Source organism: Physella acuta, unplaced genomic scaffold, assembly GCF_028476545.2.
Source record: "Physella acuta isolate Inbredline_101_S28 unplaced genomic scaffold, ASM2847654v3 ptg000750l, whole genome shotgun sequence".
NCBI classification, from domain to species: Eukaryota; Metazoa; Mollusca; class Gastropoda; family Physidae; genus Physella; species Physella acuta.
In genome coordinates this window covers 18,319-90,407 of record NW_026732268.1, presented here as the reverse complement: position 1 = coordinate 90,407, position 72,089 = coordinate 18,319, and the positions used below count along the sequence as shown (strand labels likewise).

General features: G+C 35.7%; 3 protein-coding genes across 15 annotated transcripts in view; 2 read left to right on the top strand and 1 right to left on the bottom strand.

Moving 5' to 3' along the window:
* Nucleotides 1–18,591, top strand: part of LOC131950293 (arrestin domain-containing protein A) — a 29,697-nt gene extending 11,106 nt beyond the window's left edge. For all 12 annotated transcript variants that reach the window (XM_059312395.1, XM_059312399.1, XM_059312396.1 and 9 more), the window contains 4 exons: nucleotides 11,203–11,302; nucleotides 12,177–12,275; nucleotides 13,516–13,603; nucleotides 18,188–18,591. In XM_059312395.1, coding sequence (XP_059168378.1) covers nucleotides 11,203–11,302; nucleotides 12,177–12,275; nucleotides 13,516–13,603; nucleotides 18,188–18,231 — 331 coding nt within the window. In that variant the 3' untranslated portion in view covers nucleotides 18,232–18,591. The remainder of the gene's footprint in view (nucleotides 1–11,202; nucleotides 11,303–12,176; nucleotides 12,276–13,515; nucleotides 13,604–18,187) is intronic.
* Nucleotides 18,592–21,723: 3,132 nt separating this feature from the next.
* LOC131950286 (28 kDa heat- and acid-stable phosphoprotein) lies at nucleotides 21,724–35,396 on the bottom strand. The gene is made up of 6 exons (XM_059312368.1): nucleotides 35,275–35,396; nucleotides 29,449–29,567; nucleotides 27,235–27,366; nucleotides 26,934–27,058; nucleotides 22,926–23,077; nucleotides 21,724–22,565 (listed from the first exon to the last, which is right to left on the bottom strand). The coding sequence occupies exons 1-6, from the start codon at nucleotides 35,282–35,284 to the stop codon at nucleotides 22,516–22,518; spliced, it is 588 nt and encodes a 195-aa protein (XP_059168351.1). The 5' UTR covers nucleotides 35,285–35,396; the 3' UTR covers nucleotides 21,724–22,515.
* A 13,913-nt stretch (nucleotides 35,397–49,309) lies between these two features.
* Nucleotides 49,310–67,023, top strand: LOC131950285 (core histone macro-H2A.1). 2 transcript variants are annotated; one of them, XM_059312367.1, is made up of 8 exons: nucleotides 49,310–49,571; nucleotides 52,447–52,553; nucleotides 53,585–53,812; nucleotides 57,555–57,626; nucleotides 59,590–59,680; nucleotides 61,067–61,156; nucleotides 64,105–64,279; nucleotides 65,881–67,023. In XM_059312367.1, exons 1-8 carry the CDS (start codon nucleotides 49,400–49,402, stop codon nucleotides 66,041–66,043), a joined length of 1,098 nt encoding a protein of 365 aa, XP_059168350.1. In that variant the 5' UTR covers nucleotides 49,310–49,399; the 3' UTR covers nucleotides 66,044–67,023. The 2 variants fall into 2 exon arrangements, with proteins under 2 accessions (XP_059168350.1, XP_059168348.1); XM_059312365.1 differs by lacking the exon at nucleotides 64,105–64,279 and adding an exon at nucleotides 63,827–64,001.
* Nucleotides 67,024–72,089: the final 5,066 nt, after the last annotated feature.

Here is a 72,089-nt window from a genome sequence, read left to right as displayed (position 1 = left end):
CATTATAGGACAGCAAGTTATTCTATATATCTCACTAGTTCCTTTCTACATTATAGGACAGCAAGTTATTCTATATATCTCACTAGTTCCTTTCTACATTATATGCCACATCATCCACTCATCTGTCATCCACTCACCTACAACATCATCCACTCACCTACAACATCATCCACTCACCTACAACATCATCCACTCACCTACAACATCATCCACTCACCTACATCATCCACTCACCTACAACATCATCCACTCACCTACAACATCATCCACTCACCTACAACATCATCCACTCACCTACAACATCATCCACTCACCTACAACATCATCCACTCACCTACAACATCATCTACTTACTTACAACATCATCCACTCACCTACAACATCATCCACTCACCTACAACATCATCCACTCACCTACATCATCTACTTACTTACAACATCATCCACTCACCTACAACATCATCCACTCACCTACAACATCATCTACTTACTTACAACATCATCTACTCACCTACAACATCATCCACTCACCTACAACATCATCCACTCACCTACAACATCATCCACTCACCTACAACATCATCCACTCACCTACAACATCATCCACTCACCTACAACATCATCTACTTACTTACAACATCATCCACTCACCTACAACATCATCCACTCACCTACAACATCATCTACTTACTTACAACATCATCCACTCACCTACAACATCATCCACTCACCTACAACATCATCTACTTACTTACAACATCATCCACTCACCTACAACATCATCCACTCACCTACAACATCATCCACTCACCTACAACATCATCCACTCACCTACAACATCATCCACTCACCTACAACATCATCCACTCACCTACAACATCATCCACTCACCTGTCATCCACTCACCTACAACATCATCCACTCACCTACAACATCATCCACTCACCTACAACATCATCCACTCACCTACAACATCATCCACTCACCTGTCATCCACTCACCTACAACATCATCCACTCACCTACAACATCATCCACTCACCTACAACATCATCAACTCACCTACAACATCATCCACTCACCTACAACATCATCCACTCACCTACATCATCATCCACTCACCTACAACATCATCCACTCACCTACAACATCATCCACTCACCTGTCATCCACTCACCTACAACATCATCCACTCACCTACAACATCATCCACTCACCTGTCATCCACTCACCTACAACATCATCCACTCACCTACAACATGATCCACTCACCTACAACATCATCCACTCACCTGTCATCCACTCACCTACAACATCATCCACTCACCTACAACATCATCCACTCACCTACAACATCATCCACTCACCTACAACATCATCCACTCACCTGTCATCCACTCACCTACAACATCATCCACTCACCTACAACATCATCCACTCACCTACAACATCATCCACTCACCTACAACATCATCCACTCACCTGTCATCCACTCACCTACAACATAATCTACTCACCTACAACATCATCCACTCACCTACAACATCATCCACTCACCTACAACATCATCCACTCACCTACAACATCATCCACTCACCTGTCATCCACTCACCTACAACATCATCCACTCACCTACAACATCATCCACTCACCTACAACATCATCCACTCACCTACAACATCATCCACTCACCTGTCATCCACTCACCTACAACATCATCTACTCACCTACAACATCATCCACTCACCTACAACATCATCCACTCACCTACAACATCATCCACTCACCTGTCATCCACTCACCTACAACATCATCCACTCACCTACAACATCATCCACTCACCTACAACATCATCCACTCACCTACAACATCATCCACTCACCTGTCATCCACTCACCTACAACATAATCTACTCACCTACAACATCATCCACTCACCTACAACATCATCCACTCACCTACAACATCATCCACTCACCTACAACATCATCCACTCACCTGTCATCCACTCACCTACAACATCATCTACTCACCTACAACATCATCTACTCACCTACAACATCATCCACTCACCTACAACATCATCCACTCACCTAAAACATCATCCACCCACCTACAACATCATCCACTCACCTACAACATCATCCACTCACCTACAACATCATCCACTAACCTGTTATCCACTCACCTACAACATCATCCACTCACCTACAACATCATCCACTCACCTACAACATCATCCACTCACCTACAACATCATCCACTCACCTACAACATCATCTACTCACCTACAACATCATCCACTCACCTACAACATCATCCACTCACCTACAACATCATCCACTCACCTACAACATCATCCACTCACCTACAACATCATCCACTCACCTACAACATCATCTACTCACCTACAACATCATCCACTCACCTACAACATCATCCACTCACCTGTCATCCACTCACCTACAACATCATCCACTCACCTACAACATCATCCACTCACCTACAACATCATCCACTCACCTACAACATCATCCACTCACCTACAACATCATCCACTCACCTACATCATCATCCACTCACCTACAACATCATCCACTCACCTACAACATCATCCACTCACCTGTCATCCACTCACCTACAACATCATCCACTCACCTACAACATCATCCACTCACCTACAACATCATCCACTCACCTACAACATCATCCACTCACCTACAACATCATCCACTCACCTACAACATCATCCACTCACCTACAACATCATCCACTCACCTACAACATCATCCACTCACCTACAACATCATCCACTCACCTACAACATCATCCACTCACCTACAACATCATCCACTCACCTACAACATCATCCACTCACCTACAACATCATCCACTCACCTACAACATCATCTACTTACTTACAACATCATCCACTCACCTACAACATCATCCACTCACCTACAACATCATCTACTTACTTACAACATCATCCACTCACCTACAACATCATCCACTCACCTACAACATCATCCACTCACCTACAACATCATCCACTCACCTACAACATCATCCACTCACCTACAACATCATCCACTCACCTACAACATCATCTACTTACTTACAACATCATCCACTCACCTACAACATCATCCACTCACCTACAACATCATCTACTTACTTACAACATCATCCACTCACCTACAACATCATCCACTCACCTACAACATCATCTACTTACTTACAACATCATCCACTCACCTGTCATCCAGTCACCTACAACATCATCCACTCACCTACAACATGATCCACTCACCTACATCATCCACTCACCTACAACATCATCCACTCACCTACAACATCATCCACTCACCTGTCATCCACTCACCTACAACATCATCTACTAACCTGTTATCCACTCACCTACAACATCATCCACTCACCTGTCATCCACTCACCTACAACATCATCCACTCGTCTACAACATCATCCACTCACCTGTCATCCACTTACCTACAACATCATCCACTCACCTACAACATCATCCACTCACCTACAACATCATCCACTCACCTACAACATCATCCACTCACCTAAAACATCATCCACCCACCTACAACATCATCCCTTCACCTCCAACATCATCCCCTCACCTCCAACATCATCCACTCACCTGTCATCCACTCACCTGTCATCCACTCACCTACAACATCATCCACTCACCTACAACATCATCCACTAACCTGTTATCCACTCACCTACAACATCATCCACTCACCTGTCATCCACTCACCTACAACATCATCCACTCACCTACAACATCATCCACTAACCTGTTATCCACTCACCTACAACATCATCCACTCACCTACAACATCATCCACTCACCTACAACATCATCCACTCACCTACAACATCATCCACTCACCTACAACATCATCCACTCACCTACAACATCATCCACTCACCTACAACATCATCCACTCACCTACAACATCATCCACTCACCTACAACATCATCCACTCACCTACAACATCATCTACTCACCTACAACATCATCTACTCACCTACAACATCATCCACTCACCTACAACATCATCCACTCACCTAAAACATCATCCACCCACCTACAACATCATCCACTCACCTACAACATCATCCACTCACCTACAACATCATCCACTAACCTGTTATCCACTCACCTACAACATCATCCACTCACCTACAACATCATCCACTCACCTACAACATCATCCACTCACCTACAACATCATCCACTCACCTACAACATCATCCACTCACCTACAACATCATCTACTTACTTACAACATCATCCACTCACCTACAACATCATCCACTCACCTACAACATCATCCACTCACCTACAACATCATCCACTCACCTACAACATCATCCACTCACCTACAACATCATCCACTCACCTACAACATCATCCACTCACCTACAACATCATCCACTCACCTACAACATCATCCACTCACCTACAACATCATCCACTCACCTACAACATCATCCACTAACCTGTTATCCACTCACCTACAACATCATCCACTCACCTACAACATCATCCACTCACCTACAACATCATCCACTCACCTACAACATCATCCACTCACCTACAACATCATCCACTCACCTACAACATCATCCACTCACCTACAACATCATCCACTAACCTGTTATCCACTCACCTACAACATCATCCACTCACCTACAACATCATCCACTCACCTACAACATCATCCACTCACCTACAACATCATCCACTCACCTACAACATCATCCACTCACCTACAACATCATCCACTCACCTACAACATCATCCACTCACCTACAACATCATCCACTCACCTACAACATCATCCACTCACCTACAACATCATCTACTCACCTACAACATCATCTACTCACCTACAACATCATCCACTCACCTACAACATCATCCACTCACCTAAAACATCATCCACCCACCTACAACATCATCCACTCACCTACAACAACATCCACTCACCTACAACATCATCCACTAACCTGTTATCCACTCACCTACAACATCATCCACTCACCTACAACATCATCCACTCACCTACAACATCATCCACTCACCTACAACATCATCCACTCACCTACAACATCATCTACTCACCTACAACATCATCCACTCACCTACAACATCATCCACTCACCTACAACATCATCCACTCACCTACAACATCATCCACTCACCTACAACATCATCCACTCACCTACAACATCATCCACTCACCTACAACATCATCCACTCACCTACAACATCATCCACTCACCTACAACATCATCCACTCACCTACAACATCATCCACTCACCTACAACATCATCCACTCACCTACAACATCATCCACTCACCTACAACATCATCTACTTACTTACAACATCATCCACTCACCTACAACATCATCCACTCACCTACAACATCATCTACTTACTTACAACATCATCCACTCACCTACAACATCATCCACTCACCTACAACATCATCCACTCACCTACAACATCATCCACTCACCTACAACATCATCCACTCACCTACAACATCATCCACTCACCTACAACATCATCTACTTACTTACAACATCATCCACTCACCTACAACATCATCCACTCACCTACAACATCATCTACTTACTTACAACATCATCCACTCACCTACAACATCATCCACTCACCTACAACATCATCTACTTACTTACAACATCATCCACTCACCTGTCATCCAGTCACCTACAACATCATCCACTCACCTACAACATGATCCACTCACCTACATCATCCACTCACCTACAACATCATCCACTCACCTACAACATCATCCACTCACCTGTCATCCACTCACCTACAACATCATCTACTAACCTGTTATCCACTCACCTACAACATCATCCACTCACCTGTCATCCACTCACCTACAACATCATCCACTCGTCTACAACATCATCCACTCACCTGTCATCCACTTACCTACAACATCATCCACTCACCTACAACATCATCCACTCACCTACAACATCATCCACTCACCTACAACATCATCCACTCACCTAAAACATCATCCACCCACCTACAACATCATCCCTTCACCTCCAACATCATCCCCTCACCTCCAACATCATCCACTCACCTGTCATCCACTCACCTGTCATCCACTCACCTACAACATCATCCACTCACCTACAACATCATCCACTAACCTGTTATCCACTCACCTACAACATCATCCACTCACCTGTCATCCACTCACCTACAACATCATCCACTCACCTACAACATCATCCACTAACCTGTTATCCACTCACCTACAACATCATCCACTCACCTACAACATCATCCACTCACCTACAACATCATCCACTCACCTACAACATCATCCACTCACCTACAACATCATCCACTCACCTACAACATCATCCACTCACCTACAACATCATCCACTCACCTACAACATCATCCACTCACCTACAACATCATCCACTCACCTACAACATCATCTACTCACCTACAACATCATCTACTCACCTACAACATCATCCACTCACCTACAACATCATCCACTCACCTAAAACATCATCCACCCACCTACAACATCATCCACTCACCTACAACATCATCCACTCACCTACAACATCATCCACTAACCTGTTATCCACTCACCTACAACATCATCCACTCACCTACAACATCATCCACTCACCTACAACATCATCCACTCACCTACAACATCATCCACTCACCTACAACATCATCCACTCACCTACAACATCATCCACTCACCTACAACATCATCCACTAACCTGTTATCCACTCACCTACAACATCATCCACTCACCTACAACATCATCCACTCACCTACAACATCATCCACTCACCTACAACATCATCCACTCACCTACAACATCATCCACTCACCTACAACATCATCCACTCACCTACAACATCATCCACTCACCTACAACATCATCCACTCACCTACAACATCATCCACTAACCTGTTATCCACTCACCTACAACATCATCCACTCACCTACAACATCATCCACTCACCTACAACATCATCCACTCACCTACAACATCATCCACTCACCTACAACATCATCCACTCACCTACAACATCATCCACTCACCTACAACATCATCCACTAACCTGTTATCCACTCACCTACAACATCATCCACTCACCTACAACATCATCCACTCACCTACAACATCATCCACTCACCTACAACATCATCCACTCACCTACAACATCATCCACTCACCTACAACATCATCCACTCACCTACAACATCATCCACTCACCTACAACATCATCCACTCACCTACAACATCATCCACTCACCTACAACATCATCTACTCACCTACAACATCATCTACTCACCTACAACATCATCCACTCACCTACAACATCATCCACTCACCTAAAACATCATCCACCCACCTACAACATCATCCACTCACCTACAACATCATCCACTCACCTACAACATCATCCACTAACCTGTTATCCACTCACCTACAACATCATCCACTCACCTACAACATCATCCACTCACCTACAACATCATCCACTCACCTACAACATCATCCACTCACCTACAACATCATCTACTCACCTACAACATCATCCACTCACCTACAACATCATCCACTCACCTACAACATCATCCACTCACCTACAACATCATCCACTCACCTACAACATCATCCACTCACCTACAACATCATCTACTCACCTACAACATCATCCACTCACCTACAACATCATCCACTCACCTGTCATCCACTCACCTACAACATCATCCACTCACCTACAACATCATCCACTCACCTACAACATCATCCACTCACCTGTCATCCACTCACCTACAACATCATCCACTCACCTACATCATCATCCACTCACCTACAACATCATCCACTCACCTACAACATCATCCACTCACCTGTCATCCACTCACCTACAACATCATCCACTCACCTACAACATCATCCACTCACCTGTCATCCACTCACCTACAACATCATCCACTCACCTACAACATGATCCACTCACCTACAACATCATCCACTCACCTGTCATCCACTCACCTACAACATCATCCACTCACCTACAACATCATCCACTCACCTACAACATCATCCACTCACCTACAACATCATCCACTCACCTGTCATCCACTCACCTACAACATCATCCACTCACCTACAACATCATCCACTCACCTACAACATCATCCACTCACCTACAACATCATCCACTCACCTGTCATCCACTCACCTACAACATAATCTACTCACCTACAACATCATCCACTCACCTACAACATCATCCACTCACCTACAACATCATCCACTCACCTACAACATCATCCACTCACCTGTCATCCACTCACCTACAACATCATCCACTCACCTACAACATCATCCACTCACCTACAGCATCATCCACTCACCTACAACATCATCCACTCACCTGTCATCCACTCACCTACAACATCATCTACTCACCTACAACATCATCCACTCACCTACAACATCATCCACTCACCTACAACATCATCCACTCACCTGTCATCCACTCACCTACAACATCATCCACTCACCTACAACATGATCCACTCACCTACAACATCATCCACTCACCTGTCATCCACTCACCTACAACATCATCCACTCACCTACAACATCATCCACTCACTTACAACATGATCCACTCACCTACATCATCATCCACTCACCTACAACATCATCCACTCACCTACAACATGATCCACTCACCTACATCATCCACTCACCTACAACATCATCCACTCACCTACAACATCATCCACTCACCTGTCATCCACTCACCTACAACATCATCCACTCACCTACAACATCATCCACTAACCTGTTATCCACTCACCTACAACATCATCCACTCACCTACAACATCATCCACTCACCTGTCATCCACTCACCTACAACATCATCCACTCACCTACAACATCATCCACTCACCTAAAACATCATCCACCCACCTACAACATCATCCCCTCACCTACAACATCATCCACTTACTTACAACATCATCCACTCACCTGTCATCCACTCACCTACAACATCATCCACTCACCTACAACATCATCCACTCACCTACAACATCATCCACTCACCTGTCATCCACTCACCTACAACATCATCCACTCACCTACAACATCATCCACTCACCTAAAACATCATCCACCCACCTACAACATCATCCCCTCACCTACAACATCATCCACTCACCTGTCATCCACTCACCTACAACATCATCCACTCACCTACAACATGATCCACTCACCTACAACATCATCCACTCACCTGTCATCCACTCACCTACAACATCATCCACTCACCTACAACATCATCCACTCACCTACAACATGATCCACTCACCTACATCATCATCCACTCACCTACAACATCATCCACTCACCTACAACATGATCCACTCACCTACATCATCCACTCACCTACAACATCATCCACTCACCTACAACATCATCCACTCACCTGTCATCCACTCACCTACAACATCATCCACTCACCTACAACATCATCCACTAACCTGTTATCCACTCACCTACAACATCATCCACTCACCTACAACATCATCCACTCACCTGTCATCCACTCACCTACAACATCATCCACTCACCTAAAACATCATCCACCCACCTACAACATCATCCCCTCACCTACAACATCATCCACTTACTTACAACATCATCCACTCACCTGTCATCCACTCACCTACAACATCATCCACTCACCTACAACATCATCCACTCACCTACAACATCATCCACTCACCTGTCATCCACTCACCTACAACATCATCCACTCACCTACAACATCATCCACTCACCTAAAACATCATCCACCCACCTACAACATCATCCCCTCACCTACAACATCATCCACTCACCTACAACATCATCCACTCACCTACAACATCATCCACTCACCTGTCATCCACTCACCTGTCATCCACTCACCTACAACATCATCCACTCACCTACAACATCATCCACTAACCTGTTATCCACTCACCTACAACATCATCCACTCACCTACAACATCATCCACTCACCTACAACATCATCCACTTACCTACAACATCATCCACTCACCTACAACATCATCCACTCACCTACAACATCATCCACTCACCTACAACATCATCTACTCACCTACAACATCATCTACTCACCTACAACATCATCTACTCACCTACAACATCATCCACTCACCTACAACATCATCCACTCACCTACAACATCATCCACTCACCTACAACATCATCCACTCACCTACAACATCATCCCCTCACCTGTCATCCACTCACCTGTCATCCACTCACCTACAACATCATCCACTCACCTACAACATCATCCACTCACCTACAACATCATCCACTCACCTACAACATCATCCACTCACCTACAACATCATCCACTCACCTACAACATCATCCACTCACCTACAACATCATCCACTAACCTGTTATCCACTCACCTACAACATCATCCACTCACCTACAACATCATCCACTCACCTACAACATCATCCACTTACCTACAACATCATCCACTCACCTACAACATCATCCACTCACCTACAACATCATCCACTCACCTACAACATCATCTACTCACCTACAACATCATCTACTCACCTACAACATCATCTACTCACCTACAACATCATCCACTCACCTACAACATCATCCACTCACCTACAACATCATCCACTCACCTACAACATCATCTACTCACCTACAACATCATCTACTCACCTACAACATCATCTACTCACCTACAACATCATCCACTCACCTACAACATCATCCACTCACCTACAACATCATCTACTCACCTACAACATCATCCACTCACCTACAACATCATCCACTCACCTACAACATCATCCACTAACCTGTTATCCACTCACCTACAACATCATCCACTCACCTACAACATCATCCACTCACCTACAACATCATCCACTCACCTGCCTCATCATTGTGTGCTACACAAAAACAATGACCAAACAAATAATCTTGCACGCAAAACTCCAACTACATATGTACCTCATTAATTTTTCTTTGAAATTTGCTGTTGTAGGTTGAGTGTAGGTTTAGATAAATTACAGATCCCTCTGGTGGAGAAGGTGATGGAGACACAGATACCTGTACCCCCAACTGTTACAGGGAAACATGTCAAGGTAAATACAGGTCTAACCCTAATGCTTAATGTTGTACATCAACATTCTAACCCTGCCACTTTATTTTGTACTTCAACTCAAACATTTGAACCTACCACTTTATTTTGTACATCAACTCAAACATTTGAACCTACCACTTTATTTTGTACATCAACTCAAACATTCTAACCCTGCCACTTCATTTTGTACATTAACTCAAACATTTGAACCTACCACTTTATTTTGTACATCAACTCAAACATTCTAACCCTGCCACTTCATTTTGTACATTAACTCAAACATTTGAACCTACAACTTTATTTTGCACATCAACTCAAACATTCTAACCCTGCCACTTCATTTTGTACATCAACTCAAACATTCTAACCCTGCCACTTCATTTTGTACATTAAAACATTTGAACCTACCACTTTATTTTGTACATCAACTCAAACATTTGAACCTACCACTTTATTTTGTACATCAACTCAAACATTTGAACCTACCACTTTATTTTGTACATTAACTCAAACATTTGAACCTACCACTTTATTTTGTACATCAACTCAAACATTCTAACCCTGCCACTTTATTTTGTACATCAACTCAAACATTTGAACCTACCACTTTATTTTGTACATCAACTCAAACATTTGAACCTACCACTTTATTTTGTACATCAACTCAAACATTTGAACCTACCACTTTATTTTGTACATCAACTCAAACATTTGAACCTACCACTTTATTTTGTACATCAACTCAAACATTTGAACCTACCACTTTATTTTGTACATCAACTCAAACATTTGAACCTACCACTTTATTTTGTACATTAACTCAAACATTTGAACCTACCACTTTATTTGAACCCTAAGTATTGTACTTTTTTAAGAATCAATATGGCTTGGAGATTTCAATCAAGATTAATGATTTACCAGTAGAACCTTTGACCTTGCACATCCCAGGCATCTTACCAAAAAAAAATAAAGAGGTAATTACCAAAAGTTATCTAATTATCTAATTAAGATAGATAGGTATATAGATAGATCACAACTGCTTATTTATCAGGGGTGTTGCAGGGCACTCTCAGGATCCACCTGTTACGGCAGGGGTGCCGATTGCGTCCCTTGGTTCATTTAGCCAACGATTTATAGTACTCACCATTTCCATAGGGTATGGCGCTCTTTAATATGAAGGAAGGAAACACTGGTGCTCACTTGGCAGCCCGAGGCGCAATGGCTCAACCAACAGGCCTTATTTGATTTAGGCACGGGTACACTAGTTTATATACATACTAGTGTACCTGTTTTATGCGTTGCTGTGGTCCCAGAAGAAAGGTTGACGCAATATTGTACGAGGATTTTAATAATGTATTTTTAGGCACATGACCTTGAAGACATTACAGGTTACACTATTGTAGGATATGCCCCTGGTTCATTTCATGTCACTATTACATGGTGCCCTTTAATATGAACTTAGGTGCCATAGTGCTAATGGGGTAGCCTGGGAGGTTAACCCTGCTGGAGCCCCTGATTCGACTTGGTTAACAATTATAGTAGCCCATTGTATCCATAGTTTATCTTACTCTTTAAATTTAAAACAAACGTAGGCGTGTAGTACTCACAGGGGAGCCTTGGGCGCCAAATCCCACCCTGCTGGGGCACTGGCAGATGTACGCTTTAAAACAAATGGAAGGACCATAATGCTCACTGGAAAGCCCAGGGCCCAAATACTAACCTGACGGGATTATCTCTAGTGGAGATATAACGTTTCTGTTTTTTTACAAACCTTTGAGTTCCTACAAGCGCTCTGTGATACCCCTGATTATCTCTAGCGGAGATATAACGTTTCTGTTTTTTTACAAACCTTTGAGTTCCTACAAGCGCTCTGTGATACCCCTGATTATCTCTAGCTGAGATATAATGTTTCTGTTTTTTTACAAACCTTTGAGTTCCTACGAGCGCTCTGTGATACCCCTGATACCTGGTGGTCGAAGAGGGGTGTTTTACCTCACTCTTACGAGGGTGATTAATACACACGCAATGCCTGTTTTAAATTGTGATGCAACATTCATCTGTTATTACAACACAGCACATTGTTCTGAAAACGAGGTTACTGTAGTAATGAGATTACTTTAACTTCCTCTAAGATGATAACGCGCATCGGGCAAGCTGTTTTAAGATCAACTGGCCAGATAAATCATCTGACCCATTTTTTTTTGTTCTGTTCAGTGGTTACAATGGACTCCACCACACTGGACTTCCCAAACAGAAGTCAAGCAAGCATCCTCTGTTTTTAATGTGCCTGATCACTTACTACGTAAGTTTTTCTTGACACTCATAAGCCCTGATGGTGGTGGGGTAACCTAATCTACCTACAGAGACCTAGAAACCTAGACTGGTTATTCCCTAACCATATTCTAAATTTTTTTTTAAATAATCAACTGATCAAGACTTTATTAAAATAATCAACTGATCAAGACTTTATTAAAATAATCAACTGATCAAGACTTTATTAAAATAATCAACTGATCAAGACTTTATTAAAATAAAAATGTGAACCAATCTTTATAAACAACAAATAAATTAATCTACACCTAACATAATCTTATCATACTAAACAAAACACAACAAACTAACTAAATTAATCTACACCTAACATAATCTTATCATACTAAACAAAACACAACAAACTAACTAAATTAATCTACACCTAACACAATCTAATCATACTAAACAAAACACAACAAACTAACTAAATTAATCTACACCTAACAATCTAATCATACTAAACAAAACACAACAAACTAACTAAATTAATCTACACCTAACATAATCTAATCATACTAAACAAAACACAACAAACTAACTAAATTAATCTACACCTAACAATCTAATCATACTAAACAAAACACAACAAACTAACTAAATTAATCTACACCTAACATAATCTAATCATACTAAACAAAACACAACAAACTAACTAAATTAATCTACACCTAACATAATCTAATCATACTAAACAAAACACAACAAACTAACTAAATTAATCTACACCTAACATAATCTAATCATACTAAACAAAACACAACAAACTAACTAAATTAATCTACACCTAACAATCTAATCATACTAAACAAAACACAACAAACTAACTAAATTAATCTACACCTAACATAATCTAATCATACTAAACAAAACACAACAAACTAACTAAATTAATCTACACCTAACATAATCTAATCATACTAAACAAAACACAACAAACTAACTAAATTAATCTACACCTAACATAATCTAATCATACTAAACAAAACACAACAAACTAACTAAATTAATCTACACCTAACAATCTAATCATACTAAACAAAACACAACAAACTAACTAAATTAATCTACACCTAACATAATCTAATCATACTAAACAAAACACAACAAACTAACTAAATTAATCTACACCTAACATAATCTAATCATACTAAACAAAACACAACAAACTAACTAAATTAATCTACACCTAACATAATCTAATCATACTAAACAAAACACAACAAACTAACTAAATTAATCTACACCTAACAATCTAATCATACTAAACAAAACACAACAAACTAACAAAGCAAGCTACAGAACTCTTAGCCAAGTTACAAATGTAACATGAATGGAAAAAAAAAATGATATAAGTAAAATAATGGAAACAATGTGAATGAAAAATATGTACATAAATATACATGGAAAATTTTCATATACTAAGTTCTACTAAGGCATCGAGTCAAATACTATCTAAAAATAAACAAGTAAAAACGTATTATCATAAAAGTTTTATACTTGTTTTATTTTCTACCTTTAAATAACGACATTTTTTAAAAATTAAGTCGACATTTTTTGGTAAGAACAATGTTACCATTTTTATTCTTTCCACTTCCCTCATTCTCAGTGAAGTCAAAAGCCCACATGACTCAAAATTCTTTCTTTTAAACCCCAGCAGTAAGTAGTGATGATAATTTCAAACAAAACTGATAGCATGTTTATCCTGGTATTCTGTGGGCTGTATAAACATCCAGTGAAACCAGACAATGGCAGAGGCATGGCTAGGGGAGGACGGTTGGCACCCCTGGCTTTGACTCTTAAGGGGCGCCAACAGGGATTTTATAAAAAGCTCTTGAGCCACTTTAGTTAATTATACCAGTAGAATTCGAGAAAATAGACAGCTACACAGCTTTACTCAATGATTTCACTATTGTCTTCATGCTTTTTGTAACAACAAACTAAATATTGTTAAGAGTTAGTGAAGGGAAAATAGATAGATTTAAAAAATACAAATATTTGCATAGAGCAAAGAGTAATAGGGTTTGCATATGTAGGGATAGTGTGGACAGCACTATGCCCAGCCGCCTTTATTTTCCCTCAAGAAAGCCAGGTACCCATCAGAGTTGGATGGACTCAGGGACGTTCTATTTACTCTAGCTCAGAGTTGGATGGACTCAGGGACGTTCTATTTACTCTAGCCCAGAGTTGGATGGACTCAGGGACGTTCTATTTACTCTAGCTCAGAGTTGGATGGACTCAGGGACGTTCTATTTACTCTAGCCCAGAGTTGGATGGACTCAGGGACGTTCTATTTACTCTAGCCGGGGTATGAGGTTTCAGGTTATCAGTCGTATGCTCTACCATGCCAGTTATGTTCAAGTTCAATAAAACCTTTAATGTCAAAGATCGATTAAGTTCAATGAAACCTTTAATGTCAAAGATTGATCAAGTTCAATAAACCTTTAATGTCAAAGATTGATCAAGTTCAATGAATCCTTTAAAGTCATAGATCAAGTTCAAGGAAACCTTTAATGTCAAAGGTTTAGTTCAATGAAACCTTTAATGTCAAAGATTGATCAAGTTCAATGAAACCTTTAATGTCAAAGATCAAGTTCAATGAAACCTTTAATGTCAAAGGTCAAGTTCAATGAAACCTTTAATGTCAAAGATCAAGTTCAATGAAACCTTTAATGTCAAAGGTCAAGTTCAATGAAACCTTTAATGTCAAAGGTCAAGTTCAATGAAACCTTTAATGTCAAAGGTCAAGTTCAATGAAACCTTTAATGTCAAAGGTCAAGTTCAATGAAACCTTTAATGTCAAAGATCATGTTCAATGAAACCTTTAATGTCAAAGATTGATCAAGTTCAATGAAACCTTTAATGTCAAAGGTCAAGTTCAATGAAACCTTTAATGTCAAAGGTCAAGTTCAATGAAACCTTTAATGTCAAAGATCAAGTTCAATGAAACCTTTAATGTCAAAGGTCAAGTTCAATGAAACCTTTAATGTCAAAGATTGATCAAGTTCAATGAAACCTTTAATGTCAAAGATTGATTAAGTTCAATGAAACCTTTAATGTCAAAGATCGATTAAGGATAATGATTAGAAAATAAGTGAGATTTAGGATCATTGTGAAAATAATAATTAGATGATTTGTGTCCTAATACTATTGTAAATCTGTACCAGTCTTCACAAGCCAATAATGAAAACTGCAATACTAAAGCAGGCAAGACAAACTGATCGGTGATGGTATTAATTACTTATTTGTGATCCAAAGTTTAAAAATAAACCTATACTATAAAGCTCAAATGGACTCTGTGACTTGTAGAAAACATGCATATAGTGGGGAAAAAAAATCGAATTATCACCATTGTGTAATATTTTTTAACTGATGCGTAGAAAACTCAATATTTTTTAGTTTCAAGTTTTCATTTTGCCAGTTAACATTTTAATTGACGAAAAATGCAAAGAATAAAATCGAAGTTAATGTATTATCATTATCCGTCACTAACATTTTAATTTTATCTTACAAATTGTACAAATTATTTCCCTTCACTAACATTTTAATTTTATCTTAAAAATTGTACAAATTATTTCCCTTCATCAAGATACACAACAAAGTTTCCCTTTCAAACCTGACTGTCTATGGGGCAAGTGAAGTAGAGTTCACTTGTTTCTGTAACCCTGGCATATGAAGAGATAGTGTTGTCAGCACTATGCCCAACCGCCTTTACTTTCCCTAATGTGAGTTAGGTATCCATCAGCGTTGGGTGGACTCATCAAGATACATGACTCAGGGAAAAAAAATTATCTCCTTTAGTTTGTTTTCATGCTGGAAGATAATTATAGAAGTTTCATGCATTGATAAAGTGCAATGCAGTCGGTAAAGCAAGGTATTTTTAATACTACATTAAGGGGTCGGTGTGGTCGAGTTGGTAAAGCTCATGGTTGCTAAAATAAAAAATCTCGAGTACGAACGTGGGGAAGATGAGGCACGATATCTGGGGACAACAGCTCTTCTCCAAAATCAAACAACTGCTGCCTTGTAGTTTATTCTGGGTTGGACAAAGGCTATGGAAGCAAATCCAATAAGAAAAGTTGCCACGTAATACTTCCAACATTAAAAATAAAGAACGAAGAAGAAATACCACCTTCATTATTTTATACTCTAAATGTACTGTTTACTAATTATTATTTTAATTAATATTTGATTTAGCATTATTGTTTGTGTTTCCACTTGCGTTGTTGTTTATGCTTGTGCTTATCTTTGCACTTATGTTTGTGTTTAATCTCGTGTCTGTTTCCATTTGCATTATTTTTTGCCTTGACGTTTGTATTTTTTCAAACGTCCATATTTACATATACAGCTTAAATTAAATATGTTATGTATTCCCAAACGCCGTCAGTGCAGGGTATGCTGCTTAACTAGCACACAGGTCATTAGTTGATCTCAAATGCTAGTGCAGGACCTGGCAAATACAGCTAGTCAATGAATAAAATAAAAATAGCATACAAATACAATACAACAATGTACATAATTTAGTTATATGCACCCATCATGTGGCTCTTAAATTATTCACCTTTCTTTATTACAGGAACTGAAGCTTTTTCTGGTTTACCTCCATTTCAAGTGTTATAACACCTATTTTATATATATATATAAACATTTTAAAAGTATATTGTTATATCAAACGTAAATAGTTGCACTAAGATACATCAAAATTTTTTAAAATGTACGTATTTATATATTTAACATATAAATTACAAAATGGTTTTTATGAATATACTTAGCATACACTTCATGTTTAATAAGTTATTCAGTGTAATATTATTCCAGTATGCTTATTTCTAGCTAATGAACATATCTTGAGCCGTTTTTGACCATGTATTATAGTGTGTATGTATTAATGTTCACTTTTAAACTCATAACCAACACATCATTTCATGTTTATAATTTATGTGATATCTAACTTAAGTAAAATGTTTTAATCTTACTGTCTCCTCGTGTTTCTGTTTTATCTTAGGACCCCCCCCCCCCCCCCAACCCATCTAAAATAATACTTATTCTGGCAATCTTTAAGTCCATGTTTGACTTACAACTGTAAGGTCCACACACAAAAAATCGACCTGGGGAGGTGGGTGGAGGTCCACTTATTGAATTTAACATCTAAACTTCACAATTACTAAAATCTCTTCCTGCCTGTTTCTGAATGAATTCCAGTTTTTTTCCCAGACTATACGAACCTTGACAGTATATATTTTAGAAAGAAATCTGTACTTAAATAAAAACAATTTTAAGAAATTCAGAAAGGTGGCAGGTTGAGGTGTGTCACTTTAGCTATTAAGGGGGTGGAAGGAGGAAAAGCTGACCTTTTGTGATAATAGGGAAGGGGTAAAAATATTTTTTAAAACGTGACGCTTATGTTTGAACCCACACGAAAACATTTTTTTTAAATGACTTCACACAGGGTTCCTCCACTATTTTGGACATGAAATTCCAGACTTTTTCCTGACCAGAGTTTCTTCCAGGTTAATGCCCCTTCGAACGAAATGAAATTTATATAATTTATATAGAAAATATATACTTTTAACAGTGCACGCCCCCCCCCCCCCCCGGAGAAAAAAGTCTGGAAGAAACACTGTTCCTGACACTTTCCAGACTAGAAAAATCCCAGAATGTATACAAATAATGTGTTTGAGACTAAATAATAAAATGATGCAACATGTGTACCCTCAGGGTTAAGTACAGTATAATGACATTTATTTTAGGCAATTGAGCTGTTTATATTGAACTTTCTCTAGCCAAATTGACAGAAAATGACTTTTCTAAGGTTGCCTACCCCACTCCCCCCAAACTTTAAATTATTAAAATAGTTGATTGGTATGATGAAATTCCAACTTTAAACTTATGTTAATTGTTCATGATCTAATTCTATTGTTTTCAATTAAATTATTACAATAAACCGGGAGTGATCTCCCCTAAACTTTCTCGAATATTCTAATATAACACTACGTGGGATGTCAACTCGGAATATAGACATGATTTTTGTTTACTTAAACTTTTAAAAATAGAATAAAATCTAGTAGGAAAAAAAATTGCGATTTTTTTTTTTTTTTTTTTGCACGATTACAAGACTTTCTCTATACTTCGTATAATCGAGAAAGTAAAAAAAGCAGTCCTATCAATTTGGCATAAATATTGAGTTTATTATTATTATTCTTTAGTCAAATAAAGTAATTTTCTAATTTAGGTCTATTGTGTTGAGTAGCCTTGACGTTTTTATCCTAAGTCCTAGATCTAGTAAATCGCATTTTGTAAATAATATGCTACTTGAAAAGTAATTTTTAGAAAAAAAAAAACAACCTGCATGTTGTAAACACGCAATTATTTATGCTCACAGCTGAGAAAATTTTGTATTTGTATGCAATAAATAAACTCCCCTAAACTTTCTCGAATATTCTTATATAAAACAACAGGGGATGGGAACTCGGGCTATAGACATGATTTTTAATCCATTTTAAATACTTAAAGTTTTAAAAATAGAATAAAATCTCGTAGACAAAAGAATTGCACACCAAGTGAACGCCAAATAAAAAAGTGCATAATAGTGCGCAATATTATTAGTACTTTAAAAATTTACATTAGTTTTTTGAGAACTCGGAAGTAGCGTAAATTACTACTTCCGGTCAACGGAAATTGTCCAAAATTTAACAGAAGGTAGAGAATTAGATCTTTTACTTACATGTGAAATTTCATTTATCTATCTGAAATAGTACTCAAGTTACAGGCTTTTGAAAAATTCAAAGTAGAAAAAGTACCACTTCCAGTTATCGGAAATCGCTCAAAAGTTGAAACGGATCTACGATTTTGATAAAATACTTATATATGAAATTTCATCAACCTAGCTGTAACGTAACGGTACTCAAGTTATCGTGTTTACTCACGGACAGACACACACACACACGGACAGAATTGCAAAGCCCAGTTTTTCAGGCTGGATTACGCATAAAACCTCTTAATTTTGATAAATCTGGATTGATAATTTTTGCCTGATTAAAATAAGTCCTCTATACTTCGGATGTGATGAAGGACTGAGATGTAATACGGTGAAAATTGTTACAATTTCATGTGATTTTTGTGCACAATTACAATACTTTCTCTATACTTCGTATATACGAGAAAGTAAAAATTACCAGTCCGTCCGCCTCCTCCCCCTCCCTACTACACACACTAGTTAAGATATCAGTGACCGTAGTTACAAGTAGGGGCGAGTTAGTCTAATGAATTAAAAATACAGATATATAAATTATACATAGACTACCACTGACACGCCTCTCTCATTAATTGTTGATATGACTGCCTGCCTGCAACTTTAGACAAACTTAAGGGTAAATAAAAAGAGGTCAAGATTTGTATGGACGACTATTCTTTCATTCAATAACAATTTGAAATACCACATTTACACGGTCAGTCACGCAATAAAAACAAAAGACTGAAGTATAACAATCGCCCCCCCCCCCCCGTAAGACGTAGTAACGAAGGGGTCACGCTTTTTAACCTCAACCCCCCCCCCCCCTCAAAATTGCAGTTGAATTTTTCTTAAAATACAATATTTTTCCAAAATCTTGTCTGAACTTGTTAACATATTTATTATTTTAATCAATTCCTATTACAATTTACTAAAAGTTTTCTAAATCGTGAAATAACGGCTAAAATTAGTTTTCTAACGCTTTTGTATAACGCTAAAGTGTGACGGCACATCTTCACCCCCCCCCAATCACAAAATTACGGATCCCCCTTCCCCCCCCTACGAGTGTGACGTCATTTATGGATGACCCCTAAGCAATCTTTTTTCTTCTGCGTTCGCGAAACTTCATTCCTAAATTTAGAACCTCTCTTAGCGTGGGGGCAAAAAAAACTGGAGTAGTTTCACCAAGTAGGCCTATGGGCTATAGCCTTTTTGTTCATTGTTAGTCGGTAAATATAGACTTATGGCAAAGTTTTGTTTCTAAAACTAGATTCCAGACTTGTAAAAACTACAGCCCAAAAACTAGCGACGTACTTTTTAAGTCTGAGACTGTGTTATAGTAGTGAGATAATTTTAGAATAAATGACTTAAAAAAGAAAAAGTCAGTATCAACATTTAATTTATTAGCAAAGGTATCCATATTGCATGAAATGTAAGGAAAAATATGGGAAATAATGAACCATCCATATCTCTTTGCTAAAAAAAAAAGTAGCCCAATATGAGTGCATGTATTTGACATGATAAAGAGATGCAAACATGGGGCTGGTACAAAACAGTTTCAGTAAAAATACTTTCTGCTGGTTGCCAGCGCCATGTAGACCTTCATGGGAAACCAGAAATAAGCCACCTTTTCAAAAAAAAAAATTTTTTAAATTAAAATTACTTTTCAAAATTAAACACATCATATTTATTACTGTTGCGAGTATAAAAAAGTAATTCAAAGTAGTTCCATGTTAAATATTTTCTTAAAATTAGGAAGTTATTTCAAAACTTGATTTTTTTTACAGTACAGCAAGTAAATGTAAATTGTAACACATCTTAATCATCTTAGAGTTAATGAAACAAATATAACTATAGATGACAATTGACAAAAATATATTTTGAGGAGGCTTTACAGCAAGAATTAAATACTTGTTAAGGATACAAATAATTCATGTTTTTAACGCTACACTTTAAAAATAAAAATATTTTCCTTTTTTTTTTAAATCAATAAATGATTGTGAAAGTTAAGATGCTAAAAAAATTACTACTAATAAAAAAACTTGAAAGAAAAAGAGCACAAGATGGCACCAGTCCATGAAACAGTCCACGTAAGAGCCAGCACAGCTTGTATCCAAGCACATTGGAGTAAAACAGAGCAACCATCATGCACGCTGCTGTACACCCTGATATGGTCAAGATTTTCCTTTTGTCTTTGAAGCTAAAGCTAGAGCAGCTTCTTTAGCTGTGAAATAATTTTAAATATCAATTCTTCAATATTCAATTTATTTCAACTATATTTAGAAAATAAACATTTAAAAAATCAAGGTATCAACAAAGTGGATTGGATTGATGTTATGGTGGATACCTTAACTTTATTACAATGGACAATTGACTGTTACATAAATCTCAATCTTCTTGACTTTTAATTCTATATCAACAATTGATGAGCTTGGTTCTTTTTAAAATACCAGACATGCTTATATCCAATAGGCTACATCTTATGAGCAGGACAGACCCCTTATTAAAAGAGAAAGTAATAAAACAAAAAAAGCATTTTTTTCGTCTAGGTGATTTGTATTTAATTTAGAAAAAGCATACTTACATTTCTTCTCTTCCTCTTTCTTCTTAGCTGCTTCTTCTCGCTGTTTACGAATAATAGCTAATCGAGCTAAATCTGCTTGTGCTTCCTCTGTTTTCCCTGCCAAATGTAGTGCCTGGTACCTCCTTCGAGCCTCAATTTTTTCTAGTTCTTCTCTAAAAATAATTTTTAAAAAATAATACAACAGTCAACACATAAAACAGCAACTTGCTATTAAAGCCTATTTCATAAACCATAACCATTTAAGAGATGTAGCAGTCCACCAATGACAAAAGCTTAAATTGTTTACAGGGAGGAGGGCAGTAATTATTGCAAACGTATTTTATAGATACTAAACTAAGAGAAACAACCTGCAACAATTTTTGTTTTAATTATTTCAAAAATATGTTGTTTGCTTAATCCTTTGCACCCGCTTGTACCTCTTTATCCGTCAGTCTTAAATCTCCATGCCCTGAGATACCCATAAAGCAGTATTAGCAGGGGTACCACTTATTTTTTAAGTGAATCCTGAAAATCAATCCCAAAATATTACCAATCCTGAAACCAGTGAATGAAAATTTTAAAACCCTGAAACTTTATTTCGCACGGAATTTCAAAACAAAATGGACTTAATTTGAATTCTCTTAATTGGCTTGTGCATTTAATATGAAATTGTGTTGACTAATACAGTAGATCTATATGATTTGGTTTTAATTTTTCTAATAGGTATTGGTAGTCTGTTATTTTAAACAAGTATAAACATAGACAGTACATAAAACAAAACCAATTTTTTCATAATCTTAAGAATGTTTCATTCCAATGCTCTTGATCAATAAAATGTTTCTTTTCCTAAGTTTCCAATAATGACTTTTTTAAAAGCTGAATTACAATTCATTTCATTACCCACTTTCCGTATATATATATACATTTTCTTCAGGCATCCCTACCGTTTCTTCCCCTTTTACCTCTGAGCGAAATTGTAAAAAAGTAATTCATAAAAAAATAAAGAAAAACCAGTATCCGCTACCCCCAACCCCCGATACACACCCCCCACACCCTCGACCGGACAGTTTTAAATGCCGCTCTCCATAGTAAAATATCTAAAAGAAAAACCGGGTAGCCTATTTGTAAAGAGACGAGACCTAAAAGTCACCAGAATTGCCAGTGTAACAGGTACCAATGGCTAGTTGAATAAGCCCACTATGTGCACGACCCTTATATTGTCACTGTATTACATACACAGTTGACTTGCTGTAGCTATTCAGGGCTAACTTCCACATAAAAAATCTAAAACCCTATTTTTCCCCAATTTACCACCAATGTCTCCAACCTTGATATACTTGATGACTTAAAAGAAATATTGTGGAAGTTTGTAAGTTCATATCATGGAATTACAGAATTTTTTTTACAGAGAAATCATTTCAGGATTTAACTATGCTAATACTTCTGTCAGAGATATAGTCGCCCGCCTAAGCAATTAAAAAAATAGCTATTTTTACAAAAAGTAAAAAATATAGCGCTCCATACTACTGTGATAGTTTAAAACCGGTTTTTATCAAGAACTAGTATGCCCATCCCAGCACATTGCCACTTTCTCAGAAGAAACTCAGTCGGCTAGTCACAGCATGGCCTGGGGCAAATCGCACACTGTCAGGGCAAAATTGAAATTTTTTTCCCACAGAAACCTCCCCAAAGTTTTTGCATCAACTTCCCAAAGTTTCATGGCGATTGGATGAAAGGTGTAGTAATGTATAAAAGGCAAACAAACACACACACATTGCTATATATATATATTTAGAATAATGCTTATGAATATATGTTTAAAATAGAGTTAAAGTAGAATATCAATGAACTGATACATATATGACCAAAGTACAACCACCCATGTGGGTGGTTGATTGATTCATTGATGTAACTCGGGGGTCTCCAAACTACGGCCCGCGGGCCAGATGCAGCCCGCGAGGTCTTCTTATCCGGCCCTCGGAGATCTTTTTGTCCACAGAAAAAAACAATTGTTGGAGGTGGCTGAGAAAAAATTCAAAAGAAACTGAAAATGTTACATTTGGTGCAAATGCCATTCAAGCAAATGTGGCCAGTTGCCCAGCAAATGACCTCCTTAAGTTCAAAGAAGGGCGGGTGGGTTTAATCGGTATTTGCCCAAGGAAGACTTTCCTAATATTAAAACTTTTGCATCAAAGTACCTTTCAAATTTTAGAACAGGATACAAACTTTATCAAGAATGAAGTAGGCCTACGTGAAGAACAATTTAACAACAAACTTGGACCTCGAGTGTGCTGTCAGTACCTGGCAGTGATTCTTTCGGACTTTTTTCTCGGGTGGGGGCTCTTGAAATATATATACAGGGTTCGTACTGCTTTTTGAAAATGAAATTCCAGACTTTTTCCAGACTTTTTTTGAAAAATTCCAGACTTTAGACAGATAATGTGTTAGCGAATAATTTTTTTAAATGATGCACTATTTTTACTGTCATTATAATTACTTATACAAAATTGACATTTATTTTAGGCAATTGAGCTATATTCATAGTGAACTTTCTCCAGCCAAATTGACAAAAAAACATTTTTTCTAAGTTTGCCTACTCCACCCTACCTAAAATTTTAACAATTAAAACAGGGATGTGACCAGGCTCTCAAAAAAAATTAGGAAAATTTTTGGGTCAAAATATACTATATCAAGAATCGTGCGCGACACCTAATATTGGATATCCTTTTAGTACTTATACAAACTGAACAGATATAGATGTAAAATATTGTACTTTTAATATAAAAACCGCTTCTTCATTCTTCAGGGATGTGACCAGACCAGGGAAAAAAATTAGCAGTCTCAAACCGTTATTGTACTAATTAATTGTTTAATGAAGCTAATCTTTTAAATAAAAGAAGTTTATGTTACTCTAAAATAACATTGAAAGTCTTGTCTGATTGCAATTTCATGTTTACCTTGTAAACAACTTTGAATTTTTTTTTTACAATGTCACAAAAGTGGCAAAAAAGTTTTATTTTAGCATTTAACTAATTTGAACTGTACTAATCTAGTCTAGTTGTACTCTTGTTATCAATTTAAATTATGCCTTATATTCTTTTAAAGATGTACAATGGTACAAATGTTAATCGTCAACCGTAAAGAGCCTAGTTCAAATTAATTGTAATTTAAAAGCTTTAGGTTCATGTGATAGAAAATAAAATCGACCAGATTAGCTGAAAATAGAAAGGGTCTGATATGTATTTAATTGTCAGGTTCATTAAAAAAAAATATAAGAAACTACATAAATACCAACCACCCTTTAAGTGACTAGTTCAAAATTTGTCCAAAACTTAAAATGTGGATTCTTGTACTATACAATTGACCCGCGACGAAGAATACACCGCTATTTATAATTTAGTTGTTTTATTTTCTTTTATTTTTCAGTAGTTCGTAATTTGTGAATTTGACACTACCAAATCTGCGACTGAAAATATTTTGCTTTGAAACACTATCAGTAGCTGTTGAAGGATGATTATCCACACTCTCATTTTCCACATCCACCTCCAAAGTAGAAAAAGTTCCACTTCAGGTTATCGGAAATCGCTCAAAAGTTGATACGGATCTACTATTTTAATATAATACATATATATGAAATTTCATCAACCTAGCTATAACGGTACTCAAGTTATCGTGTTTACAGACACAGATACACACACACAGACGTACTGACAAGATTGCAAAACTATGTTTTCCGACTCTGGGAGCTGTAAAACGTCGAGATTACAAGACTTTCTTGTACTTTGAAGAAGAGAATTATATATACAGATTTAGTGAGCATGAAGAGTGCAGAAACACTTTTTTGCACGATAATGATGACAGAAATAAGGGAGTAATGACAGTTGCATCGTGTTGCATTAGTAGCAAATGAGTTTATGCATTTCAACGTGTAGCAAAAATTCTGTAATAGCTGTGATTGGTTTCTCTTGACACTAACCTGGATGATATTAATTCAAAATCTGGCAGCTAGTTGATATATAAAAATTGTACCTTTCCCTCCTAGAAAGATTAGTGCCACCAGATTCTCCCATTTCTGTGACTTTTTTTGAACTTTTACCACCAGCTCTATTTGGATTTTCAATATCGATTAAATGTGAAACACCTTTTGGCTTTTCCTAGATTATTAGAAACCAATAACAAATTAAAAAATATAGCATTATTTATAAAGTAAAACATTTTTCTAGCATAAATTTAATTCCATTGTGCAATAAAATTAAATTTCCACAGATAGCACAAATCAGTTTAATAAGTACAATTTTTGTTAACATGACAGTTTAAATTTGTAATTTACCTCTTCATCATCGCTCCCTGTTTCTGACTCTGAAGATTCTGAGGGAGGCATATCCCTGTTTTTTGCTGCGGCTTCAACTCCATCCTTTTCTTCTACCACTTCTTCTTCGTCACTTTCAATTCCTTGTTGTCGCTGTACAGATTAAATATATATGTATATACCGGAAATATTTGTACAAGAAACTTTTGTGTCGGGCTGGGAAAAATATTTTAGGACTAGCGTGCTCATCTCCATCCATTGCCGAGGTCTTAGAAAAAAGTTTAATATTTTAAGAAGGTTTCATCAATGTGTTACCAGATGTGTGACCTTGTATTCTAAAACTGAGCTATTTCAATGTTAACAATGCCTGCACTATAATTTTTGGATCATATTTGTTGGGGCATGAGTTTGCCCACACAACCACCCAGCATGCTGTATGAATGTATTGAGTGTACATTAATGACTCTCCATTAAGTGTTTAAAAGGAATGTAGACACCATTGCGCTTACCGGAAAACCCAGAGCGCTAAATAGCACCCTGGCGCTGGAAGTTGTGCCTGATTTGATTTATCTGACAATAGTAACTCATCATGTTAATAGCCTATCGCACTCTTTAAAATGAATGTATGCAGCAGAGAGATCACAGGGTAGCCCTCTGCGTCACCCCTGCGAAATTGAAATTTTCATTCCCCTGGAGTATTCTCATCAACTTCCCAAAGTTTCATGGCGATCAGATGAAAGTTGTAGTAATGCATAAAGGACAAAGAAACCCATGTACTTTATATATATATATATATATATATATATATAGAGAGAGAGAGAGAGAGAGAGAGAGAGAGAGAGAGAGAGAGAGAGAGAGAGAGAGAGAGAGAGAGAGAGAGAGAGAGAGGAGAGAGAGAGAGAGAGAGATTAATAATCAGTTTTTAGTTAATCAATTTAAATCTCTAATGATGGTAAGGCATCTTTATCAGTAATCCTAACTCAACAGGGTGATATTTGATGCTCAAAGCTCATCTGTGAGCAACATGGCACATATGTTCGTTTTAAATAGTGATACCACTATGAATAAGATAGGTTATTATAATCATTCACTAAATCAAATCAGGCGCATCCACACCAGCGGTCTAGTGACCTGAAGCAGATATTAAGGCAGAACTGAAATTTGAACCATATCAGAAACTTTAACTGGAACAAGAATTTTAACTTGAATTTTTAATCAGAACCGGAATTGAACTTCAATCAGAAAAAAAAATTGACCCTAATTATTAACCAAAACCTTAATCGGAAATTTGACAGGAGTAGTACTGGAAACTTTAAACAACCGGAACCTTAACTTCAAACTAAATCGGATCATGAAGTTTAACCTGAACTGGAACATGAATCTAAAGCTGAACCATAACTGTAATCTGAACCCTAACCCTAATCATATGGTCAAATGTTATAACTCCCAATTAATCATCGGCAAGTTTAGAGTTTTGATCTTGGGCTGGTAATCCTGAGCACACCCAGCTCTAATGGGTACCTGATTCACATAAAGGGAGACTAATGTGGCAGGGCATAGTGCTGATCACACTATACCCAGGACACTGTAACAGCTGACCAATATTTTAACTGCCCATGTGCCTAAGGCATAAACTGGAAAAGATGATGATTAACCCAGATGCTAACCATAACCAAAGCCTAAATCGTAACGCTAACCCTAATCCAACAGCTATTTTTTTATTTTGCATTTGCATTACTACTATATTAATCGTATTAGCTTTTTGGAATTCAAACAAACACTTTTACTTTTAATGTTGGACAAATAAATTAGGCTGTGTATTTTGTGTCTCTGTTATCAATGACTTTTTATCCTGTGTATCCTTTTCAGCATTTGATTTTAAATTCAAATTTTTTTCTCTACAAATACAATCAATAATGTGATGACTTTTTAAAAATTTTATAAACTTTTTGAGCTTACTTTTATCTGACTTTTTTTTATACTTTCCTCTTCATTTTTGTCAAATATTACCAAATAAATTAGCCAGTAAATTTTTGTCTCGATAGGCAATGATATCATTATCTTTTCCAGTGTTCGTTGTTTTTAACTGAACACATAACTGGCTGTAAGTTTGTGTTCTGTGTTTCATTGGCCAATGTTGATCTAACTCTAGTATAATATACTATAATACATTCACCAACCATTTGATTACTTGCATTGCACATTGATTGGGAATGTTTTAATCAAAATGCATACCCTCCAAGCTTTTTCTTTTTCTGCTTTCTGGGCTTGTTCTCTCAATTCATCTTCATCAGTAAAATGCCTCCGTTGGCCCTTGTGACTCTTCTTACCACCTCTGCCGCCCGCTCCTCCCCCTAGAATATAATATTATCAAAACATTTATGGATTTAGATTATAACTTATCTGGATCTAGATTAATAAATATTGAATGTAATTAAAATTTTACAGCATAATGGTTTATAAAAACCATGTGGCTAGTCAGACCTGGGTCTGACCCAGCATTAACTTAGGTCTATGGTTACACATTACCGGTATTATTATTCAGTTATCTATAATATTTAATACAAATATATCACACAATACTTCTATTAAATCCTTAATTAATAACAACGAGGCAACTTTTTCTCACATTACTAGCCTCGGCCGATTTTACGCACCAAAAACGATACATTACCGAGAAAATATAGATCCAAAGTAAAGTTTTGCACGTGGTTATACAAACGCTGCGGCCATCCCCCTGTTTATCGCTTCGTATAATAATTGTTTGGATGTTTTATACAAAACTACTGATATCTGCTGAATGCATGTCCATTTTTAAATAGAGTAAAGTTAAATCAAACTGCTCTTTAGTAAAAATATTTTTAAAATTTATACAGCTGGCTGTCTAGCATGTGTGATATGTGCACTTATAACAAATGACCTCAAGTAGCAAAGTAGGTCTGTTTTCAATTTGCTTGAAGAAGGGGGAGACGGGGGGGGGGGGGGGGGGAAGAGAGAGAAGTGAAGACACCCACGATCTTGTGGTCGCGTATTCATTCTATGACGTGTACCATAGGCCTGCTGAACTCACAGTGACCCCTCGGCCGTGGTGGGATTTTTCACCCACGGGATAGTAAACGTAAGCGAGCAAACACGCGAGTGACGATGTTTGGAGATTTTATTATTTTTTTTAAATCACACGTCATGTTTTCAATATGAAAAAAAAAATGAAATGTAAAAAAAATACTCGGAGCTCCACGTCTATGAACTTCTGCTTCCACACTGTTGACTCAATATAATTTCGTCATTTTGCCTCCCAGCCGGCCTACAGGGCGTCGTGAACTTGTGTACACAGGTTATAAAATCCTGCCATGGTAATTGTGTAAACATAGGTTATTTTACTCACCGGAAAAAAAAACAACTTGTTTTAATAATAAACCTTAGTCTGGCTCATTGCTGAGATGGCGGGAACTTCAGCTGCCACACTCTTGACTCAATATAATGTGAATTGAGTGTAAAATGTATTTGTATTTATAGACTATCATAACTATTAGCCTACTATCATATTATTTTAAGCATATTTAAAATTAGAATTTGAAATAAAAATATTTATTATGGTCATTTGATTTATTTCATAAAATGGTATGAATAACATATAGAGTAGAATTTGTAATGTAATTTAATAAATAACTAGGGCCTAGATCTAGTTTTATTATCAACCAGTTTTTTTTTTTATTTTCCGGTGAGGATATAGCCTATGTTGACACAATTACCATGGCAGGATTTAAAAACTCGTGTACACAAGTTCACGTCTTCCTGTTATGCCGGCCGAGGGGCAAGAACGTGGTTTTGGCTTTCATTTTCCATTCTAGGATAATTTTAAAATTCTCTCTTTTCTCTGCCACTGAGTAAGCTAGATACTTAAATGTGGTATCAAATGTTCTCTTAAGGGGTAAGGAACAACCTAGTAATGGTGTATTTGAAATAACAGAATATTTAATTTTCAAAATCCATAATTAAAACTACTAGATCTAGAATGAAGTTCCACAACCGATCACACATAGCGAACTCCCGACTTTCATCGGGCACTATTTTGTAACACAGAAACAAACCCAAAGTACTATATTATTCCTCTGCCATTCTACTCTTAATATGTATCAATCATTTTATATTCCTACGCATAGAATTTGAGATATTCATGTTTTAGTGACGTGCTACTTGCGATATTTTTTTCCCCCTTTTTTTTTTCCTGCGGCCACCTGAACCGGCTAGCGTAACGCTCGTATTTTATACGTTTTAATCCAATTTTAATAACTAAAATAAATATTTTACACTTTTAAACGTGTTGTTGGTTGTATTATTAATTAATAGATTGCAAAACCAAATAAAAAACATGTTAATTAAATTAATTAACGACACATTAAAAGTTGACCCAGTGATGACTCAAGGGACGAAACTATTATAATCATAACAAAGGGACGTAACAATCACTAGCAAGACATACCGCAACATTTGCTTAGATATACTTGTATGTAGAGACACAAACTACATTTAGAAGAAGTAGATGATTGAAATAATTTAAAACAGAAAAAAATAGAAATTATACAGATACTAGGCTTAGCTTGATATATAGAGCATATAGAACTAGGCTAGTCTAGCTCAAGTCGTTGGTTATGCAGCGATGTGAAACCACCCTAATCGACACCCAAGCTGCGGCCACCCCATTCACCTCTCAGGTTGCTTTATTAGCCTTATCTATCGTATGTACAGTGTCCCGCACATATTGTAGAAGCTATTTATAGTTAACCTAGTTATAAAAAGCTTTGATTGGTTGGTTTTATTCATCTCATCCGGGACCTAGTGTTTTTCATAGGGGGAACTAGAATCGCCTACGACATCATACCTCGAAACTTTAAAATTTAAAAAACTCGACTACCAGAAGGAGAAAAACAAAAGAATTTTACCAGGATTAGGCTTTTGATGAGAATTACAGAATGATTTTTTTATTAAAAATGTATCAATAATAGCTAGAACACTTGTAAACTAAGCTAATTTAGCATATTTTAACTTTCTGTGGAACTTTATATTTCTGTGTTTTATGACTATTTGTTTACAATCAGCATGCTATGCTTTTAAAATTGGTAAGTATACCAAGTTACAAAATCTGCAATCTAACTAATAATTCACATAGTTTCAGTTTAAAAATAATAAAAACGATCATTAACAAAGAAAGCGTAAACATTCTATTTTAAGGTGTGACATAAAAAAACAGTCATAAATCTAGCCAAATGATTGGATTCTTGCGCGGTACACATTTTCCGGCGCCTCGTTTTCACCAAACAAGATTATAATAAAATGGCATTATTGGGGGGGGGGGGGTGATCGTTTTCCCAAGAACACATCTCATAAACCCAATAAATGATTAGCAGTTAATTGTAATGTGTGTTAAATTATTAGTTTAAAGTTTTTTTAAGGAACATAGGCTGGTTTTTAAGGAAAGCGATATTTCAGAGTTATTTGATTTAAAAGACAAGAATACATAGTAGGTTTAATTATGGATTTTTAAAAATAAAATATTCTGTTATTTCAAATACACTATTAAGTTCCTTACCCCTTAAGAGAACATTTGACACCACATCAGTTGACGAGAAAAGAGAGAATTTTAAAATTAGTCTAGAATGGAAAATGAATGACAAAACCCACGTTCTCGATCCCTGCCGGCATGACATGACGTCGTGAACTGGTGTGCACAAGTTTTTTAAGGGGTGTGTCAACTTAGGTTATTTACTCACCGGAAAATAACAAAAAAAAAACAACTGATTGATAATAAAACTAGATCTAGATCTAGTTATTTATTAAATTGGTAAAGGAAAATGTACATTACAAATTCTACTCTACATGTTATTCATACCATTTTATGAAATAATGAACACTTGCATAACTCAAATTACCATAAAAAATATTTTTATTTCAAATTCTAATTTTATTAATAAATATGCTTAAAATAATATGATTGTTATGATAGTCTATAAATACAAGAAATAGGCCTACATTTTACACTCAATTCACATTATATTGACTCAACAGTGTGGCAGCTGAGGTTCATACATGGTATTAGTGTCTTTTTTTTTTTACATTACATTTTTTTTCATCTTGAAAACATGACATAATGATGTTTTTTTAAAAATAAAATCTACAAACATCGTCACTCGTCACTCGCGTGATTGCTTGCTTACGTTTACTATCCTGTGGATGAAAAATCCCACCACGGTCGCGGGTCACCGTGAGTTCAGCAGGCCTATAGTACACGTCATAGAATGAACACGCGTACACGAGATGGTCGGTGTCTTGACTTCTCTCTCTCTCTTCCCCCCCCCCCCCTTCTTCAAGCAAATTGAAAAACAGACCTACTTCCCTACTTCTGGTCATTTTTAAAAAAAGTTTGGTCATTTTTTTTAAAGTTCACATATCAGTCAGGCATGCTAGACAGCCAGCTGTATAAAAAATATTTTTTTTAACTAGATCTACGTCTAGCTTAAAAAAAAAATTAATAAATGAACGCTTAAAATGCCCGTAAACAGAGGCGGAGCGAGGGGCGGGACGGGGACATATGTCCCCGGGCGCCGACCTTAGGGGGGGCGCCAAATTGAAAGTTTGAGGCGGGGGGGGGGGGGGGGTGCAAATGAAGTTTGAGGGGGGAGGGGTGCAAATCGAAAGTTTGTCCCCGGGCGCCAGGAAGGGTCGCTACGCCTCTGCCCGTAAACAGATTATTTAGTGCCAAAAAAAAAAAGGCAGCTGAACGAGCATTTTTTTAAAATATGCAGCAATGAAAAAGGCTAACGGCCGATCAATTAAGTCTAAAAATCGCCCGTAATTAGGCCTAGCTCTGAAAAAGGCCACTGAACGAGCATCACTAATTATATAAACGAATAGGCCACGCAAAAGCGTTGACATGGTTAACCACCGGTCACGAATTAAATGCAGCTACTGTCGGCCCACAGTGAAGAAAAAAAATCAATATACTAATAAAATTACTAATACAATAATAATTTCCACAATTTTACTTTTTCTGCATACGCTACAGTTGAATTATAATTAAAAAACTAGCCTTAACAGTTCATTCCGCAAAAAACAAAAACTAGTTGTTTCTGTGAGGTAACTAGCGTAACTATGACGTCACGATAGTAAACAAAGCGGACAGAAATGTTTGCATGGGTACCTCATATGGAAATTCGATATAAAAAAGGCGAATCAACATAACTGTAATTACTCATTATAAATATCTCAATTATATATTTCTGCATCTGTACCAGGGGGTTTTGACCATGTACTGGGCCGTTTAAGGCGGCAGTTCAGTTTTTCCCATGAATACTTGACAAGAATAGCGTGTATTAATTAAAACCACATATCTGGCGATTTTTTCGGTTATTTTCAGGCATAGCGTCCAATTATTTAGCATATCGCATTAAAATAATAATGAGAATTTGCGATATTAGCAGTTTTTTCATTTGTCGTGTATAGGACCCATAAAATAAACGTAAAAACCGTCAGAAAATGACGCCGAAATTTGACCGATGCTAGCCGGAATAAGATACGCATGCGATACTCATGCACAATGGAGAGAAACTACGCCTTGCCTTCGCGGCGATGTTTTCGATGGTACTGCGCATGCGTGTGTTTACAACCGCAGAACCCTAACACTTAACACTAACAACAACCCTATCCCTAATCCTATCCCTAACCCTAATCCAACCCCTAACCCTAGCCATAGGTCACTGCGCATGCGCAGAGCTATCTTTTGCTGAAGGCGTTGGGGGGGGGCGTAGACTTTCTTCGGGGGGGGGGGGCAGACACTGTTAAAATTATATATTTTCTATATAAATTATATAAATTTCATTTCGTTCGAAGAGATGCCTGGAAGAAACTCTGCATCAGCCTTGTTTTAAATTATCGATAATTGGTCGGTGCGTATGTCAACAAAGATTTTGTAGCCGCGGTATGATTGACATCAATAACTAAAAGTACTTCAATTTTTTTTCCACGAATGAAATTATATTTCTATAATTAAATATGTGTATCTACCTCTTGGCATTCTAGTTAGTGCTCTTTGGATATTTAGACCCAGTCAGTGAAGAGAAAGTGTTAACGTGCTGTGATGATGAACAGTTTCCGTATCGTAATGCAAAGTAGCTAATAATCGGATTTCAACGATACTTGTCAGTGACGATTTTATAAAAGCGTGTACTGAGAGGTCTAATATTTAAGCAGAGATCATTTTTATTCAGTCGAAGGGGATCAACCATTTAAGACGTCAATTAAAATTTTGAATTTTAAAAACTCCCGGTTTATTCTATAGGCCCTATTAATTTTTATTATTTTTTACAAGCTTTTATTAAACTTCCTTTCACTGTCTGTCGTGCTTCGTCTGACCGTCTGACGTCAAATTTGACTTAATTGGATGCCTCATTATTTTATACTAACACAGAGGCCCCCGGATCCTTAAAACTAACATAGGCGCCATAATGCTCACAGGATAACCCAGAACGTCAGCACCCTGAAACAATGATGCAGATTGCGCCATTCGCTAAAGTGACACAAATCAACAGGATTTTTACAAGCTTTTATTTAACTCACTTCCTCTGTCTGTCGTCAGTCTGTCGTCAGTCTGACTAGATCGAAACGCCGGAGCGAAAATTCGGACACTTCTACTTGACCGATACGATTCACAGTTGGCACGTGGGTCAAGACATGAAGACAATGCAATCTGAAACTAAATTTGACTTAATTGGATGCCTAATTAATTTTTTTATGAATTAATTAAAATTTGGACTGAATTAGTAGGCATGTCTATCCAACCACACCACATGAGTCATCACGTTCAATAGCTGCGCCATCAGGTTCAATAGCTGCGCCATCACGTTCAATAGACGCGCAATGGTTTTTAGTCATGTAACACTATCTATCTATCTATCTATATACTACTAAAACTCAAGTTTGTTTACATGTTTGAATATTTATTTTTTGTTTGTTTGTCTGATTTCGTACTGTAAGGAAACTGCTTTATATGGGGGGCTGTAAAATAGTATGTAGGTAGAGAAATTTTTTTGATTGCAGACAGACTGTTAATCACACATTTATTTAAAGACGTTAATTAATTTATTGATTTATTCATAGGTAGATTAACCACATATATTTTAAAAGATTAGAACAACCACTAGACTCGACGAAACAGTAACGTCACATTTTTTTGTTTACTTTTTAGTACAATAAAATGGCGGATTCCATCATAGGCCCATTCAAAAGTTTAACGCGTTCTAAATCTAATTTTCTGTCGGCAATAACTTTAACAATACGTCCGTTTGCTGTTTTTATTACGTTCCAACACTTATGTAAATTTTCAACTGTCTTTTTCATTTACGATTTTGATATAATACTTATATATGAAATTTCATCAACCTAGCTGTAACGGTACTCAAGTTATCGTGTTTACACACACACACATACACATACACACACAGACATACGGACAAGATTGCAAAATTCTGTTTTTCCAACTCAGGGAGTTTTTTTTGCGCGATTACAATACTTTCTTTATACTTCGTATATACGAGAAAGTAAAAAATGAATTGAACCAAATTTACACAGCCAATCAGGTTTATTTTAACATTTGAGAAATAGGTCTAAAAGTTCAATAGCACTTTTTTTTCGAGAATGTGGGCTCGCTACTTTACTATTTTAAAGGAGCATGGTATAAATATGGTGACTGCTATTCATTCAACAATGAAATATCTAAAAAAAAAATAGACAACATGCAAGGTTTTAGAAATTTTATTGGAGTGTCAGCAAAAAAAAAAAAAAAAAGTGAGTGAGAGAGAGAATAAATTATTTCCTTAAATATTTAGATCTAATAATGCACGATATCTACTGTTTAAATAACTAGCATAAAGCGTCGCTTCTTAAATTCGAGTGTAGGTATTCTACGGTATTCAATACACAATAAAGCGACCTACGCTTTTTTTACAAGCTTTTATTTAACTCACTTCCTCTGTCTGTCGACAGTCTGTCGTCAGTCTAGATAGAAACGTAGGAGTGAAAATTCGGACAGTTCTACTTGACCGATACGATTCACAGTTGGCACGTGGGTCAAGACATGAAGACAATGCAATCTGAAACTAAACTTGACTTCATTGGATGCCTAATTAATTTTTTTTGAATTAATTAAAATTTGGACCGAATTAGTAGGCATGTCTAGCCAACCACACCACACGCGTCATCACCTTCAATAGCTGCGCCATCACGTAATGGCTGCGTTCAAAAACCATTGCGCGCCTACTGAACGTGATGTTCAGTAGGCGCGCAATGGTTTTTAGTCATGTAACTCTATTGTAAATAAAACATGTAAAGTACTGAAAAAAAATTCATAAAAAAACGTTTTAATAACAAGCTTTTATGTAATGATGCACTAAAAAGTAGAAAATAAATTATAAACTACTATTTAAATAACTATAAAGAAAAGCGTGGGTGTCTTCCTTAACATTAGTAAAGGTATCCAATAGATACTAAAGTGACCCACGCTTTTCTTTATAGTTATTTAAATAGTAGTCTATAATTTATTTTCTACTTTTTAGTGCATCATTACATAAAAGCTTGTTATTAAAACGTTTTTTTATGAATTTTTTTTTTACAAGCTTTTATTTAACTCACTTCCTCTGTCGTCAGTCTGTCTAGACGGAAACGCAGGAGTGAAAATTCGGACAGTTCTACTTGACCGATACAATTCAAAGTTAGCACGTGGGTCAAGACATGAAGACAATGCAATCTGAAACTAAATTTGACTTAATTGGATGCCTAATTAATTTTTTATGAATTAATTAAAATTTGGACCGAATTAGTAGGCATGTCTAGCCAACCACACCACACGCGTCATCACCTTCAATAGCTGCGCCATCACGTAATGGCTGCGTTCAAAAACCATTGCGCGCCTACTGAACGTGATGTTCAGTAGGCGCGCAATGGTTTTTAGTCATGTAACTCTATTGTAAATAAAACATGTAAAATACTGAAAAAAAAATTCATAAAAAACGTTTTAATAACAAGCTTTTATGTAATGATGCACTAAAAAGTAGAAAATAAATTATAGACTACTATTTAAATAACTATAAAGAAAAGCGTGGGTGTCTTCCTTAACATTAGTAAAGGTATCCAATAGATACTAAAGTGACCCACGCTTTTCTTTATAGTTATTTAAATAGTAGTCTATAATTTATTTTCTACTTTTTAGTGCATCATTACATAAAAGCTTGTTATTAAAACGTTTTTTATGAATTTTTTTTACAAGCTTTTATTTAACTCACTTCCTCGACAGTCTGTCTGTCTAGACCGAAACGCCGGAGTGAAAATTCGGAAACTTCTACTTGACCGATACGATTCACACTGGTCACGTGGGTCAAAACATGAAGACAATGCAATCTGAAATTAAATTTGACTTAATTGGATGCCTAATTAATTTTTTATGAATTAATTAAAATTTGGACCGAATCAGTAGGCATGTCTATCTAACAACACCACACGCGTCAATAGCTGCGCCATCACGTTCAATGGTTTTTAGTCATGTTACGGTATTGTAAATAAAACATGTAAAGTACTGAAAAAAAATTCATAAAAAACGTTTTAATAACAAGCTTTTATGTAATAATGCACTAAAAAGGAGAAAATAAATTATCGATTACTATTTAAATAACTATAAAGAAAAGCGTGGGTGTCTTCCTTAACATTAGTAAAGGTATCCAATAGATACTTTATAGTTATTTAAATAGTAATCGATAATTTATTTTCTACTTTTTAGTGCATTATTACATAAAAGCTTGTTATTAAAACGTTTTTTATGAATTTTTTTAGTTATTTAAATAGTTGTTCATTATTATATTTTAAAAATCGTTAATTTTCTTCTTTTTAGTGCTTTACTAGACTACCCGTTATCTAGTTAGATAACTGTGGGTTTCGGGGGTCATCCATACATGACATCACGTCTGTCACTTATCATCACAAAATAACCAGACCCCACGTTCAAAAATAGACGTTTTTTATATTTTAAAAACACAGATTTCGGCTGAGCATGGGTCTGACCACACTATCCCTTCATATACTGACGTCACAGGTGACCTACTAAACTCTACTTCACCTGCCCAGTGTACCACCAAGACTCAGACATGTTTCTATAGTTTAACCCTTTATCTACTGACGGTACTTATAAGTACCACTTTAATTAAGTGCCTGTATTATTTTTAATTTAATACGTATTTTAAAAATTATTGAAGTAATTAATAGTATTATCTCCCCTGAGTCGCCGATAGTCGGAGGTATCAATGTTTTTTTTTTTTTTTAAATTACTCGTGTGGCGCCATTTTCAATGTCTTGCTATACCGGTAGTTCACAATTTTTCTGTACATTTCTCACACACGTTCTTGATTTCCCTTTGTTTTACCTTATTTTTCAAGTTTTCAACCCCAAATATTTTTTATTGGCACCTTCAATAGCCAGGCAAACGCGTTCAACTTCTAGTTATACAATTTTAATCAAATTGTCTTTGTATTAGATCGATGTTTACAAGTGGACTTATAAGTACCGTCAGGGCACACGGTCATTTTTTTTAGGATTTTTAGAAAATGGCAGATTTTTTTATGCGGAGTTACATAAATATTGTTTTGATAATTAATTATCGAAATGTATTCAAAAATGATATTTACACATTTATAAGAAGGTTAGCATAATGTTTACCTAAGAAATATTGTAATTACATGTTAATTTCTAGTAGTAAAAAAATAACAAGAATAAAGGTATCAGTTGCAGGCTCGTGTACAAGGTTTAGTATACTTTAATTGTATACCAAAGCTTAGTTCTAGTTGTAAGATTTAATTTGTTAGTTATATTTACTGCAATAAACTGTCTTGCCTACAACAACTAGCATTTACGTAATGTATACCTGTAGACTAGCAATAGTCCATACTTCTGCATATAGTATAGATCTATAAGGTAAATTTTAATCAGTAAACAGAGAAGGCCACTACGGCTATCCTAAACACATTGAGCTCACTTCTATTTATGAACTTTGCACTGTAGTGTAGACTTATCATAACATTCTAGTAGGCTACAATTATACTAGTATTACTAGTAGTTGTGTGCTGAATGACTAGGCTTTTGTTTGTTTATGCGGCTCATTGTACTAGGTATTGGAAGCCTCCAGCAAAAGCATGTTCCTTCCGGCAACCGTTGCTACACCAGAAAGACCACAGACAAGATTGAGTGAGCATAACATGTTGACTACTTTTGCTGTGTTTGAGGTCTAAGATGTGTTCTGATAGAAAATCCAGTAAAAATCGTACTCAAAATATACTTTTGTGCTGTATTTATGTGTGAAAATTACAAAAAGTGATTGTTATAATGATTGTGATGTTATTAGTTAATATATTGAATCGTTTGTTCCTGTTTTGTAAAAAAAAAAAAAAAAAAAATTTGAAAAAAAATGTCCTACATTCCTGACGGTACTTATAAGTACCAATATATGTTTGGGCCATTAAAAATTTATGAAACGAAATTTCCTTCGACATATGCTTTGAATGTGCCTAAAGCAATATAGTAACACATTGTTTAAGTAAAAAATTCATTCAGAACATAATTCCCTAAATAAAGGGTTAAAAAAACTATTCCCGCATGGCTCTGACCACACTATCCCTTCATATGCTGAGGACATAGAAAAAGGTGAACGCTACTTCACCTGCCCTGTATCCCGCCAAGTTCTATAGGCAACTTTATCATTCACATCTAAGCCCTAAGAAAAAATAATTGAAAACATTGTTGTATTAAATCTTATTTACTACTAGTAAAATTATTGTTCTAAACTTTTATAATTAATGTGGTTAATCTACCAATGAATATATCAGTAAATTAATTAGCGGCTTTAAATTAGTTTGTAATTAACAGTGTGTTTAAGAAAGAACAACTTTTACCATCCAAAATCCTATTTTACAGCTCTACACATAATGCAGATTCTCCCCAATAACAAATTAAAAAAAAAACAACAAACAAACAAATGAGTTATCAAACGTCACTATTCAGTCAAAGTTAAGCCATTGTTCTAAAACTTTAATATTAATGTGATTAACCTACCTATAAAAAAAATCAATAAATTAATTAACTTCTTTAAATAAATGTGTGATTAACAGTCTGTCTGCAATCAAAAATTATTCTCTAACTAGATCTACATACTATTTTACAGCCCCCCCCCCCCCCCCCATATAGAGCAGTTTCCCTACAGTACCAAATCAGACAAACAAAAAAAAATATTCAAACATGTAAACAAACTTGAGTTTAAGTAGTATATAGATAGATTAGATAGATAGATTAGATTAGATAGATAGATAGATAGATAGATAGATAGATAGATAGATAGATAGATAGATAGATAGATAGATAGATAGATAGATTAGATAGATTAGATAGATTAGATAGATTAGATAGATTAGATAGATTAGATAGATTAGATAGATAGATTACATTAAATTAAAAGCTTATTATTAAACGTTTTATGCATTTTTGTCCATTGATCGATGCAACAGCAACGCGCGACAGGTCAACTACTTAGATTTAAATATTATTTATGAATACAATGTCACGCTTGGCAAAAAAAAATGTTACAGGTTCCATCTCTTGGAAGTAAAAAATAAAATAAAATTTTAAGTCAAATAAAGATTAAATCAACAACAAAATTGATATTTTGCTTGTCATTATAAGAGCCACGTTGAAGTTTTTAAAAAAATGTGGCTGCTTTACACGACTTGGTGGTTGATTTGATTCCTTTAAACAGCGTTTACACTTACAACATGTGTACTAGGCTTGACCTATTTGAATGAACATGGTATGGGTATATGAAACATCTGAGTGCAGGGCAAAAACAAGCCCATTTTTGTGTTCGGGTTCAAGTTTTTGTTTTTGCTCGTTGAGCGAAAACATTCAACACGTTCTGAATTTTCAGACCCCAGTAGGCGCACCCTAATTCCTAGCACTCAGCTGATTGCAAAATTAACTTAAATATCGATCTACTAAAACCTAGTAGATCTACTTCTCTTCTTAATATGATTGTAGGGAAAAAAGTCACAGGGAAAAAAGTTTCAAGTATATTTGATATGAAATGTGTTAATATTTTTATGTATTAAATATTCAGAAAATGCAAATGAACTTACGATTAATTAAATTTAATGAAATGTGCGTAGGTTGTATGCCTATAGTGATATTTATAACACACGTAAATATTTAGTGTGAAGTATTTACGTTTTAATTCATTAATACATATAATATTTAATAGAATTTAATAAAATGTTCCAACCTTCTCTTTTTTTAATAGTGTTTGTTCAATACTAACTTTCAATTAGCGCGATATGTCATATAGCCGGATATAGTAACTTGCTGCCATCAACTCATTGCAACAATAGGTCAACCACCTGTACTGCCCACTTTTATCACGCTCATTACATAACAAAGGAAAGGATCAAAGCAGAAACCGGACACGGTACAAAGACTGTCATTGACGCAAAACGTCAACAGCACTCAATATGGACAGACAAGGCCGACTGAGGAGCAGCCGACCAAGGAATGGCCAACGGAAAAAACAAATATGCAAAGCACAACGATGTGCCATAATTTTTTTTGTAATAAATTTTTCTACCGCGTATTTAACTAAATACGTAACAATAGTTGTGGTTGCTGTGTAAATTACGTCATATTATTTTTACGTATTATTGTTATGAACCATAATTATTTTACGTTTATAAAATGCTACTAAAACAAAACAAAAAAAACAACAACAATAAACACACACAATTTACAATTCTTAACAATTAAATTAAAATATTTCTTTAAAAAATTTTGTGACTTGTTTTCTGTGACTTCATTTCTGTGACTTTTTTTCCCGATAAAACCCTAAACCTTTGTGACTTTTTTTCTGTGACTTTTTTTCTAGCAAAAACTGTGACTTTTTTCTGTGTTTTTTTTTTCCTGTGACTTTTTTCCGTTCACCCTTAATATTGGACTCGTCAATAGGATATCAGTCAGTGGCGTAGCGAGGTCGGGTGTCACCTGGTGCGGCACTTAATGGTATCACCCCCAAAGGCGTAGCGACCCTTCCCGGGGTCAAATTTTCAAATTTTCGATTTGCAACCCCCCCCCCCTCAACTTTTCGGTTTGCACCCCTCCTCAAACTTTCGATTTGCACCCCTCCCCCCCTCAAACTTTCGATTTGCACCCCCTTCAAGTTTTTTCTCTATATTTTGCTATTTTTTGCCTTGGTGTCACCCCCCTAAATGGTGTCACCCGGTGCGGTCCGCACCCCCGCCTACCCCTCACTACGCCTCTGATATCAGTGTAGTTCTAATGAACTTGACACATACACATTTTCTAGGTAATCGAGCGCTCCGGCAGACACACATTCATTCGAATAAAAAAAAGTCACAGGAAAAAAAAACAGAAAAAAGTCAAAGTTTTTGCTAGGAAAAAAAAGTCACAGAAAAAAGTCACAAAGGAAAAAAAAATTCGGAAAAAAGTCACAGAAATAAAGTCACAAAAAAAAAGTCACAAAAATCTTTTAATAAATATTTTTATTTTAATAGTTGAGAATTGTATAATTTTGGGTGTTATTGGTGTGGGTTGTTGTTGTTTTTAGCATTTTAATGACGATAAAATCATTGTAGTTTATAACACTAATTAGTAAAAATACTGTAACCTAATTTACACAACAACCACAACTTTTGAAATGAATTTAACTAAATACGCTCTAGAAATGTTAATTATAAACTAATTGTGATAGATTGACGAGGAGCCACATTGGTGTTAACAGCCTTTTATTTACAGACAGCCATGATGGTAAAGAGAGGAAGTGGCGAGAGACAACTATTTATACATAACAACATGTAAGGGACATCACTCAAGATAACAATATAAATATAATACTAATACAGAAGAGTGAGTTCCCCTGACCTCACAATTATCTCAATCTATTACATCCCTTTACCCTTAGAACACAATAACACATCTCTCAATAGAACAATTGATAGTATCCTAAAATCACCAATTATATTGTAACATGAACATTATGGTAAATTACATCCTTACAAACAATGCACAATATTACAACATAATTAAAATACAAAACAATAATGTCAAAGTCCTCTTGACCTTTAAAATCATAGGTCTAACTTATTTGGGACTTTGATTGTCCTGTTTGACCTTCTCAGTGGCCTTTGATTTGGTGACTCAATATTCTGACCATTTGGATTCTCTATCTCAGGAGGTCTAGGATTTAAATCATTAACTCCAGAATTTACATTTTCTGACTCCAGACAACTTGGTTCACTCATATCAACAGAACTTGGTTGTGGAACAAACTGAGTTGGTGTGAACTGATCAGATTTGGTGGGATTGACAGATTCACACTTATTATCTGCACAAGTTATTTTTAACTTTATAAGACACAGGTCCTGTACATTGAACAATTTGACCTGGTATCCATTTTTCCTTTCTCCCATGATTTCTTAGATACACATTCTTATTAACACCAAATTCTCTTTCAATGCATGAGTTGTCATGATTTAATGGAACTATTTTTGAATTGGCATCTGAAAGTATTAAATGGCAAAAAATCTTTTTTCTTTTCTTTTGATGTTACCCTTTTAGTTTCTGTAAGTGCTAATGATGTTAGCAAAGTTGTTTGATGATCACATTCCTTCTTACTAATGTATTCTCTTTAAAACATTTGAAATTGCCATATCACCATAATCATTTATTAAGTTACAAATACTTTGTTTAGGCAACTCTGACTGATAATGGACTGCATCTTCTCCATCTTTTAGATTGAATACCATTTTTCTTATTTAATATGGCCTTAAGTCATCATTCACAGACTCTTCAGGCCAACCATTCTTACAGCACTCATCTTTTTGTGTTTCTCTTTTAATATCATTCACATTTATATTGGAGTTATCCATGATAGTGAAGAGAACAAATACATCTTCTGGTACATAGCTCAGGCTCTGGTTTTTTAAAGGTAATCTACTAAGACTATCTGCACTATTCTCAGATCCAGGTTTGTATTTCAATTCATAATTGTATGCAGTTAGTGTGATAGCCCATCTTTGAATTCTTGGTGAGGCATGCTCAGGTAGGGTTTTGTTTTCTCCAAATAAACCTAGCAATGGTTTATGATCTGTAAAGATGGTGAACTTCCTACCAAACAGAAACTTATGAAATTTCTTAACACCAAAAATGATGCCTAAGCCTTCCCTATCTAACTGAGAATAATTTTTCTCAGCCTGCTTCAAAGATCTACTGGCAAAAACAATGGGTCTGTCACCCTCCTCATCCATGTGGGACAAGACTGCTCCTACACCATCTGGTGAAGCATCACATGTTAATATAAGTCTTTTCCCTGGGTCATAGTGAGTTAGTAAGGTGTCAGAAGACAAAGCCTCTTTTGCTGTATTAAAAGCAGCTTCTTGTTGTTTACCCCAGTGCCAAGTTGCATTTTTCTGTAGCAGCTTGTACAGTGGTGATAGTTTACCAGACAGATTCCCTATGAACTTTGCATAGTAATTTATCAAGCCCAAAAAAGCTCTTAGTTGTTGGGTATTTTCAGGTTTGGGTGCTTCTTTAATGGCTTTTGTTTTCTCAGGTTGAGGTCTGATGCCTTGTTTGCTCAATATATAACCAAGAAAACTAATTTCTGTCAACATGAATTGACATTTATCTTTGTTTATCTTTAAACCTTTTTCACCAACAATTTTCAATACTTTATCAAGTGTTTTAAGATGTTCAGTGTCATTCTTACCAGTTATGTACACATTGTCAAAGTACACACAAACATTTGGAATATCCTTAAAAATACTGTCGATGACAGCTTGGAAAATTCCAGGGCTAGATGATATGCCAAAACATAGTCTTTCATATTGGTAGAGTCCTTTATGTGTGTTTATTGTCGTATAGACTTTTGAATCTGGATGCAGTTCTAGTTGAGTGTAAGCATGACTAAAGTCTAATTCAGTGAATTTGTCTCCTCCTGCCAAATTCAAAGAAATTTCCTCAATGTTAGGTATAGGGTACCTATTTAGCTCTATTTGCTTATTCAGTGTAGTTTTATAATCTCCACAAATTCTTATAGAACCATCCTTCTTTAACACTGGCACAATGGGCGACGCCCAATCGGAATAGTCTACCTTCTTTATGATGCCATTAGATTCCAATCTACTTAGCTCATTTTCAATTTTATTCCTCATTGCATAAGGTGGAACTCTAGCTTTGCAGTATCTTGGATTTGTATCTTTACTGCTTAACTTCACTGTTCTATCATTTAGTAATCCAGAGTTACCAAAAACACATTTATTTTCAGATATAACTTTATCTAGTGAAGTAAGACTAGATTCTTTTACATTCTTCAATGAACAAATACTCTCCCAATTTAACTTAAGATCACTTAACCAGTTCCTACCTAGTAATGGTGGTCCATTTCCTTCAACCACAAGAAGAGGAAGTTTAACACTTTGACCATTATAACTTACATGAACCATACACTCTCCTATTACCGGAACATTGTCACCAGTGTATGTTGTTAGACACTTGTGACATGGCTGTAGAGACACTGATCCTCCTGTGACAGCGTCAAAGTCCTTCTTTGTGATGACTGTTAGAGATGCTCCAGTGTCAAGTTGGAAGCTGATGCTCTTACCGTTGATATTAACTGGTACATTGATGGGAGCATGACTTATTGATTTCACAGAGAATAGGTTGAAATCCGGCTGCGAATCAGTTTGAGCATTTTCACAGGTAGAGTGGTTCATTGGTTGGGTTAGGTAGTCTTGGTGAGAGTTAACATAGTGCTGCCTTTGGTTGCGGTACTGTCTTGACTGGCTAGATTTAGCGACAGACGAAGACTTTGCAAAGCAGGCCTTAGCAATGTGACCTTGCTTACCGCACTTATAACAAGTTGCAGACTTGAACTTGCACCGATGAGATGCATGGGGACCTTTGCATCGATGACATTTTTGATAATTATTACTAGATTTAGATCTAGGATTTGAACGAGCAGGCTGTTTAGCATAAGTTGGAATGCTCTGATGGGGTTGATGTTTATTGACTAACCTGCTGTTTACTGCATGGATCTCTGAAGGTGTAAGAGATTTCGCCGCATCAGATGACTGCTGGAATAAAGTTGCGAGTTGTATTGCTTTTTCCAATTTTAGATCTGACTCGAGCAGCAACTTTCTTTGAATATCAGGGCTGTTTACACCTGTCACAAACTTTTCACATAGTCTGTCAGACAGCGTGTCTCCGAATTCACAAAATTCACTTAAATGACGTAAAGCAGCAACATATTCTGATATTGACTCGTTTGGTTGACGAGTTCTACTGTCAAATCTAGCTCGACTTAGAAACTTTGATGGTACAGGCGCATGGTGGTCTGTTAGCAATTTGCTCAGCTCGTTAAAGCTCTTGGTAGTTAGACTAGCTGGTGCGCATAAGTCCTTTAGTAGCCTAAATTGTTGAGGCCCTATGACTGTTAACAAAACAGCTCTCTTTTTGGCTTCCATCGTCACGTTGTTAGCTTCTAGGTAAAAGCTTAACCTATCTAGGTAATCTTGAATGATTTCATCATTCGCATCAAATTCTTTTATTTGGCCATACAGCGCCATTATTCTAGAAATAATTAGCTAATAAGCTCTAGCAAACCTCTTTTTTGCGTAAGTAGGTGCTCTTTCTAGTAGATGTTTATCCTTCGTCGCCAAAATGTGATAGATTGACGAGGAGCCACATTGGTGTTAACAGCCTTTTATTTACAGACAGCCATGATGGTAAAGAGAGGAAGTGGCGAGAGACAACTATTTATACATAACAACATGTAAGGGACATCACTCAAGATAACAATATAAATATAATACTAATACAGAAGAGTGAGTTCCCCTGACCTCACAATTATCTCAATCTATTACACTAATTTTAGGCACATAATTGTGTTTTGTATGTTTTTTTGTTGTTGCCATTCCTTGGTCGGCTTCTCCTCAGTCGGCCTTGTCCGTCCAGATTGTGTGCTGTTGACGTTTTGCGTCAATGACAGTCTTTGTACCGTGTCCGGTTTCTGCTTTGACCCTTTCCTTTGTTATGTAATGAGCGTGACAAAAGTGGGCAGTACAGGTGGTTGACCTATTGTTGCAATGAGTTGAGGGTAGTAAGACACACTAACTACGTCTTAATGCATTTTCGCTCTAATTTAAAGTTAGTATATTTAACACATACTATGAAAAGGAGAAAGTTGGAACATTTTATTAAATTCTATTAAATATTATATGTATAAAGGAATTAAAACGTAAATACTTCACACTAAATATTTACGTGTGTTATAAATTTCACTATACGATACAACCTACGCACATTTTATTATATTTAATTAATCTGAGTTGATTTGCACTTTCTGAATATTTAATGCATAAAAGTATTAACAAATTTCATGCAAATATATATTTGTGAGTTTTTTCCTGTGACTTTTTTCCTGTGACTTTTTTCCTGTGACATTTTTTTCTGTTGAGGCTACGGTAATATGCCTAATAAGTAGGTCACCAACCAGTTCTATGGCTCATGCAGGTTTTATTGAGGTGTAGAACTGGTTGGTGACCTACTTACCAGACCTATAGCGGGTGGGTTATGTCTTAGTCCATTATTTCAAGCTCATTTGTTGACATTCTTATAACATTTCTAAAATCTAGCATGTTCTCTAATTGTTAGATAATTTATTGTTGAATTGTAAGCCAAAATGCTACACGATTTTACTTTAAAATATTAAATATGCGTGAATACGTGTTTTTTTTTTATACTTTGATCACTCTTTCTTTTTATTTATCTAGGCTTATATAGCAGACGCTCCGGGTCAGAGGTCATGTTTGTTTTTAAAAAATGTTCTATAACATATTTTGTAATTGTGAACGTGTAACATGTTCTGTGAAGAAATTGTTTCCAGAATTGCTGTGTTCTAGAGTTGTATCTCATACATGTTGCAAGTGTAAACGCGTTTATTGGCCTTTCGGAAAAGTGGGCTGGGTTGCAGGGAGGACGAGAATCAGGGTGTACCCTTAGAAACATTTGTTTAGCTCTAAAAAAATATCGAAAATTCACAATGTCAGCTAGGGGTGGGAAAAAAAAGCAGAAGATGCTATCGCGATCAGCTCGAGCTGGTGTTTTGTTTCCCGTAGCTCGAATGCTTCGTTATCTGAGGAAAGACACACACCACCTACGGATCGGAGCCGGTTCTCCAGTTTACATGGCTGCAGTTATTGAATATCTTGTTGGTTTGTAGATCCACCAGCATCAATTTTCCCTCTTTTCAAGAATAATAGTATAGACTATAAGATCTAGACCTAATACTATTATATTAGGGATACGGGATTTATTGAATTGTCACCAAATGATTAAATTTTAGATCTGGATCTAGACCTATTATTAACTATTAATATTATTATATTAACCCATATTAATAATTAATATTATCCCAAGGTCTCAAATTTTTATAATTTTTTATATGGTTTAGCTTTTGGGCACTGAATGAAGGAATGACTATGGATTTTTTTTAAAATCAATACTTTTTTAATTATCGATTTTTAAAAAAACGTCCCATAAATGGGACGCTAGCAACGAACGGCCCCATGTACATTTATTGAAAATAAAATCATTTATCACGAAATCTAGCTATTCACGCGAAAATTAAGCTGTATAGGCCTACTGATTTTGTATTGTTAGACCAATGATTAAATTGTTTAGGACAGCTAAAAATACTGATAATGATCAATTGGGTTAGCCATACCATGGTCTAAAATGCAGAAATTATGTTCAAAAGTCTAGTATTCTTTCAATCTAGCATCCATCAAAGTGAATAACACTTGGAAATAAGTAAAGCTGTGACTAGTATATCTAATTAGACACACATGATCACAAATATTGTTATTATTCATCGAAACTGTAATATAATTAAATATAAATAATTGATTTTTTGGTGGGCGTACTTGAAATTTTCAGGGGTGGGGGACTTAAATTTCAGGGGAAGGGTGGACATTGGTAAAAGTATGTTTTGTATATAAATTCCATTTTGTTCTGGGGGCAGCCCCCCCCCCCCCCTTCTCCGAAATGATGCCTAAAAGAAACTCTGCCCTCAGTGAATTTGCAAAAGATGATCCGGTCCAGTCATCCAACCATCTTCTCTTTTGTTACCCTCGCTATTCCCCCCCCCCCCCCCCCCCACCCCCCTCACAGGCGTACATTAGGACATCAGACATCTTATTTCTAGGGCACGGATCCGTCTCTGGGGGCTTGTATTGAGTGTTCATGGCTCTCATCCATGTATGCACCTCACTATGCGAACGGCTCCCAATCTAACACCAGGGATCTCCTTAAAAAGTTAAAGTAAAACTGGTATTGGGAACCTTTGGAGGGGAATATTATTAGGGCATGACAACTGTACACAGCTAATTCACATTTCTGCTATATGTAGCTTAAGCTCTCTTATATGAAGAGAGTTAACCAACCCCCATGACTGAATCATTTCACCTAAATCGTGGCCATTGTTATTATTCTGGTTTGTTATAATTTTAATATCACGCGCTAGTAAATTTACAGCAATACTAAATTAGTTTGTATTCAATGGTATCAAATACTTCAGTAAGTGTAATTCTGAAAACTTAAAAATAAAATGTAAGTTTTTCAATATTTGCCATTTTTTAATACAATAATATATAAGAAAATATAGCTCAAGGTCATAATTAAATATCTATAAATACTACTTAACACCCCAAAGTCAGCAGTTAACAAAGTCAACAATTGTTTCACCATAAATAACCATTTAACATAAACATTTGCATCTGTGTTTCTCGCTAGTGTCCAATAAATATGACGTTTGTGTAACAATCTACATGGGGCCATTCGTTGCTAGCGTCCCACTTATGGGACGCTTGTTGTAAACTTGATATAACGAAGTAGTAAAAAAAAATTGTCATTCTTAAATTTTTATCAGATAGAAATATGGTACTGCTACAAGTTTCAAATGTATTTTGCACTTAAAATGTTAATATTTTAGAAGATATGCATTTTTCTGTGCGCATGTTTTCTTTTTTCCGCCATTTTGACAAGTCCTGCAAATCCGGCACTATAAAATTTTTCTAAATTAATTTTTTTCACAAAACACACACAAATTCAATAGGCTAGCCATTTTCAAATACAATGAAACATAATTTGTGCTTTAACTAGTTTTTAATAAATATTAGCAATTTTTTTTACAAGCGTCCCATAAGTGGGACGCTAGCAGAATATGGGTTAAGGCTATTTCGTCTATTAGTCATTAGTAATACAGTAATAGGTAATCAGTAATACTAATAGGTCTAGATCTAGATCCAGATCTAAAATAGGCTATTACTACATTACTACATTAGTATTAACTTTAAGTATTAAGTTAAGTTTATTAACTAGGCTATTATTTTATTATTATTAGTAGGCCAATATTAGTTATATAGCCCCACCCTCTGGCATTCATCTATGGTGGCTGTCTAGCATGACATTTACACAGAGTTATATAGCCCCACATTGTCTCCCTCCTTCCTTCAGTCAGTGAGTGATCTCCAAAATACAGTGATTGTTAACTCATGCATTCACATCCAATGGCCAGGTATTCAACTATCACACACGTTTCACTCCAAATACAATTCATCATAATTCAGTCTGTTACACCTGAAAAAAATTTCATCAAAATAATAAATATATTGAGACAATAGCCAACTAAGCCTGCCCATTTTGTCTGCAGTTTATTTGAATGCTAAGATCTATAGCAGAGGATATATTTGTGCTCTACAGTTATTTAAAAGTTAACATGGTGTAACAGTTTTAGCAGTGTAGCCATTTAATAACTGACATATTTTTTACTAGCATTTTCGAGACCACTGATTTATTTTGGATAATTAAAATAAGTACCAAACTGAAGGTAAATAAGTGCATTTTAATTGTTTCAGTCATCTTTAAAAATATTAAAGTACCCTTTCAAACCTTACTAACCATGGCCTAGGTGAAGTAGAGTTTGCCTTTTTTGATAAGCTTGACATATGTAGGGTTAACAGTAATGAAGTTTAAATTGGCAGTTGAAGCTCTAGTTATCACTACTATTGATATTTTTAATTTTTTCAGCTGAGATCTTGGAGTTGGCTGGCAATGCAGCTAAAGAATTTAAAAGAGGTAGAATAACACCACGGCACATCCTGTTGGCCATTGCAAACGATGATGAATTACATCAGGTAGATGAACATTATTGAACAGCAGAATTGTTTTAATATTTTTCTTTGGAAATCAGATCTTTCTGTTTCAAAATACAATTTTCCTAAAAAAAAAGGAATTTTTTTCAGTGCTGGTTTCTCTCTTTACTCACTAGGTATTTATGACAGAGGAGAGGGTTATTAAGAAATCAATATGATATATCTGTGTATATAAGGACAGAGAGTAAGAAGCCAAATTGAACTTTGAACTTAGGTCAGGGGTCGCTTTAAAATTATTAATTATTAATTTTTGACACTTGCCTTACAATCCGTTAAAGCTTAATGATATAACTCTTTGTTGTTTCCATTAGGTTCCAAGATTGTTAACAATTATCTAATCGATAATACAAGTGATAGACTTAAATTAGGATATAATTTAAATAAAACAAGATTTTATTTTATGATTACATATGCTAAGTAATACAAAATATTTTCACCAAATTATATGAGTGTTCCTAGCCAAGATGATAGCACGTAACATACATAGACCTTCATCTGGTCCAGCATTATCTTGTAGACCTTCATCTGGTCCAGCATTGTCTTGTAGACCTTTAACTGGTCCAGCATTGTCTTGTAGACCTTTAACTGGTCCAGCATTGTCTTGTAGACCTTCATCTGGTCCAGCATTGTCTTGTAGACCTTTAACTGGTCCAGCATTGTCTTGTAGACCTTTAACTGGTCCAGCATTGTCTTGTAGACCTTTAACTGGTCCAGCATTGTCTTGTAGACCTTTAACTGGTCCAGCATTGTCTTGTAGACCTTCAACTGGTCCAGCATTGTCTTGTAGACCTTTAACTGGTCCAGCATTGTCTTGTAGAAAGTTAGTACCAGAATTTTTGTTTCTAAAACATGGAAGTCTTAAAAGTTAATTATTGAACTGGGATTTTAATATGCAACTATCTGTAGGGTCTGCAGGCCACCTAAACCAACTATAGATAAAGTGGCTGCTAGTAGGACAGAATGAGTTTAGGACTTGACAATAGAAGTATGAAGAGAACTTTTTTCCTCACTAGCTACTAAAACATGTGACCATTGCACAAGGGGGTGTAGTGCCTAAAATCCATGCAGCTTTGATTGGTCCAGCACGAAGCAAACAACATTTAGCAGCAGTTGTCTCTCCAGCCTCATCACCATCCAAAGTAAAAGCAGCATCCAAATTAGCAGCTAGCAAGTTAAAAGCAAGTTCAGCAGCAATGACTCCATCCAACAAACCAGCAGCCTTTAAAGGCAAGCCTAAAAAGGTGAGAATTAACCAAGTAAGGTGGAAGTCATTTGAGTCATACAATAAATGCTAAGTCTTAGTCCATACACTGGATATAAAGGAGTAGAATAGAAAGTATAAAATTATCTTCACTTGTTTATTCATTTCTCCCACCAAAATATTGTTTCATGAATAAAATATCTGATGCTTCTTTATAACTCAACCAATGTTCATCATTAAATTAATATCATACCTTTAAATAAATATGAACATTGTAATCAATTTGATAATGTAATTTAATATGACCAATTAAGTATTTGTAAAAATGACTATGTATATAAATATGAACATGTAAGAAAACATGTACTAGCTATCTCACTATATACCGGCCAATGCGCGCATTGGCCAATATCGCCTCCCATGGACCGGTCAAAGTCCGAAACTTAACTTGATTTGGACCTTTGGCCGGCCAATCCGCAACTGGCCAGGATGGACCGGCCAAAGTCTGAAATGGCTGTTGATTTCGGCCTTTGGCCGGCCAATCCGCGGACTGGCCATGGTGGACCGGCCAAAGTCCAAATCAGAAGATCATGAGCAGATTTTGGTTTTTTATACCGTAAGAATCAAGAAATTAAGTCTTTAACTTTATTAATGGACACCAGTGAGTTGACGAGATTCCTTCCATAATGTTGTTGACATGGAATAAAAACGTGCTTTTTAGATTTAGACAGTAAAAAAAAATAAAAAATAAAAACTTAAGCCTAAAATTAATTTAGAAATGTTATATTTTTAGAATAAATGCTATAAAAGTTCCAAATCCAGAGAACTTGAAAATAATGTGTTGAGAATAAGGCTACATTTCTATTTATTTTCATCAAGCCTAAGTTATAACCGGATGTTTCACTTTTGTAAGACAAATATTGATTGGCTATACAGTAACTTATTGATCGATAACTATTTGTTTACAAAACTTTGCAGATCAAGTTTTTAAATAACAATGCAAATTTAAAACCCCATAACCTAGTTTTCTATTTTTCGCTTACAATGTGTACAATAAAATTTATGGTGGCCTATCCAATAGCAGGATGCCATTGTTTATGTCGCCATTACACGTGAAAACCAAATTGTTTTTGCTTTTTTTTTTATTTAGTTACCGAAAATATTAAAAACATCAAATACATCCAATCTTTAGTAAAGTCCGAAAAAAACCAGACAGGCAGGATTTTATAACCATATAAATTGTAACTATGCTATGCATGATTTTTAAAATAATTTATGGACCTCTCAAATACCTTTTAGACTTTTGTCGCTGGTGTCCATTAAAGTAAATGACAGAAACATTCAAATTTTATTATTGTACTATAGTCTCAATCAAAAGTATCACTTGTTACAACAAGTTAAACTTTTGTAGCATTTAGAATTACATAGTAGCTTGTTATTTTACACTTGCACCGATTTGTTGTGCATTTGGTTGTGCAATTGCAGCAAATGTAGCCTTGGCCACCGGTCAGTGATTGTGAAGATGCGATGGTTCGTAGTGATTTTTCCTCAGTGCCAAAAGGCGACAATAAGAGCAGTTTTTTGTGAAGAATTGAAAACTCACTTCTAGCATATAGTTGTTATAGAACACCATGTTCCGTTCCTAACTTGTAGAAAGCGCCCTCAATGCTAATGACAACTGCAATGACGCTTCGGGGATTACCGCGACCTTTGTCAACATCTGGAACACGGATGCGAAGATTATCTCCCACTTCAGCATTGTTTAAATTTTGTATTTGATGTTTTATAGCGCCTTAGCACCCTGAGTTTGCAAGCTAGTATGAGCTGCTGACCTCTTGTTCATAGTGTCTTGTTTATTGTGACATAATCTGCAAGTTATGTTCCCTCCGTAACCTTCGTCTGCTTCATTGGCTATTCCGCATATTGCATGGACATCGTTGCCACAGAATCCACAAGAATGGGCTACACTACAATATCTTTCACAAACTACACATAATCTATTGGCCATATTATTGTCATGTTTTTCATAAATTGAATAAATTTGAGACTCTCAGCCCAATGAGCTGATTAGTTTGTCTGCATCCATGTCATCATTATGTTTTGAACATCTTGGTTGGCACATTCTACTGAACCTTGGCTTTGGCTATGCCTTGGATTTCCATGAACTAGTTTAAGTTCAGTCCACATATTCTTTAGTTCAGAAATAACTTGATTCACAAATTCTCTTCCATTAGGATTTAGATTATTTATTTTGGCAGCCATCTGGTATGTCTGTCACTTGGTCTGATGGCCCTTTTGGTACATGTCGCATGGCATATAGAATGCTATACAAACAATACGTTACTCACAATGAAACCGCACCCAGAATAATGCCTGCCAGTGCGCGCATTGGCTGGCCAATGTATGAAATACTTTGTCAATTTTAAACTTTTCGGACTTTGGCCATCAAGTCCCGGCCAGTGCGCGTATTGGCCAGCCAATGTACGAATTCCGCTCTTAGTGCTAAGCTCTTCGGGCTTTGGCCAAGAGAGCTGGCCAATGTACGCATTGGCCGGTCAATGCGGGCATTGGCCGTAATATATATATATATATATATATATATATATATATATATATATATATATATATATATATATATATATATATATATATATATATATATATATATATATAAACACAAAATACAAACATAGGATACTCATTGCTGGCCTGTTCGGGTTTTGAAAAAAAAATGTTTTTTTTTTCAATGAATACAGAATACAACATCATTTCATGTGTGTAAGTGCATTAGTGTGTTTTGGTTTTTTTTTTATACTTTTATTTTCAAATAGAAATAGTTACATCAGCGTATACTAATGTGGGTGAGCGTTAGTCTGTAGCATAATTCAATTAGTGTGTTTTGTGAAAATCAGTTTAATTCTATCTCTGCTATAAGACCTCTTAATTTCTAGTCTGTCAAAAGAATATAAACCATGACAGCTTTGTATATGTAATGGTGTCTAGTGTTATGTTTATTTTTATTTTTTTTATTTATATTATTAATTTTAAATACATTTCCTTTTTATACAATGTCATTCTTTAGTAAGTACTTTATAAAAAATAATAAGAGAAGTAATTGCCTTTTTATTTTGTTTAGTACAAATCTATTAAAAGGAGCTTATGAGCACCCCTATTTAACTATTTGAAAAAGGGAAATAAGTGGTTTGATCGTTTGCTTATCTTTGATAAGTTTGATTGTAGGAGAAAGTGGACTCAGCTTTCACAGTGGTTTAAAAACAAAGGGAATAATAATATACTAGAGTGTGGGTTGGTGTCTAAAGAAAAAAGATAATCCAACCGCAGCTACAGTAATCTTTTTTACAAGACAACCATCAAGTCAAAAATGCAAGAAAATTAAAAAAATTTTAAACTATAAAAAAATTATTATGGTCGGCTGTGGGCCCCTAAGTGGCTGGGTCTGGCGGCACAGTAGTTCCGCCCTGATTGTATATTGGGTATATACTCACTAAGATTCCACTTGATGTATATTGGGTATATACTCACTAAGATTCCACTTGATTGTATATACTCACTAAGTTTTCACAGTACTGTATATACCCACTAAGATTTCACATGATTGTATATTGGGTATATACCCACTAAGATTTCACATGATTGTATATTGGGTATATACCCACTAAGATTTCACATGATTGTATATTGGGTATATACCCACTAAGATTTCACATGATTGTATATTGGGTATATACCCACTAAGGCTGACTTTATTTCTCTATTGTCAGGCTGACTCTATACCTGATGGAAGTGGAGGATTTTTAACACTATCAGAGAAGAAACTATTTCTTGGTCAAAAGGTAGCTGCTTCAAAATGTTTTATCTGTCACATTAGATTGAAAGAATACTAACACATAAGATGTTTGAACCTGTTTTTAGTTCAATTGATATTTGAACAGTTTTATTGAATGTACATTTGACTGTCATTAGTTTATTTGAAACTGTATTCATGGAAATAATCATGTTGATAAGAATCCTTCATCATTGTTGACATGGCTAAAAAACGTTTTTTTTTTTTTTTAGATTTTTAATCGAAGCAACCTTAAAAAGATATAAAAAGCCTACATTTCTATTTATTTTCATCAAACCTAAGTTATAACCCCACTGCATAAAAAACTCATAGCAATTTGTACTCAAAACTTTGCCGATATAATTTTTAAATTAATACATTTTAAAAACCAAATAACCTAGTTCCAGAGGCGTAGCGAGGGGGGGGGGGGCAGGGGGTGTTGACCGCATCGGGTGACACCATTTAATTAAATGATTAATTAGAGTGAATTAAATAGTCTTTTAAGAGCAAAGTGGACAAATCCCAACACAGGTGAGACCATGACGTAAACCTGCTAATGATTAAGAAAACATGCAACATCCAGCTGAATTTATAACCAAATATAGATACAAATCGTTAGTATTATCTGAGCACAGTTTATAGCATCTTGATTTTGCTGATGACATCTGCCTTCTATCTCACAAGCATCAACATACGCAAGCCAAACTAAATTGGCTATCTGAAGAAGCCTCCAAAGTTGAACTAAAAATCAATAAAAATAAAACAGAGGTAATCAGAATCAATAACAGCCAGGACCTGCCCATACAGCTAAATGGAGAAGATTTACGAGAAACAAACACATTCACATATCCGGGAAGCGTGATCAATAAGGATGGGGGAGCAGACGAGGACATAAAATGTCTTATCAACAAGTCTAGGTGGGCCTTCAACTCACTGCGCCCGATGTGGAGGTCCATGGCCCTGTCACTCCGGAGCAAAATTGGGATTTACAACTCAAATGTCAAGGCAGTGCTGCTCTATGGCTCTGACACTTGGAGGGTTACAAAGATAAATACTGATAAACTACAAGCATTCGTAAACAAATGCTTACGGCATATTATTAAAATAAGATGGCCAGACAAAATATCAAACAAAGACCTGCGGCGAACTTTAAAGCAACAGCCAATAGAAACAGATATCAAGGCCCATAAATCGGGATGGATCGGACACATTAAGAAAAGAAAACATCGCAAAACACGCTTTGGATTGGAACCCCCAGGGAAAAAGGAGGGTGGGCCGGCCAAGGAAGACATGGAGAAGAACGTTTAAAGAAGAGGCAAAAACAGCTGGGCTCACATGGGCACAGATAAAGGGAGCAGCCCAAAACCGAGTCCGATGGAGATGTGTGGTTGCAGCCCTTTGCTCCCCAGGGGCCACAAAGGAATGATGATGATGACAGTTTATAGCAATCACTGGGGGGGGGGGGTGACGAGGGGGGGGGGGAGATTTACATCAACTCAACGTTGCAGTATATATGCCCTGAGGAAAACGGTTTGGTTTAGAATCGTAATAAGTTACATGTTAATCCATGGAGGGGAGGGGGGATAAAAAAAATGAAATACATCCAGCAGAAAAAAATATTTGAATACGTATACACATACAAGTGTATATGGAATATATTTATATATACGCCACTGCCTGGTTCAACATTTTTTTATTTCTGTGATAAACATTAACAATCAAATTGTTTTTACCTGTTTTAAACAAAAAATTGTTAATTTACTGAAAATACAAATAACAGTTATATCCATTTTTTTTTTCTAAAGTCCATCAAAAATCAGAGTTTTAGATTTTTATAACCATATTTATTTTAACAAATTATTTAAAAAATATTTACTGGGCCTTTTGATTAATTTTATGACAATTTTGGTTAAATCCAAAGTATAGTTTGTTTTTATTACTAAGATATTTGAATTGTTTGAACGAATGTACAGTTGACTGTCATGCAAGGTGATCTGGTAAAGATGTCAGCTGATGCTATTGTTCATCCGACTAACGGAACATACCACATGGGTGGTGAAGTTGGTAGGTTGTGTGGTGAAGTTGGTAGGTTGTGTGGTGAAGTTGGTAGGTTGTGTTGTGTGGTGAAGTTGGTAGGTTGTGTTGTGAAGTTGGTAGGTTGTGTGGTGAAGCTGATAGGTTGTGTTGTGTGGTGATGTTGGTAGGTTGTTTTGTGTGGTGAAGTTGGTAGGTTGTGTTGTGAAGCTGGTAGGTTGTGTGGTGAAGTTGGTAGGTTGTGTGGTGAAGTTTGTAGGTTGTGTGGTGAAGCTGGTAGGTTGGAAATGTGTGGTGAAGTTGGTAGGTTGTGTGGTGAAGTTGGTAGGTTGGAAATGTGTGTTGAAGCTAGTAGGTTGTGTGGTGAAGCTGGTAGGTTGGAAATGTGTGGTGAAGTTGGTAGGTTGTGTGGTGAAGTTTGTAGGTTGTGTGGTGAAGCTGGTAGGTTGTGTGGTGAAGTTGGTAGGTTGGAAATGTGTGTTGAAGCTGGTAGGTTGTGTGGTGAAGCTGGTAGGTTGGAAATGTGTGGTGAAGTTGGTAGGTTGTGTGGTGAAGTTTGTAGGTTGTGTGGTGAAGCTGGTAGGTTGTGTGGTGAAGTTGGTAGGTTGTGTTGTGAAGTTGGTAGGTTGTGTTGTGTGGTGAAGCTGGTAGGTTGTGTGGTGAAGCTGGTAGGTTGTGTGGTGAAGCTGGTAGGTTGTGTTGTGAAGTTGGTAGGTTGTGTTGTGAAGTTGGTAGGTTGTGTGGTGAAGCTGGTAGGTTGTGTGGTGAAGCTGGTAGGTTGTGTTGTGAAGCTGGTAGGTTGTGTGGTGATGTTGGTAGGTTGTTTTGTGTGGTGAAGTTGGTAGGTTGTGTTGTGAAGTTGGTAGGTTGTGTTGTGAAGTTGGTAGGTTGTGTTGTGAAGTTGGTAGGTTGTGTTGTGAAGTTGGTAGGTTGTGTTGTGAAGTTGGTAGGTTGTGTTGTGAAGTTGGTAGGTTGTGTGGTGATGTTGGTAGGTTGTTTTGTGTGGTGAAGTTGGTAGGTTGTGTTGTGAAGTTGGTAGGTTGTGTTGTGAAGTTGGTAGGCTGTTTTGTGTGAAGTTGGTAGGTTGTGTTGTGTGGTGAAGTTGGTAGGTTGTGTTGTGAAGTTGGTAGGTTGTGTGGTGAAGTTTGTAGGTTGTGTGGTGAAGTTGGTAGGTTGTGTTGTGTGGTGAAGTTGGTAGGTTCTGTGGTGAAGTTGGTAGGTTGTGTTGTGTGGTGAAGTTGGTAGGTTGTGTGGTGAATAGGTTATGTGAAGTTCTGTTCACTTACGCAATCATTTGCTGGTGTGGAATATGTGTGTGATGTGGAAGGAGATGTGGAACTTGCCAATGTTATGTGAAGAATGAATGTTGCACTTTAAAGCAGCATGTTTAGCTGGAATGTATTTGTTTTGCTACAGGCCAGGCCATACAAAAAGCTGGTGGGAAAGAATTTCAACAAGAAGTTGAAAATCTTCTGAAAACTCAAGGTTCCATTGCAACAGCTGAAGGTAAACACCACTGTTAAATATTAGATGCACATCTTCTTATCATAATCTTTCTTCTATATTTACCAATTAATATTTAATAAACTAACAACCCAACAGATCATACAATGATTGACTGAAACTGCCAGTTTATTTTGCTTTGAAGCAATATTCAGAATATTTTTCTGCCTTTAAAAACTTTTTAAATTCTACATATATTTTTATACAGAATAATTTTTAACTACACATACAATATTGCATATTTGTCATCTTGCGTTTCACTCAAATATTCAAACATTAACTTCATTTTTATAGTGTACTAGACAACCCAGTTTCAAGTTTGGAAACTGTCTGTCTCCAGTACTGTCCAACGCAAACCAATATCCCATTATGCCCACCCCACCCTTTATGGTCCCAAATTAGACCCAAACTCCCGGCCAGTTCCTTTGGGACAATCCTTTATGATGTACATGCAGGATAAGAGAGGGGGGGGGGGGGGTTTCAAAGTGAAGTTGAGTTATTTGAATGCTTGCAGGTAGAGGGGAGGGTGGTTTAGCAGTAACTTTCTCACACCAAATATAGCTTTTGTGTATTATGTAGAAGAAACAACCACACTATTTATTTATATATTAATTAACAAACACCTTATTACTTTATTAAATACAGAAACAGAATCGTAGTCTAAATGATTCCTTTTTTAAAATCCAGTTACTTATTGGTATTTTAAATCCAAAAAGAAAAGCAGGCTGAAATCGGAGTCAATAGCCTCAATGGCGCATAACCAGTTGACACGTAACACTTAATTGTGTTGGAGGCGTGGTCGAGTCGGCAAAAAGCTCATGGTTGATAAATTCGTACAAAGTCTCGAGTTCAAACCCATTGGCAGATAAATCTCGATCCCCTTCAACACTAATAATTAAGAATGAAGAAGAAGAAGAAGATTGGTATTTTAAAAAAAAAATTTTTTAAATCGTTTCATCCCTTTTTATTTGCTTAAAAAATTATTTTTTTGTTGTCCACGCATTGATCAGTAAATATTATAGTAAATACAAATATTAATCTCTTTCGTCTGGAATTGGAAGATCTGTCAAACAAATTGGAAGATCTCTTAAACAAATTGGAAGATCTGTTAAACAAATTGGAAGATCTGTTAAACAAATTGGAAGATCTGTTAAACAAATTGGAAGATCTGTTAAACAAATTGGAAGATCTGTTAAAACAAATTGGAAGATCTGTTAAACAAATTGGAAGATCTGTTAAACAAATTGAAAGATCTGTTAAACAAATTGGAAGATCTGTTAAACAAATTGGAAGATCTGTTAAACAAATTGAAAGATCTGTTAAACAAATTGAAAGATCTGTTAAACAAATTGAAAGATCTGTTAAACAAATTGGAAGATCCGTTAAACAAATTGAAAGATCTGTTAAACAAATTGGAAGATCTGTTAAACAAATTGGAAGATCTGTTAAACAAATTGGAAGATCTGTTAAACAAATTGGAAGATCTGTTAAACAAATTGGAAGATCTGTTAAACAAATTGGAAGATCTGTTAAACAAATTGAAAGATCTGTTAAACAAATTGAAAGATCTGTTAAACAAATTGGAAGATCTGTTAAACAAATTGGAAGATCTGTTAAACAAATTGGAAGATCTGTTAAACAAATTGGAAGATCTGTTAAACAAATTTGAAGATCTGTTAAACAAATTGGAAGATCTGTTAAACAAATTGAAAGATCTGTTAAACAAATTGGAAGATCTGTTAAACAAATTGGAAGATCTGTTAAACAAATTGAAAGATCTGTTAAACAAATTGGAAGATCTGTTAAACATATTCAAACAAAAAATTTTATTACTGGTTGTACTTAGATCTAGTTATAAAAGGAATAACAAATTAATGTATCAATTAAAATATTCAAATATATCAGGTAAAAAAAATTGGATGCCAGGCCACCAGATACACTTTTGTGAGAATATTTCTAGTTATTTTACTTAGTCTCCAAAAGAAAGTAAAAGTGCCAAATATTATTTAATATTAAACTGTATCCTAATTTAACCTATTCCATTGCCAAGAAACAAAGATATATATAGATATATATATATATATATATATATATATATAATTTAAGGCCTAAAATATGTTTATAATACATATAATTATTTCACACTTATAATGCAGCAATTATGTTAAATATGCATCAAACTTAATCCACACAATAACATATGTTTACTTGTATAATTAAAATTTTTTTTAGCACAATCGAATATGTCTCTCCATTTTAATGACATCTTTAAATATGTTTACATATATATATGTTTGCATTGGATGAAGTTTTTTCTATGTTTGTACTTTAAAACTTTTCTCGTGTATGTGACAAATATATTTTTTAAAATGTACAAACTTGTTTAAATAAGCTCAATTTTAGCAGTATATAGATTGATTTTTTTCACTGCATTTTTTTAATTTAAAAATATACACTTTTTATATTGATTTATTTATCATTTTTCACTTATATTTCATAAGTTTACAGCAAAATTTGTCATTCATGTAAACTTGTTGTTTCAGCTGCAATTTGCCCTGGTCACAAGTTTACAGCAAAATTTGTCATTCATGTAAACTTGTTGTTTCAGCTGCAATTTGCCCTGGTCACAAGTTTACAGCAAAATTTGTCATTCATGTAAACTTGTTGTTTCAGCTGCAATTTGCCCTGGTCACAAGTTTGCAGCAAAATTTGTCATTCATGTAAACAGTCCTTCTTGGAGTGATCCAAACTCTCAGGCTAACTTAGATAAGGCAGTCAAAGCAGTGCTCAAGTTGGCTGATGAAAAACAGCTAAAAAGTGTGGCCTTACCCTCTATCAGCAGTGGGAAGTAAGTCATCAAATTCTCCAGTGAACTATACTGGCAGCAGTATAGTTCATTGGAATCCACCACTTTATTCCATGTCCAACTCTCTCCCTATCCCTTTATTCAGCCACTATTTGTCCTGCCCACCACATCTCAGCCAAGTTCGTTATCAACTGTTCTGGGCCCACATGGAAAATGGAAAATTGCCAGGCTTTACTTGAGCAAGCTATCAAGAACTGTCTTCAACTTGCAGACAATAAGGGCCTTAAAACTATAGCCATCCCCTCCCTAGGGAGCGGCCGGTAAGATGTAGGGTACTTTCCAGTACAAGACTTAAAAGTTTGTCTTACTGTTTAGTGTATTAATTATGGTTACCAGCTTGAACTAATACGTTCCAAATTTTTCCAATAAAATAGTTTTTCACCTAAGCAATGTTTTTTAAAAAATCCTGAAATATTCACAGACATGCCTACTGTCTTGCCAAAAGTTGAGTTTTTCTGGGGTTTTTGAAATAAAAATTTGTGTTTTATTCCGCTTAGGTAGAATTTTTTTTCTCCAACTTTCATAATAATTTTAAAAAAAAAGTCAAAATGTAGAAAAAACTAATTTATCGAATTTTAAAAAAGACAGGGAAAAGCGATCAATTCCCTATGTCTCACATTTTTGTTTCTTTGTTTACTTACAATATGTAGTATACATGATGCGGAAAAGTTAGTTGTTTTTTATTTTAAGCATTCTGAAGAAATACAGAAATAAATGTTCTTTTAGACCTTTGTTATTGAATTGTGGATTTAAATAATCTGTTAAATAAAATATATGTACGAAAATACAATAAAATCATGACTAACACGCAAACTACTTGGTCTAGTCTAGGTATTTTAAGTCTTATTTTAATTATTTATTTTTGGCTTAGCAAAATGGCTTCCATGCCTATGTTAAACTTTTTTGCTTTAAGTTCCCTTTTTTATGTATGACCATTCCTACTGGGGGGGGGGGGGGGGGGGGGTGATATAACTATTAAGTAATGACAACAAAGGATGCCTGACTTACAGGATGCCTGACTTTCTAAACGCCTGACTTACTGAATGTCTAAGTTAAGATACAATTGCACACATTTTTCAAATCTTTAAATAAAGAAGACTAGTCTAAATAAATGCATTCATTAACGCTGTTTCTGTGAATTACAAGCCCAGTTTATAAGAAGTTTAGGGGTGTTAAATGTTGTCATATGTCACCTAGTAACTTTTTGAACTTTCAATATGATAGAAATATAGACTCTTATTACAACTTAAGTAATTCAAACATAATGTGAACTTGGATACACTATCATGAACACACAATGTCAACTGTGATACACTGTCATGAACACACAATGTCAACTGTGATACACTGTCATGAACACACAATGTCAACTGTGATACACTGTCATGAACACACAATGTCAACTGTGATACACTGTCATGAACACACAATGTCAACTGTGATACACTGTCATGAACACACAATGTCAACTGTGATACACTGTCATGAACACACAATGTCAACTGTGATACACTGTCATGAACACACAATGTCAACTGTGATACACTGTCATGAACACACAATGTCAACTGTGATACACTGTCATGAACACACAATGTGAATTGGGATTCTGAACAGCTGATGTTTTAAAAAAAATTTGGGTTTTACTTTTGGCTACTGAAACAGTTAATGAAAAGGGAGTTAATAGCCAAAAATTTTAACTCAAATTTTTTAAAAACATGTTGTTCAGAATCTTTTGCTACTATATTTATTGTATGACAGAACTAGGAAAGTAAACTTAATTTAACAATGAAATATTTTAGGAGCTCAGTTATATCTATGTATTTACAAAGGTTTTGATACACTTAAATTTTTTTTTCAGCGCTGGGTTTCCTAAACAGACTGCTGCTCAAATTATTTTATCATCAATTCGAGATTATTTCACGAACGCCAAAGTGTCATCTCTGAAACAGATTTACTTTGTACTGTATGATGCTGAGAGTGTCAATGTATACACCACAGAGCTAGCTCGTTTAGATGGCTGATCACCAGCCTTGCATAACATTCCTCATAAGTTTCATCTTACAAAAGGTCCCTATATAATTCCATGTTTTTATATATTGTCACATCCTATAGTTGTAGTTTCTCTTTTATATCCAGCATTTTTTCTTTTCTGTAGCCTGTATTCTGTGAATATGTGCTACACTTTGACCTAAAATAGTCTTATTGCTACAGGAAGTCAACATGTGCCATAATGTGGTCATTGAAAAGATCTGTCATTTTGCTAGACTACACAACAGCTGAGCTCATTTGCTTGTGATTGGTCCAACTAAGGTTTATAACTGGCATGACATTAGTTCATTAAGGAGTTGCTTGTGGAGTGACCCAGTCCTTTGTCCCAATGAACCGGCAGTCCTAGTTAGTCTCACATTCAAGTGCCTTAAGAAATCATTTCATTCAGGCATCAGGTCAAATATTAACTTTCTATTTTTAGCACAAATAATGCTATCATAGTGGTGATAGTAAACAAGACTTTTAGCATGAACTGATCAAAAGTTTTTTTTTTCTTTGCTGGGTTGTTATTTATTTGACTGTCTGGTTAGTTCTAAAGCTTCCAAATTTTTGATTGACCTAGAATTTATTTGCTCATCCTTATTCAAGTTATATTTTGTAATACTGCTATGTATACAAGATATTTGACAGCCCACACTACACTTCGATCAGCACTCACTGCATTCAGGTCTCACATTGATTAATAGTAATGATAGGCAGCACAGTGTGAGATTGTTTTTCTCATCTTTTACCATTTTTGTTTTCACCATCAATTCTCACAATAATCTGATTACATGCATCAATTACACACTGTATACAAAGGGCATCAATTCTCACAATAATCTGATTACATGCATCAATTACACACTGTATACAAAGGGCATCAATTCTCACAATAATCTGATTACATGCATCAATTACACACTGTATACAAAGGGCATCAATTCTCACAATAATCTGATTACATGCATCAATTACACGCTGTATACAAAGGGCATCAATTCTCACAATAATCTGATTACATGCATCAATTACACACTGAATACAAAGGGCATCAATTCTCACAATAATCTGATTACATGCATCAATTACACACTGTATACAAAGGGCATCAATTCTCACAATAATCTGATTACATGCATCAATTACACACTGTATACAAAGGGCATCAATTCTCACAATAATCTGATTACATGCATCAATTACACACTGTATACAAAGGGCATCAATTCTCACAATAATCTGATTACATGCATCAATTACACACTGAATACAAAGGGAATCAATTCTCACAATAATCTGATTACATGCATCAATTACACACTGTATACAAAGGGCATCAATTCTCACAATCTGATTACATGCATCAATTACACACTGAATACAAAGGGCATCAATTCTCACAATAACCTGATTACATGCATCAATTACACACTGTATACAAAGGGCATCAATTCTCACAATATTCTGATTACATGCATCAATTACACACTGTATACAAAGGGCATCAATTCTCACAATAATCTGATTACATGCATCAATTACACACTGAATACAAAGGGCATCAATTCTCACAATAATCTGATTACATGCATCAATTACACACTGTATACAAAGGGCATCAATTCTCACAATAATCTGATTACATGCATCAATTACACACTGTATACAAAGGGCATCAATTCTCACAATAATCTGATTACATGCATCAATTACACACTGTATACAAAGGGCATCAATTCTCACAATAATCTGATTACATGCATCAATTACACACTGTATACAAAGAGCATCAATTCTCACAATAATCTGATTACATGCATCAATTACACACTGTATACAAAGGGCATCAATTCTCACAATAATCTGATTACATGCATCAATTACACACTGTATACAAAGGGCATCAATTCTCACAATCTGATTACATGCATCAATTACACACTGAATACAAAGGGCATCAATTCTCACAATAATCTGATTACATGCATCAATTACACACTGTATACAAAGGACATCAATTCTCACAATAATCTGATTACATGCATCAATTACACACTGTATACAAAGGGCATCAATTCTCACAATAATCTGATTACATGCATCAATTACACACTGAATACAAAGGGCATCAATTCTCACAATAATCTGATTACATGCATCAATTACACACTGTATACAAAGGGCATCAATTCTCACAATAATCTGATTACATGCATCAATTACACACTGAATACAAAGGGCATCAATTCTCACAATAATCTGATTACATGCATCAATTACACACTGTATACAAAGGGCATCAATTCTCACAATCTGATTACATGCATCAATTACACACTGAATACAAAGGGCATCAATTCTCACAATAACCTGATTACATGCATCAATTACACACTGTATACAAAGGGCATCAATTCTCACAATAATCTGATTACATGCATCAATTACACACTGTATACAAAGGGCATCAATTCTCACAATAATCTGATTACATGCATCAATTACACACTTAATTATATAAGGTAACAATTCTCACAATAATCTGATTACATGCATCAATTACACACTGTATACAAAGGGCATCAATTCTCACAATAATCTGATTACATGCATCAATTACACACTGTATACAAAGGGCATCAATTCTCACAATAATCTGATTACATGCATCAATTACACACTGTATACAAAGGGCATCAATTCTCACAATAATCTGATTACATGCATCAATTACACACTGTATACAAAGGGCATCAATTCTCACAATAATCTGATTACATGCATCAATTACACACTGTATACAAAGGGCATCAATTCTCACAATAATCTGATTACATGCATCAATTACACACTGTATACAAAGGGCATCAATTCTCACAATAATCTGATTACATGCATCAATTACACACTGTATACAAAGGGAATCAATTCTCACAATAATCTGATTGCATGCATCAATTACACACTGTATACAAAGGGCATCAATTCTCACAATAATCTGATTACATGCATCAATTACACACTGTATACAAAGGGCATCAATTCTCACAATCTGATTACATGCATCAATTACACACTGAATACAAAGGGCATCAATTCTCACAATAACCTGATTACATGCATCAATTACACACTGTATACAAAGGGCATCAATTCTCACAATATTCTGATTACATGCATCAATTACACACTGAATACAAAGGGAATCAATTCTCACAATAATCTGATTACATGCATCAATTACACACTTAATTATATAAGGTAACAATTCTCACAATAATCTGATTACATGCATCAATTACACACTGTATACAAAGGGCATCAATTCTCACAATAATCTGATTACATGCATCAATTACACACTGTATACAAAGGGCATCAATTCTCACAATAATCTGATTACATGCATCAATTACACACTGTATACAAAGGGCATCAATTCTCACAATAATCTGATTACATGCATCAATTACACACTGTATACAAAGGGCATCAATTCTCACAATAATCTGATTACATGCATCAATTACACACTGTATACAAAGGGCATCAATTCTCACAATAATCTGATTACATGCATCAATTACACACTGTATACAAAGGGCATCAATTCTCACAATAATCTGATTACATGCATCAATTACACACTGAATACAAAGGGCATCAATTCTCACAATAATCTGATTACATGCATCAATTACACACTGTATACAAAGGGCATCAATTCTCACAATAATCTGATTACATGCATCAATTACACACTGTATACAAAGGGCATCAATTCTCACAATAATCTGATTACATGCATCAATTACACACTGTATACAAAGGGCATCAATTCTCACAATAATCTGATTACATGCATCAATTACACACTGTATACAAAGGGCATCAATTCTCACAATAATCTGATTACATGCATCAATTACACACTGTATACAAAGGGCATCAATTCTCACAATAATCTGATTACATGCATCAATTACACACTGTATACAAAGGGCATCAATTCTCACAATCTGATTACATGCATCAATTACACACTGAATACAAAGGGCATCAATTCTCACAATAATCTGATTACATGCATCAATTACACACTGTATACAAAGGGCATCAATTCTCACAATATTCTGATTACATGCATCAATTACACACTGAATACAAAGGGAATCAATTCTCACAATAATCTGATTACATGCATCAATTACACACTTAATTATATAAGGTAACAATTCTCACAATAATCTGATTACATGCATCAATTACACACTGTATACAAAGGGCATCAATTCTCACAATAATCTGATTACATGCATCAATTACACACTGTATACAAAGGGCATCAATTCTCACAATAATCTGATTACATGCATCAATTACACACTGTATACAAAGGGCATCAATTCTCACAATAATCTGATTACATGCATCAATTACACACTGTATACAAAGGGCATCAATTCTCACAATAATCTGATTACATGCATCAATTACACACTGTATACAAAGGGCATCAATTCTCACAATAATCTGATTACATGCATCAATTACACACTGTATACAAAGGGCATCAATTCTCACAATAATCTGATTACATGCATCAATTACACACTGTATACAAAGGGCATCAATTCTCACAATAATCTGATTACATGCATCAATTACACACTGAATACAAAGGGCATCAATTCTCACAATAATCTGATTACATGCATCAATTACACACTGTATACAAAGGGCATCAATTCTCACAATAATCTGATTACATGCATCAATTACACACTGTATACAAAGGGCATCAATTCTCACAATAATCTGATTACATGCATCAATTACACACTGTATACAAAGGGCATCAATTCTCACAATAATCTGATTACATGCATCAATTACACACTGTATACAAAGGGCATCAATTCTCACAATAATCTGATTACATGCATCAATTACACACTGTATACAAAGGGCATCAATTCTCACAATAATCTGATTACATGCATCAATTACACACTGTATACAAAGGGCATCAATTCTCACAATAATCTGATTACATGCATCAATTACACACTGTATACAAAGGGCATCAATTCTCACAATAATCTGATTACATGCATCAATTACACACTGTATACAAAGGGCATCAATTCTCACAATAATCTGATTACATGCATCAATTACACACTGTATACAAAGGGCATCAATTCTCACAATAATCTGATTACATGCATCAATTACACACTGTATACAAAGGGCATCAATTCTCACAATAATCTGATTACATGCATCAATTACACACTGAATACAAAGGGCATCAATTCTCACAATAATCTGATTACATGCATCAATTACACACTGTATACAAAGGGCATCAATTCTCACAATAATCTGATTACATGCATCAATTACACACTGAATACAAAGGGCATCAATTCTCACAATAACCTGATTACATGCATCAATTACACACTGTATACAAAGGGCATCAATTCTCACAATCTGATTACATGCATCAATTACACACTGAATACAAAGGGCATCAATTCTCACAATAATCTGATTACATGCATCAATTACACACTTAATTATATAAGGTAACAATTCTCACAATAATCTGACAACATTGCATTAACAATTACACACTGTATACAAAGGTAACAATTCTTTCAGTAACCTGATTTCATACTTCTAGACCAGTGTATCTTATTATAACTGAGGTTTACTTTTATGGCAGTAAAAATGAGGCCATTTGTTTTTGAATGCCATCTGGTTATGTTGCCATTGAACAATAGAAGCAAATCATTTGAACCCCCTCTGATGGTGCAGTCCTGTCAGATGTTAGCACCACCCTAATACACCCATCTCCACTGTACATTCAACTTGAACAATAACATCATAGTCTGACAGCTTGCTATTTCACCTCATCAAAGTAATGTACTTTATTATTTTTTGCCATAAACTGTCTGACTTGATTTTTTTATATACCTTTGTTGATGTGATCAATCATTGTCATAGATTCTATTGTTAGAAGTTTTT

What these genes read in the sequence shown, in the direction of transcription:
- LOC131950286 (XM_059312368.1), bottom strand. An exon ending in CAGGGAGCGATGATGAAGAG is followed by an intron (nt 27,059 to 27,234) that starts GTAAATTACAAA and finishes CTAATAATCTAG; the next exon opens with GAAAAGCCAAAAGGTGTTTC. An exon ending in AATCTTTCTAGGAGGGAAAG is followed by an intron (nt 23,078 to 26,933) that starts GTACAATTTTTA and finishes AATTATTTTTAG; the next exon opens with AGAAGAACTAGAAAAAATTG.
- LOC131950285 (XM_059312367.1), top strand. Translation starts at nt 49,400, where the DNA reads ATGTCAGCTAGGGGTGGGAAAAAAAAGCAGAAGATGCTATCGCGATCA. An exon ending in TTAAAGGCAAGCCTAAAAAG is followed by an intron (nt 53,813 to 57,554) that starts GTGAGAATTAAC and finishes CTCTATTGTCAG; the next exon opens with GCTGACTCTATACCTGATGG. An exon ending in CCACATGGGTGGTGAAGTTG is followed by an intron (nt 59,681 to 61,066) that starts GTAGGTTGTGTG and finishes GTTTTGCTACAG; the next exon opens with GCCAGGCCATACAAAAAGCT.